The sequence below is a fragment of the Capra hircus genome, unplaced genomic scaffold (genome assembly GCF_001704415.2).
Source record: "Capra hircus breed San Clemente unplaced genomic scaffold, ASM170441v1, whole genome shotgun sequence".
In the NCBI taxonomy this organism is placed as follows: Eukaryota; Metazoa; Chordata; class Mammalia; order Artiodactyla; family Bovidae; genus Capra; species Capra hircus.
This window is the reverse complement of record NW_017189863.1, coordinates 144,505-214,186: the sequence shown is the minus strand read 5'-3', so window position 1 is coordinate 214,186 and position 69,682 is coordinate 144,505. Positions and strand designations below refer to the sequence as shown.

Here is a 69,682-nt window from a genome sequence, read left to right as displayed (position 1 = left end):
GAGAGAGATTGTTGGGTTGTGTCCCCTTGTCATAGTCGTGTGTCTTCAATATGTGAGGTTCTCTCTTTCAGTTGTGTGTGTCTCCTCTTCAGTGTGTGTGTGTCTCTGGTGTCTGTGTGTGTAAGAAGTAGTAGTGTGTGTCTCTCTTAATAGTAATTTGTGTGTGTCTGTCATGTGTCACTTCCTAGTATGTGTGTGTGATGCCTGTGCTTGCCTATGTGTGTGCGGCATCACTCTGTGTGTGTGCTCAGTTGTGGGATTGCTCTTTCAGTGTTTGCAGATCTCTTTCAGGGTTTAAGATTCAATTATGTGATCACACATCTGCTTCTGTAGTACACTGTTGCATGCTGACGCAGGAGGCTGTGTGGCCTCCAGCATAAAAGAAAATTAAATTTCTGTTTTTAAATCGAGAAGATAGAATTGTCATTCCATACATTGTCACCTTTTTGAATGGAAAACTCAGGGGCATTTAGCACATTCAAGGTTGTGTAGGCCTTCAGTTCTGTCCACTACAGATATTTCCTCCCAAGACCTCATGGCCATTTACAGTTTCCCCTACAATTCCTGCCAGGCTGCTAACCACTAATCTTTCAATTTCTGGAGCATTTCAGCAATTAATGGAATCAATACAATATGTTCATTTTCACCGTGGCTGCGCATCTTTTACAATATTTCCAAGGTTAATCCATTATTGTAGCAATAATATTGTACGTTTATTAATTAATTTTTAATATGTATCTATATTCCACATTTTATATTATTATATTTAAAATTTATTTTAATTTAATTGGAGGCCTAATTACTCTAACATATTGTAGTGGTATTTTTTGCCATAACATTGACATGAACTAGGCCATGGGTTGCAGTGTTCACCACCTTGATCCCCCTCCCACCCCCCTCCCATCCCATCCTTCTGGTCACGTCCAGTGTACCAAGACCTGAGCACTTTCCTGTTCTTCATGCATTCAGAACCTGTGACTTGGCGATTCTGATTTCACATAATTGAAAATATATATTTAATGTCTATTCTCCTTCAAAATCATCTCACCCTCGTCTATACTCCACAAAGTCCAAAAGACATGTTCTATAATATCGTTTGCTATTTTCTTACTCTGTCTCACATATATTGTTATCAATTATGTCTTTTAATTCCAATATATGCATTGTATACTGTTGTATTGGTGTTTTTCCTTTCCGGCTATTTCACTCTGTATAAATACCTCCAAGTTCATCCACCTCATTAGAACTGATTCAAAGTATTCTTTTTAATGGCTGAGTAATGATTCCATTGTGTATCATGTTCCACCAAGCTTTCTTATCCATTCTCTCCTGATGGACATTCTAAGTTCTTCATGTCTGGGCTATTATAAACAGTGCTGTGATGAAATGGGGTGACACGGTCTCTTTCAATTCTGGTTTTCTCGGTGTGTATGCCAGGATGGGATTGCTGGGGTCTTAAATGGAAGTTCTTTTCCAAGTTTTAAGGAATCAATCCTACACTGTTACTCCCATAGTGGCTGTACTAGTTTGCACTCCCACAACCATGTAAAGGTCTCCCCTTTTCCTCGCACAACACCCCCTCCAGCATTTATTTTTTGTAGATATTTGGAGAGGCAGCTCATTGCTGAAGGCGTCAATGTGAGTACTAATAGTGGGTTTCTGCATTTTGCAACTTCTCTGAAATACATGTGCATCTATTTCATGGTGTTTGTTAAAGCATCTGTAATGTTTCTTCGGAAGATACATGTCTGTCCTTAGTTTCTCTAGCGCCATTTTTTTGATATGGATCGCTTATTTTTCTAGAATTAGATGCAGGAGTGTGCTTGTGATTTTTCTGAGACTTAATTCTTTGTATCAGTTGCTTCATTTGTTATTATTTTCTCCCATTCTGAACACTGTCTTTCACCTTGCTTATAGTCTGCCCTCGTTTGTAGCAAAATGCTTATTAAATTTAATTAGGTCCATTCGCATTATTTTGCTTTTATTCTCCATACCCCACCTGGAGGTGGGTCCATAGAAGATCCTCGCTGTGATTTATCGTGGCAGAGTATCTTTGCCCAGATTCCCTCTAGAGTTTTATATTTTCTGGTCTTAGTTTAGATCTTTATCCATTTGTTGAGTTTTAGTTATTTTGAGGATGTGAGTGGTTTCAGCAGAAGTTTTCTAGTTTCATTCTTTCGTAACAAGTAGTTTAGTCCGAGTTTTACCAATAACGCCAACTTGCTAAAAGAGATTGTCTTTTTCTCCATTAGAATTCTTATAACCTCCTTCTGTCAAAGATAAGGTGTCCGATAGGTGGCATGGATATATCTCTGGCTTTCTATTTTTTTCCATTGATCTATATTTCTGTCTTTGTGCCAGTACCATCTCCTGTCTTGATGAATTACAGCTTTGTAGTATAGCCTGAAGTCAGGGCAGTTGATTCCTCCAGTTCCATTCTTCTTTCTCAAGATTGCTTTGGCTACTCAACGTTTTTTGTATTTCCATACAATTTGTGAAATATTTGTTCTAGTTCTGTGAAAAATACCGTTGGTAGCTTGATAGAAATTGCATTGAATCTATAGATTGCTTTGGGTAGTATACTCATTTTCACTATATTGATCCTTCCAATCCATGAACATGTTATATTTCTCCATCTGTTTTGTGTCCTCTTTGATTTCTTTCATCAGTGTTTTATAGTTTTCTATATGGGTCTTCTGTTTCTTTAGGTAGATATATTATTAAGTATCTTATTCTTTTCATTGCAATGGTGAATGGAATTGTTTTGTTAATTTTTCTTTCTGTTTTCTCATTGTTAGTGTATAGGAATGCAGGGGATTTCTGTGTGTTAATTTTATATCCTGCAACTTTACTATATTTATTGATTAGCTCTAGTAATTTTCTGGTGGGGTCCTAAGGGTTCTCTATGTAGACCATCATGTCATCTGTAAACAGTGAGAGTTTTGGCTTCTTCTTTTCCAATCTGAATTCCTTTTATTTGTTTTCCTGCTCTGATTACTGTGGCCAAAACTTCCAAAACTCTGTTGAATAGTAGTGGTGAGAGTGGGTACCCGTTGTCTTGTTCCTGACTTTAGGGGAAATGCTTTCAGTTTTTCACAATTGTGGATAATGTTTGCTTTGGGTTTGTCATATATAGGTTTTATTATGTTGAGGTATGTTCCTTATATCCCTGCTTTCTGGAGGGTTTTTATCATGAATGGATGTTGAATTTTGTCAAAGTCTTTCTCTGCATCTATTGAGGTAATCATATGATTTTTTGTCTATCAGTTTGTTAATGTGGTGTATTACCTTGATTGATTTGGCAGGTATTGAAGAATCCTTGCAACCATGGCATAAAGCCCACTTCATCATGATGTATGATTTTTTAATATGTTGTTACAGTCTGTTTTCTAGAGTTTTGTTAAAGGTTTTTGCATCTATGTTCATCAGTGATATCGGCCTGTAGTTTTCTTTTTTGTGGCATCTTTGTCTGATTTTGGTATTAGGGTGATGGTGGCCTCATAGAATGAGTTTTGCAGTTTTCCCTTCCTCTGCAAATTTCTGGAAGGGCTTGAGTAGGATAGGTGTTATCTCTTCTCTAAATTTTTCGTAGAATTTAGTTGTGAAGGCTGTCTGGTCCTGGGCTTTTGTTTGCTGAAATATTTCTGATTACAGTTTCAATTTACATGCCTGTGATGGGTCTGTTAAGATTTTCTATTTCTTCCTGGTTCAGGTTTGGAAAGTTAAACTTTTCTAAAAAATTTGTCCATTTCTTCCAAGTTGTCCATTTTATTGGCATATAGTTGCTGATAGTAGTCTCATATGATCCTTTTATTTCTGTGTTGTCTGTTGTGATCTCTCCATTTTCATTTCTAATTTTGTTGATTTGATTCTTCTCTCCTTTGTTTCTTGATGAGTCTGGCTAATGGTTTGTCCAATTTTATTTATCTTCTCAAAAAACCAACTTTTACCTTTGTTGATTTTTCTATGGTCTCCTCTGTTTCTTTTGCATGTACTTCTGCCCTAATTTTTAAGATTTCTTTCCTTCTATTAACTCTGGAGTTCTTCACTTCTTCCTTTTCTAGTGGCTTTAGCTGTAGAGGTAGGTTATTTATTTGACTTTTTTCTTGTTTCTTGAGGTATGCCTGTATTGCTATGAACCTTCCCCTTAGCACTGCTTTTACAGTGTCCACAGGTTGTGGGTTGTTGTGTTTTTCATTTTCATTCATTTCTATGCATATTTTGATTTCTTTTTTGATTTCTTCTGTGATTTGTTGGTTATTCAGCAGTGTGTTGTTCAGCCTCCATATGTTGGAATTTTTAATAGTGTTTCTTTTGCAATTGACATCTAATCTTATTGCCATCAGGTCAGAAAATATGCTTGGAATGATTATAATTTTTTTTGAATTTACCAAGGCTAGATATGGCTCAGGATGTGATCTATCCTGGAGAAGGTTCCATGTGCACTGGAGAAAAAGAGGAAATTAATTATTTTGGGATTAAATGTCCTATAGATATCTATTAGTTCTAACTGGTCCATTGTGTCATTTAAAGTTTGTGTTTGTTAGTTAGTTTTCAGTTTAGTTGATATATCCATAGGTGTGAGTGGGGGATTAAAGTCTCTCACTATTATTGTGTTATTGTTAATTTACTCTTTCATTCATATTAGCATTTGCCTCACATATTGTGTTGCTACTCTGTTGGGTGGCTTATATATTTATAATTGTTATATTTTCTTCTTGGATTGATCCTTTGATCATTATGTAGTGACCTTCTTTTGTCTCTTTTCACAGCCTTTATTTTAAAGTCTATTTTATCTGACATGAGTATTGCTACTCCTGCTTTCTTTTGGTCTCTATTTGCATGGAATATCTTATTCTAGCCCTTCACTTTCAGTCATTATGTATCCCTTGTTTTGAGATAGGCCTTTTGTAGACAACATATATAGGGGTCTTATTTTTGTATCCATTCAGCCAGTCTTTGTCTTTTAGTTGGGGCATTCAAACCATTAACATTAAAGGTAATTATTGATAAGTATGATCCCATTGCTATTTACTTTGTTGTTTGGCGTTCAAGTTTATACCCCCTTTTTGTGTTTCCTGTCTAGAGAAGATCCTTTAGCATTCGTTGGAGAGCTGGTTTTGTGGTGTTGAATTCTCTCAGCTTTTGGTTGTCTGTAAAGCTTTTGATTTGTCCTTCATATTCAAATGAGATCCTTGATGGGTACAGTAATCTGCATTGTAGGTTTTTCTCTTTTATCACTTTTAGTATGACCCTGCCTTTCCCTTCTGGCCTGAAGTGTTTCTATTGAAAGATAAGCTGTTATCTTTATGGGAATCCCCTTGTGTGTTATTTGTTATTTTTCCCTTGCTGGCTTTTAATATTTGTTCTTTGTGTTTGATCTTTGTTAATTTGATTAATATGTGTCTTGGGGTTTTTCACCTTGGGTTTATCCTGTTTGGGACTCTCTGGGTTTCTTGGACTTGGGTGACTATTTCCTTCCCCATTTTAGGGAAGTTTTCAACTATTATCTCCTGAAGTATTTTCTCATGGTCTTTTTTTTTGTCTTCTTTTTCCGGGGACTCCTATGATTCGAATGTTGGGGGCCTTTAACATGGTCCCAGCAGTCTTGAGTTTGTCCTCATTTCTTTTAATTCTTTTTTTTTCTTTTTTCCTCTCTGTTTCATTTATTTCTACCATTCTATCTTCTACCTCACTTATCCTATCTTCTGCCTCCGTTATTCTACTGTTGGTTCCCTCCAGAGTGTTTTTCATCTCATTAATTGCTTTATTCCATTATATATTGCCCCTTTTTTATTTCTTCTAGGTCCTTGTTCAACATGTCCTGCACCTGCTCAATCCTTGTCTCCAGGTCATGTATCTGTAACTACACTTTGTTTTCAAGATTTTGGATCATTCTTACTATCATTATTCTGAATTCTTTTTCAGGTTGATTTGCTATCTCATCCTATTTTGTTTGGTTTGTTGTGTCTTTATCTTGTTCCTTCACCTACTACCTTTTCATCTTGTTTAGATTGCTGTGTTTGGAGTACACTTTCCATATTCTGGCAGTTTTGTGGTTTCTTTTTATTGTAGAGGTTCTTTGCTGTGGGTGGTGTGAACGGGTGGCTTGTCAAGGTTTTCCTGGTTAGAGAAGCTTGTGTTGGCGTTCTTGTGGGTGGAGTTGGATTTATACTCTCTGGAGTGCAATGAAGTGTTCAGTTATGAGTTTTGAGATGTCTGCGGGTTTGGTGTGACTTTGGGCAGCCTGTATATTGAACCCAGGGCTATGTTCCTTCGTTGCTGGAGAACTTGCATGGTATGTCTTGTTGTGGAACTTGTTGGCTCTTGGGTGGTGCTTGGTTTCAGTGTAGGTATGGAGCTCTTATCAATTAATATTCCCTGGATTCAGGAGTTCTCTGGTGTTCTCAGGTTTTGGACTTAAGCCTCCTGCCTCTGGTCTTTAGTCTTATACTTACAGTAGCCTCAAGACTTCTCCGTCTATACAGCACCAATGATAAAACCTCTAGGTTAATGATGAAAAGTTTCTCCACAGTGAGGGACACCTGGAGAGGTTCACAGAGTTACATGGAGAAGAGAAGAGGGAGGAGGGAGATAGAAGTGACCAGGAGGAGACGAGGGGGAATCAAACAGGGAGAGAGCAAGCTAGCCAGTAATTGATTCCCTATGTGCTCTTCACAGTCTGGATCCCTCAGAGTTGTTCATGGAGTTACACAGAGAAGAGAAGGGGGATGAAGGAGACAGAGGTGACCAGGAAGAGAAAAGTGGGAATCAAAAGCAGAGAGACAGATCCAGCCAGTAATCAGTTCTTTAAATGTTCTCCACAGCCTGGAACACACAAAGAGATTAATAGAGATGGGTAGAGAAGACAAGGGGGAGGGAGGAGTTAGAGGCCACCTGGTGAAGAAACAGCTACTGCTGCTGCTAAGTCGCTTCAGTCATGTCCGACTCTGTGCAACCCCATAGACGGCAACCCACCAGGATCCCCCGTCCCTGGGATTCTCCAAGCAAGAACACTGGAGTGGGTTGCCATTTCCTTCTCCAATGCAGGAAAGTGAAAAGTGAAAGTGAACCCGCTCAGTCGTGTCCGACTCTTAGCGATCCCATGAACTGCAGCGTACCAGGTTCCTCCATCCATGGGATTTTCCAGGCAAGAGTACTGGAGTGGGGTGCCATTGCCTTCTCTATGGTGAAGAAAAAGGAGAGTCAAAAGAGGGAGAGAGCATTCAAGCCAGTAATCACACTCCCGAGTAAAAGTGGGTACTGAAGATTGGGTTCTTAAGGGTACAAAGTTGATAACAAATACCAAAAAGCAAAAATTTTAAATCTAAAGTAGAGGTTACACTCTCAAAATTACAGTATTAAAAAAAAAGTAACAAAAAATTTAAAATATATATATGAAGTTTGTTTTAAAAATAGGGTATTTTTTGTTGCAAGGTAATAGTAGGTTATAAAAATGAAAATTAAAGGCATAATGGAGGATTTAAAATAAAAAATAAATTAAATAAATGATAATAGTAAAAATATATCTAGGAATTTCTCTGGAGCTGTTGTGATCAGTTCAGTTTCAGATAGTTCCTTGATCCGTGTTATACTTTTCAAGATCTAAAGGCCCCTTCCAATGTAGTCAGTGCTAACTACAGGGTTTTAATCTGTTCCACCTGTCACTTCCAAAGCGGTTCTCTCTGTTTATTTTAGCTTCTTCAGTTTGGTGGTCTCTTCAGTGTCTAATTTCTGCCCTGACACAAGGGGGCGAAAGTGCTCACTTATTAGGCTCACTTGTTCATTCGTGCTGTGGAGAGGGAGGAACGTTGCAAATAAATATCACTGGTATGTGTGTGTCTCGGCCTCACTGGGATTGCCCCTGTTCACGGTACGTGGGCTTTTCCAGTCTACACTTCTCAGGTTCTAGGTTGTTCTGCCAGGGAACTGTCTGAGGTGGGCCCTGGGTTGCATGCACTTCCCAGGTGCCACTCAGGTTCAGGTTCTTGGGTACTCCACAAAGGCACAGACTTGGTTGGGCTTGTGTTTTCTGCTCTTCCCAGGTCCAAGCAGCTCAGGCGACTATGTGCTTGGCAAATGCAATCTCCCACAGGTGGGGTGTGTGTCTTATCCCCTCCCCGTCCCAGCTGCTCAGTTTTCTGGGTGTGCAGCAGGCGTGCCTCCTGAGGTGTGCCATGTGTCTCTTCTGGGGAGCTGATCTCTGGCTGCAACACTTCTGGCAGCTGTTAACCACCCAGAATCCCAAGAAGTCTTGGTTAACAATGGAGCCTGCTTGCAGTTTGGTAAAGGATGCCTCTCTGGGGCTGAGATAGCCACTTTCTGGCTCTGGCTGCCCCCTGCCTGCATGTCTCTGGTTTGGGATCTGCTGGTACGCAGCCTGCTATCTCTCCTCTGGCATTCACTCAGTCCTTTGTTCTGGTAGGAGGCCTGGCAGTGCCTTACCTTAGGGCTTTTCATGGGGTAGTTCTCTCTCTCTCTCTTTTTCTCTCTTTCTCTGGCTATCCCACAGTTTGGGTTTCTATCTCACCTTAGTTCCCTCAGACTGCCCTCAGGGTATTAGGGCCCGGTCCTTAGCCTAAGCAATGCTGCCCACGTCTCCCTGTTCGGCCCCTACTTGCTGATGTCAGCTGTGAGCACTGGGAGTTGCCATTAGGCACTTAATCTGTGGGTTTTATTTATTTATTTATTTATTTTTCCTCCCAGTTATGATGCTGTCTGAGAGTCCAAAACTCCCCACAGACATGCCAGTGGGAGTGTTTCCTGGTGTTTGGAAACTTCTCCTCTTTTAAGACTCCCTTCCTGGGACTTATCTCCGGCCCTACATCTTTTGTCTCTCTTTTTATCTTTTATATTTTATCTTACCTCCTTTCAAAGACAATGGGCTGCCTTTCTGGGTGCCTGAGGTCCTCTGCCAGCATTCAGAAGTTGTTTTGTGAAATTTGCTCAGCGTTCAAATATTCTTCCAATGAATTTGTGGGGGAGAAAGTGGTCTCTCTGCCCTATTCCTACACCATTTTAGGACTACCCCACCGTATTGGTACTTTTTAAATTCTTTCTGTTTGAATAAAAATTTATTTTGTGGATAAACTATATTTTATTCATCCCTTCATCAGTTACTGAACATTTGGATTGTTTTCAGGTTTCATCTCTTATGCATAATGTTGCTATGAACGCCTTATTTCAAGTCTTCTGTAGACATATATTTTCATATATATGTCATATATTTATTTATTTCATGTATATGTAGACATATATATTTGTGTCAAAGTATGTTTTCATATGTACCCTTGCATAAGTACCTAGAAGTGGAATTGCTGGGTCCTATTAAACTTTATGTTTACCTTTTTGAAGAACTATCAGAATATTTTTCAAAATGGCTGCACCATTTTATGCTCCCACCATTTTATGTATGAGAGGTCCAACTTCATCGCATCCTCACCAGTACAATTATTGTCCGTCTTTTTGATTCCAGACATCCTGGAAGGTATCTGACTGTGGTTTTAATTTTTATCTCCCTAAAAACAAATGATGTTGAGCATCTTTAATCAATTGAGTTGGACACAACATAGCAACTGAACAGCAACATTTAATGTAATTCCTGATAACACAGGGTTATATCTACCTTTCTTTTCTATATGTCATAGTGAGAGTTGCTCAGTCATGTCTGACTCTTTGTGACTCCATGGACTATACAGTCCATGGAATTCTTTAGGATGGAATACCAGAGTGGCTAGCCTTTCCCTTCTCCAGGGTATCTTCTCAACCCAGGGATCGAACCCAGGGATCGAACCCAGGTCTCCTGCATTGCATGTGGATTTTTAACCAGCTGAGCTACAAGGGGAGCCCTGCTATATGTCTTATGTAATTTTTATTCCATTGTTCCTCCATTATGCCTTTTTTGTGTTAAATAGGTCATTTTTAATGTACTCTGTTAAACTTTCTCATTTCTTTTACTATATTTTTGAGTTATTTTCTTAGTGGTCATGCTGGTGAATAGAATTCAAGTCCTTTGCCTTCCTTCTGGAGCATCTTCCTTCTCTTGCCCCACCCCAGCCCCAGGTCATGAGTCATGGGTGGGAGTCACTGGGTCTGAGGCTACAGCAAAGGCAGAGAGTGTGGGTTAAGGGACAGGACTGGGTCCTGCTTGCAGAGCAAGGATCCTAGAGGAAGGGGTGAGTTCCACAGGGTGGAGAGAAAGAAGCGGAGAAAGAGGAATGTGGTCTATATGGGGAAGGACAGAGGACCCTTCCAAGGAGTGACAGGGGCTGCCTGGAGGATGCCCCTGGGCCTAGCTCTCTTCTCTGTGACCTTAGGAAGAGACCCTGCCCTCCTGCACCCCTGAGCCCTGTGCACAGCTTAGAGCTGCACCCCTTGGAGACCCAGGAGATGGAAGAATAGTCCTGAGCCATCAGAAATACACATGAGAAGTTTGGGTGTGGGGCAGGGAAGTGCCCTGGAGGCTGTGCCCAACAATGCTGAGGGCATCCAGGGACAGGGTATGTGCTTGGCTCTGTGTCAAGTAGGCACAGTTCTAGGAACATCAAGTACAGCTCAGGGGGACGGCAGCAACTTGTTTCAAACCACAAGGTTGCTGCAGCTGAGGGCAGCCACCCATAGCCTGGCAGAAGCACAGGGTCTGGAGAGCACGTGTGGGCAGTGGTTTGTCCCTGTTAGACCCGAGGCCCTGCTGCCAGTCGGAGCCTTCCCTAGGCCTACCCCTGGGACCAGTCCTGAACCAGGAAGGGCCCCACAGGCCCCAGGATGCTGTGGTCAGAGGCATCCCTTCAGTCAAGATCAGCCCAGCATGGGGACCTCCCCCATCAACTGCTACCTTCTTGCAGAGCCTCACCTTACCCCATCCTCACTGGTTCCAGGCCCCTCTGACTACAAGGCTATGACAGGCCCCTTCTTGTCCCCTTCCTTGGCCTCTACTGTGGAGCCTCACTCCCAAGATGGGTGGGGTGCGGGTGGGGTGCAGTTGGGGGCCTGAGTCTTTCCTGCCTGCTGTGCAGGGCACACCTGCACCACCTCACCCTGGGCCCCCACAGAGCCCAGGCACTGGTCACTACATCCTGTGGCCTGAGGGAAGATGCAGCCTGAGATAGCAGGCCAGGGAGGTCGCGGGACACTCAAGGTCAAGATCAGGGTCACAACCCATATCTAGAGGCCCCTAGCTGACATGCACTGTGCTGTCCAGAGCAGGGGCTCAGGTAGGTGAACTGAATGCCTCTCTCGGTTCCAGCTGAGCCCTCTGCTGCTCTCTTCCTTCCCATTTTCCATTTTCTGCAGGACCTGGCCTTCCTTGCTTGCCCTCACACTTGCATGGGGCAGTCTTGTGTGAAACAAGCTCAGCCTGCCTGAGAGCCATCTGGGTCATGTGCACAGAGTACAGAGCACAAGGAGACATGGAAAAGGGTCCTGAGTATGGGAGGGGTGAGAGCCCAGGGGATGCTGGAGAGACACCCCAACACCTGCCGCAGAAGAGGCAGCAGCAGGACTGGCTGGAGGCATTTGGCTGGCCACAACAGGGCCTTGCTTGGGAGCAGGCAGGTGCAGAAGGCCAGGGGCCACAACCCCTTTATCACCACTAACAATGTGCCCCACAGCCCTCAATTGCATTTCTGGATTGTCACTACTAGCCAGGTGCCTCTAACCAGTCCTGTGGCTGTGTTTCCAGGGCCTGAGCCATGCAATGTGTGGGCCTGGCCTGGAATCCTTGTGCCTCTTAGGAGGAGCTGGGGCATTTTGGACAAGTCTCTAAACCCTCCTGTCCCCACTGTCTTCAATAGGAGCAAGGGTCCTAACAGTGCCCACCTCCCCCCAGGGATCCTCTGAGGACTCAAACAGTGACTGCAGGCTGAAGGAGTCAGCCCATGGCCTGTTGCAGTGTCAGTGCTCAGAGATGCAAGCTCTTGGGGGTGGAGCCGATTCTTCTCCAGTGGAGCTGATTCTTCTCCCAGGCTCTAAATCTTTCAGCACCTAAGTAGTGGTGCAGGGCCATTAGTACCAGGTTTCTGCTGTCCCTTATTTGACCAGATGGCATCGTGGGTCTCAGGCTGCCTTGTGGGAGTGCCAAGGATGGCACTGTGATGAGCAGCACACAGAAGCACAGTGTGGTGGGCATACAGAGAGGGGATCACCCTATTACAAGGCCCAGGTAGGCTTGTAGTAGGACACCTGGATCTGGCCTTATGGACAGGGTCAGTGTCCAGTCCTCAGCAACACAATGAGTCCTGGGACAGAGCCCCAGGTCACAGGGTTCTCAGTGGTAATCTGGGCTGGTTGGCAGCTCTGATGAGAGAAATTGGCCCTAGTCATGCATACTCTGGCATAGGGAAACAATCTGCTTAGGAGCTAACCTTCCATTTTTGTGATGGGGACCAGGTGCTAGGGGATAGGGAGATATGGCTTTCTACTGTGAGAACGGGAGCCATTAGTTTGATCCCAGGTGGGTAGCTGGGGAAGAAGCAGGGCACCCAAGGAGCTATCAGGCCAAGTGCTCATGGGAAGGACTCCCAACCAAGCCCAGGGACAGCAGGCTCAGAATCTGGAGTCAGGGCCTGCTCCAGCTCAAGGAGGAGGATGGGATCTGCAGCAGGATGGTGGCCTTGAGAAGGGCTACATCCCCAAATGGGGACAGCAGAGCCAGCTCTTGGCCTGGCCAGGAGAGAATGTCAGGTGCACAACTCTGGGGGCCCCCAGGAACTAGGAGATGTAGGTCCCTCTGCCAGGTCTGAGGAAGTGTCTCCAGATTGTCTGCTTTAAACCTTGCCTATTGGCCCTAGGTGAAGGAAACAGTGGGTATGGGGTGGGGGTGGGCCATTGGGCAAGGAGGGTGTGCTCCCACTGAACAGGCAAAGGAAGAAGAGCCAATGGGGGTAAAGTGCACATTTATCTTTTCAAATTCTCCCCCAACCAGGGAAAGGCTGGGAGGGAGTGGCCCCCACAGAGCTGCCAGGGATCCTAGAGCATGGCATCCTACCTGATGACCCTGCCCTTCCCCCACATCTAACCCACTTATTCCTGGGGGCTCCCTGAGGTTCCTGGGGACCCAATCAGCCACAGTCCCTGCCCACAAGTCCCTGTCGCCCAGCTCCGTCCAGTCCAGGGGGCCACACAGACCATCTCGGACCCTGCTGGGACTGTACCAGAGTGCTGACTCGGGGTACCAGGCCACTGCACTGCACCCCGGCAGCCCCTCCCCTCAAGTGTCCAGAGCAGAGACAAGACTCGCTTAAACTTTCAGGAAATTTTATTGAAGAGCAGAACTGACTGAAACCATTGAAGACAGGGAATGACAACACAGAGAAGAACTTCTAAGGGCCACTGGAGATCATGGTCCCAGCCCCCCTTGTCCCAGGGTCACTAACAAGGTGCCCTCACTACCCCAAAACTTTCCCTTCCTGAGGGCCTCACAGGAGGTGTCTTGCCCAGATGGTAGGAGCTGGCAATGCCTGATCACCCCAGGGCAGCCCCTCCCACTCAGACCCACATGGCCTGTGGTGGGCACAGGACAGTCATACGGCAGGGCATGCTGGACCAAAGCTAGGACGTGGAGTCCTGAGGAAGAAGGGTTGGCCCAGCGGAGCACAGGTCCTGGGGGGCCTCCCAAAGCCCCCCTGAGAAACCCCAATGCAGATCTTCCTTCCTGAGGTCCCAGGGTGGGCGCTGGCCAAGCGCTTGTCTGTGCCCTAATTCCCACCGGTTCCTGGGAGTGGGTTGGGGTGTCTCTGTGCCATGGTGGGGGGAACTGCTCAGAGAAGAACATACGCACATCTCCAGGAGAACAAGCAGAACTGGGCCTGTATCTGCAATGGGGAAGCATATGCTGAGCAGAGGATATGGAACCACAGTGGGCAGGGCCTTGGCTATTGCTGAAGCTCAGGGCACATAGCAGGGCCCAAGGCCTTGGGGTATCTGTGCAGGGCCAACAGCTGGATCAGGAGAGCATTTGAGGTGTCAGTCAGTATTGCCACCAGGGGACCTGCCTAGGAAGGGCTTGAGGTGGTAGGGCTTGGAGCCTCTAAAAGTAACAGGCACACCCATTGACCCTCCAGCAACAAAGTGGCTTCTATCAGCAACTGTCCCAAATGTGAGGGATGGGATGCTGGAAAGAGGAACCTAATAACAGGCCCCACCCTGCACTCATATCCTGCCCTCAAGAAGCCTGGAGTCTTTTTAAACACTTTTTAAACACACGAGTGCTCTGGACACTTGAGGGGAGGGGCTGTTGGGGTGGCAATGCAGTGGCCTGGTACCCTGAGTCAGCACTCTGGTACAGTATCAACAGGGTCCGAGGCGGTCTGTGTGGCCTCCTGGACTGGACAGAGCTGGGCGACAGGGACTTGTGGGCAGGGACTGTGGCTGACTGGGTCCCCAGGAACCTCTGGGAACCCCCAGGAATAAGTAGGTTAGATGTGGGGGGAGGGCAGTTTAAGTTTAATTCTCTTAAACATACAGAACTTGGGTGTTTCCAAGCCAGGAGCCCCACTACACCTCTCTGCATTTGAAAGTCTTACCTCAGTCAACCAGGGAGCTGCTGCATTAGATATGTGTGGGCTTTGGTTTACATGAACATAAAGTCTCCTGAAACCCGGCTGGCCTAAACAAGTCACTGAATATCTGGGCCTCACATGTGTATGACATCATATGCAGTATATATGATATCACATCCACTCTATAACATCACACCACTGTATTTATGACATCACATACACTGTATTCCTGACATCACACCCACTATATGACATCACATCCATTTTATATGACATCACATCCACTATACATGTGAAATCATATCCACTGTATCTATGACATCACACCCACTGTTGTAATGACATCATATCCACTCTATATGACATCACACATACTCTGTTTATGACAACACAACCACTATATCTGACATCACACCCACTATATCTGACATCATTTCCACTGTATTTGTGTTATCAAACCCACTGTATCGATGATATCAGATTCACTGTATGTATGACATTGCAGGCACTGCATGTGTGGGATTATATGCGCTATAGATAACATCACATCCATTTTTTATGACATCACATCCACTGTATTCATGACATCACAGCCAATATATATGACATCATATACACTGCATATGACATCACATCCACTATACACGTGACATCTCATACTCTGTATCTATGACATCATGCCCACAATGTTTATGACATCATATTCCAAATAAATGACATTACAATGTGTTCATGACAACACAAACACTGTATCTGACATCACGTCCACAGTATCTTTGTCATCACAGTCTTGGTATAGCATCACACCTACTATATATATGATGTCATATGAAGTATGTGTGACAACACATCCACTCTTTATGATATACCATGGATTTTATAACATCACATCCACTGTATTTATGACATCACACCCCGTCTATATGACATCAAATCCACTGTATATGACATAACATCCACTACACATGGGACATCACAGTCACTTTATCTGTGTCATCACACCTAATGTATTGATAATGTCACAACCACTCTATGTATGACATTACACTTGCGTATGTATGACATCATATGCACTATACATGACATCACACCCAGTTTTTATGACTTCAAACTACAGTATTTATGACATCATATCCACTGTATTTGTGACATCTCAACCACTATCTATCACATCAAATCTATTGTATATAACATCACATCTGCTATACATGCAACATCACATCCACTGTATTGAAGACATCAAACCGACTGTATGTATGGAGTCAACCTAACATGTGTGTGACATCATATTCACTATACGACATCACACCCACTCTTTATGACATCAGGTAATGTCACACACACTGAGAGACACACACACTGAGAGAGGGAGACAAACACTGACAGAGAGAGACACACACATGCAGAGAGAGAAACACATACACACTGAGAGACATAAACACACAGTGAATGCGATGGACTCACTGAGGGAGTGACACACTCTGAGAGAGAGACCCACACACTAAGAAAGACACAAACACACACACTGAGAGACACACACATACAGAGAGAGACACAACATACACTGAGAGAGACACACACACTGAGATACACAAACACACACTGTGAGAGACACACACACAGACACAGAGAGAGACACACATAGTAATAGACACACACAGAGAGACCAATACCCTGAGAAACAGACACACAGTGCGAGAGATACACACACAGTGAGAGAGATGCACACACACACTGATATAGAGACACACAGTGAGAGAGACACAAACACACTAAGAGACACACATACACACATTGAGAGAGACACACACACATGGAGTGAGACACACACTGAGAGACACATATACACATATACACATATACACACTGAATGAGACACACAATGGAGAGAGAGACACACACACTGAGAGAGACACACATTGAGAGCCACACACATACAGAAAGAGATACACACATTGAGAGACAGAAACACACACACTGAGAGAGATACACACACTGAGACACACACACAAACACTGAGAGAGAGACACAAAAACATCAAGATAGACACAAACACACTGAGAGATACAAAAATACACACTGAGAGAGACTCAGGCACACACATGAAGAGAGACACACACACTGAGAGACACATGCACAGGCTGAGAGAGATGCATACACTGAGAGAGCCTCACACACACTGAGAGAGATACACACAAATGGTGAAAGAGACACAAACACACTGAGGCATAGAGACACACACTGAGATACACACATGTTGAGAGAGAAAATATACACTGAGAGAGAGAAGCACAGACACACTGAGAGAAACACACATACAGAGTCACACACACACTGAGAGATGCACACACACACTGTGAGAGAGACAGACACACTGAGGAACACAAACACTGAGAGAGAGACACAGACACATACACTGAAAGAGATACACACACACTGAGATAGAAACATAAGCACACTGAGAGAGAGAGACACAAACACACTGAGAGACACACACTCACACACTGAGAGGGATGCACACACTTAGAGAGAGACACACTGAGAGAGACAGATACACAGAGACACACACACCCTAAGAGAAACACACACAGACACTAAGAGAGATACATAGACTTTCAGGGAGAGACACGCATACTGAGAGAGACACACACATTGAAAGAGACACATGCACACTGAGAGAAACACACACACACTGAGAGACATACACATACAGAGAGACACACACATTGTGAGAGAGACACACACTCACATGCTGAGAGACACACAAACACTGAGAGACACACACATACAGAGACACACAAACACACACAATGAGAGATAGACAAACACACATACACTGTGAATGAGTTACAAACTGAGACAGAGACACACACACAGAGACACACACAGTGGGAGAGACACAAAAACACTGAGAGAGAAGCATAGAATGAGAGTCAAACACATCCACTGAGAGAGACATGCACATACACATTGAGAGAGACACAGACATACTCAGAGACACACACACTGAGAGACACATACACATATAGAGACACACACAGACATACACAGTGAGACAGAGACACACACACTAAGAGACACACACTGAGGTAGAGACACACACACACTAAGAGAGACACACACTGAGACAGACACACACACACAGACACACATGCTGAGAGAGTGACACACACAAAAACACTGAGAGACATACACACTGAGAGACACACTCAAAGACACTGAGAGAGAAATACACACATTGAAAAACACACACACACACTGAGAGACACACACAGAGATACAGAGAGAGATACAAATGTAGAGAGAGACACACACACTGCGAGAGAAACATACACAATGAGAGAAAAACACACACACTGAGAGACACACACAGCCACTGAATTGGATGGAAACACTGGGAGAGAGATAAAAACACTGAGACACACACACATACAGACCTACCCATGCACATACACTCAGAGACACACAAACTGAGAGAGACACACACACTGAGAGACACACACATACTGTGAGAGATACACACAATGAAAGGCAAAAAGACAGTGATAGAGATATACACACACACTCTCAGTTTGTGTATGTGTCTCTCTCTCTCAGTGTGTGTCTCTTTGAATGTGTGTGTCTCTGTGTTTTTCCCTCTCAGTGTGTGTCTCTCAGTGTGTGCGTATATTTGTCAAGTGTGTGTGTCTCTCTCACACTGTGTGTTTGTCTGTCTATCTGTATGTGTGTCAGTGTGTGTGTGTCTCTCTCAGTGTGTGTTTGTCTCTGTGCATGTGTTTCTCCCTCTGTGTGTGTGTGTCTCTCTCTCATTGTGTGTTTGCTTCTCAGCGTTTTTTGTCTATCTCTCAGGGTGTGTGTGCCTCCCTCAGTGAGTGTGTGTCTCTCTCAGTGCTTTTGTGTCTCTCTCTCAGTATGTGTGTGTGTCTCAGTGTGTTTGTCTCTCTCATTGTGTGTGTCTCTCAGAGTGTGTGTCTCTCTCACTCTGTGTGTGTTTATCTCACTCACTATGTGTGTATCTCTAAGAGTGTGTGTCTCTCTCTTTCAGTGTATATATGTGTGTCTCTGTTTCAGTGTGTTTTTCTGTCTCTCAGTGTGTATGTTTCTCTATCGGTGTGTGTGTCTCTCTCAGTGTGTGTCTCTCTATCTCTCTCAGTTGTGTGTGTGTCTCTCACTAAGTTTGTGTGCCTATCTCTAAATGTGTGTGTCTCTGTGTGTCTATATGTGTGTGTGTTTCTCTCATTATGTGTGTGTTTCTCTATCATTGTGTGTGTCTCTGTCTCTCAGTGTGTGTGTGTGTCTCTCAGTGTGTGTGTGTCAATTTAAGTGTATGTCTCTCTCACTATGTTTGTATCTCTCTCAGTGTGTGTGTCTTTGTGTGTCTCTCTATGTGTCTGTGTGTCTCTCAGTTCATGTGTCTCTCTCTCAGAGTGTGTGTGTGTCTCTCTAAGTTTCTATATGTGTGTTTCAGTGTGTTTGTGTGTCTATCTCAGTGTTTCCATCCCATTCAGTGTGTGTGTGTCTCTAAGTGTGTCTGTGTCTCTCTCAGTGTGTGTGCATCTCTATCACTGTGTGTGCGTGTCTAAGTGTGTGTGTCTCTATCAGTATATTTGTTTCTCTCTCAATGTGTGTTTCAGTATTTTAGTGTGTGTCTCTCTCAGTTTGTGTGGGTTTCTCTCTCAGTGTGTGTGTGTATGCAACTCTCAGTGTGTGTGTGCATCTCTCAGTGTGTGTGTCTCTCTCTCAGTGTGTGCATTCGTGTCACTCTGTGTGTGTGTGCCTCTCAATGTGTGTTTCTCTTACTCAGTGTGTATGTTTCTCTCTCTCTCAATGTGTGTCTATCAGTGTGTGTTTGTCTCAAAATGTGTCTCTCTCCATGTGTGTGTGTCTCTCTCATTGTGTGTGTCTCTATATGTTTCTCTCTCAGTGTCTCTGGGTTTGTGTCTCTCAATGTGTGTGTATCTCTCTCAGTGGGTTTTGTGTCTCTCTCTTAGTGTGTGTGTGTCCCTATCTCAGTGTGCGTGTCTCTGTCTCTCATTGTATGTGTGTCACTCTCACTCAGTGTGTATGTCTCAATCTATGAGTGTGTGTGTGTATCTCTCAATGGTTTTTTTATCTCTCAGTGTGTGTGTCTTTTTGTATCTCTGTGTTTGTGTTGCTCTCTCAGTTTGTGTCTCTCTCACTCTATGTGTGTGTTGATCTCTCTCAGTGTGTGTGTGTCTCTCTCTTTCAGTGTATATATTTGTGTCTCTGTCTCAGTGAATTTTTCTGTCTGTCAGTTTGTATGTTTCTCTCTCTATCAGTGCGTGTGTCTCTGTCTCAGTATGTGTTTCTGTCTCTGACTTTGTGTGTGTGTGTCTCTCACTCTGTGTGTGTGTCTCTATCTCAATGTGTGTGTGGGCATCTCTCATTGCGGGTGTCTCACTCTCAGTGTGTGTGTCTCTCTCAAAGTGTGTGTGTGTGTGTCATTATATTTGTTCACTCTCCAACAGTGTGTATGTCTCTCTCAGTGTGTGATGCCAGGAGCCAGCACAGGAGATCCCACCCATGACAAGGTCATACAGAGAGACCAGACGGGAAAGGCGAGTCAGGTCTCAAGGGGTCCTCTGCCTGAGCATCTACCCCAAAACCAAAATCTGTCTGTTTACTGTCTGCTATACTATACTCTTCTGACATAACAGGGGGCTATCCCCGAAAGAGTTAATTCAGAGCTCCAGTTAACAGTCTCCTGCATATAAAAAGAATGTCTCCGTTTAAAGCCCTCTGATAGCTTTCTAACTTACCTGACTGGTCTGTCCAAACTTTTCCAACTTGTGAATTGTTTACAGCCCACCAACCATGAGAGGCACAAAGCTTAAAGCATCTTAAAGATACAGAGCCTTTCCTAAAGAGCTAAAAATTATATTGGTGATGGGTTTCACTGTTGAGTCAATGACTGCTGCCAGGCTTCCATATTCTTTATCTTTTAGGCTCCTGAAGGATATTAATCAATGTAATTGGGATATAGAAAAAGGAATATAGTACTTTTGATGTTAGCAACACTAGACTTTTGAGGTAATTACGTTTATCTTTGTTATAAATCACTGTACTCCTTTTCCTTGTTATAAATTGTTGTGTCCTTGCTATGTAAGAATGTAAGTTTATTTAGTGCTTTCTGAGAGTGGCACCAGACTTTGGGAAGAACAACACAAATAAGTTCTCTGGTTGACAGACCCTTATCAGAAAAGGGCCATAAAATGTTAATTGGCCTTCTGGCCAGAAGATGATGTAAATCACCTAAGACTTGTGTATACAACTTGGTATACAGAGAAAAAGCCTAGTCTCGATAAAAGTCAGGGCTGCTGATGCTGCATGATTTTGTATTATCCATTGATCTCTATGTACAATCAAAAGTATAAAAGGCCTTTCCGGACAACAGAGGATGGGCCAGTCACTGGAAAGACTGGTTCCCACGTGTCTTTTCTTACTCTATTTTCTGGCTGAATTCCCGTCTGAGGCGTGGAGCCTCACCATGTCTACTTACTTGCCCTGGCTTCATCTTAGAAGCCATGAGAGAGGGAGCCCAAGGTGGGGCACCCTCCACTATTCAAACGGGCGCTGGTGGCCTAATGTAGATGGTGAAAACCTCTTGTCTTGAGGTTTTATTATTTCTCCATGTAAACCAAGTTATTCAGCCTCTTTTATCTACTAAATTTTCCTACTACACTATTTCTTCCTAATCTCTCTTTATATTTCTAAATAAATAAGTTTTTCCTTGCCATGCTGTCCCTGCTTTGAATTACCCTGGACCACCGGGGCTGGACCCCGGCAATGTATGTTGCTCAGTGTGTGTTTCTTTCTCTCAGTGTGGATGTCTCTGTGTGTGTCTCTTTTATGTGTATGTCTCTCAGTGTGAGTGTATGTCTCTGTATGTGTGACTTTATGTGTCACTGGGTGTGTTTCTCAGTGTTTGTGTCTCTCAGTGTGTGTGTCTCAGTGTGTGTGTGTGTCTGTCTCATTGTGTCTGTCTCACTTGTGTGTCTCTATGTGTCTCTTGTGTGTCTCTCGGTGTTTAAATCTCTCTCCGTGTGTGTGTGTCTCTCTTGATGTCTATTTCTCTCAGTGTGGATGTCTCTCTCTCAGTGTGTGTGTGTCTCTCTCAGTGTGAGTGTCTCTGCATGTTGTGAGTTCACTCTTTCAAAGTGTGCGTGTCTCTCTCATGTATATTTCACTCTCAGTTTGTGTGTGTGTCTCTCAGTGTGTGATTCTGTCTCTCAGTGTTGATGTCTCTCTCTCTGAGTGAGTGTGTGTGTGTGTGTGTGTGTGCCTTTCTCAGTGTGTGTGTTTCTGTGTGTCTCTGTGTGTGTCTCTCTCAGTGTGAGTGTGTCTGGTTCTCAGTGTGTGTTTATGTCACTGTGTGTATGTCTCTCTCTCTGTATGTGTATATCTCTCAGTGTGTGTGTCACTCAGTATGTGTGCCTCTATGTGTCTCTGTGTATGTCTCTCAGTGTTTGTGACTTTCTCTCAGTGTTTAACTCTCTCTCCGTGTGTGTGTCTCAGTGTGCGTTTCTCTCGCGCAGTATGGATGTCTCTCTCTTTCTCTCAGTATGTGTGTGTGTGTCTCTCTCTCTCTGTATGTGTATGTCTCTAAGTGTGATGTGTGTGTGTCTCTCAGTGTGTGTATCTCTATGTGTCATTGTGTGTGTCTCTCTGTGTTTGTGTCTCTCTCTCAGTGTGTATGTCTCTCTAAATGAGGGTGTGTCTCTCAGTGTGTTTCTCTCTCTCAATGTGCATCTCTTTCTCTCTCAGTGTGTGTGCGTGTTTGTCTCTCAGTGTGTGTATGTCTCTTTATGTTGTGAGGAATCCCTCAGAAGAAATGGAGTACCCATCATGGTCAACAAAAGAGTCCAAAATGCAGTACTTGGATGCAATCTAAAAAACCAAAGAATGATCTCTGTTCATCTCCAAGGCAAACCATTCAATATCATGGTAATCCAAGTCTATGCCCCAAGCAGTAATGCTGAAGAAGCTGCAGTTGACCAGTTCTATGAAGACCTATAAGACCTTTTAGAACTAACACCCAAAAAAGATGTCCTTTTCAATATAGGGGACTGGACTGCAAAAGCAGAAAGTCAAGAAACACCTGGAGTAACAGGCAAATTTGGCCTTGGAATGCGGAATGAAGCAGGGCAAAGACTAATAGAGTTTTGCCAAGAAAATGCACTGGTCATAGCAAACACCCTTTTCCAACAACACAAGAGAAGACTCTATACATGGACATCACCAGATGGTCAACACTGAAATCAGATTGATTATATTATTTGCAGCCAAAGATGGAGAAGCTCTATACAGTCAACAAAAACAAGACCAGGAGCTGACTGCGGCTCAGATCATGAACTCCTTATTACCAAATTCAGACTCAAATTGAAGAAAGTAGGGAAAACTGCTAGACCATTCAGGTATGACCTAAATCAAATCCCTTATGATTATACAGTGGAAGTGAGAAATAGATTTAAGGGCCTAGATCTGATAGATAGAGTGCCTGATGAACTATGGAATGAGGTTTGTGACATTGTACAGGAGACAGGGATCAAGATCATCCCCGTGGAAATGAAATGCAAAAAAGCACAATGGCTGTCGGGGGAGGCCATACAAATAGGTGTGAAAAGAAGAGAAGTGAAAAGCAATGGAAAAAAAGGAAAGTTATAAGCATCTGAATACAGAGTTCCAAAGAATAGCAAGAAGAGATGAGAAAGCCTTCTTCAGCGACCAATGCAAAGAAATAGAGGAAAAGAACAGAATGGAAAAGACTAGAGATCTCTTCAAGAAAATTAGAGATACCAAGGGAACATTTCATGCAAAGATGGGCTCGATAAAGGACAGAAATGGTATGGACCTAACAGAAGCAGAAGATATTAAGAAGAGGTGGCAAGAATACACAGAAGAACTGTACAAAAAAGATTTTCACAACCAAAATAATCACAATGGTGTGATCACTCATCTAGAGCCAGACATCCTGGAATGTGAAGTCAAGTGGGCCTTAGAAAGCATCACTACGAACAAAGCTAGTGGAGGTGATGGAATTCCAGTGGAGCTATTTCAAATCCTGAAAGATGATGCTGTGAAAGTGCTGCACGCAATATTCCAGCAAATTTGGAAATCTCAGCAGTGGCCCCAGGACTGGAAAAGGTCAGTTTTCATTCCAAATCCAAAGAAAGGCAATGCCAAAGAATGCTCAAACTACCACACAGTTGCACTCATCTCACATACTAGTAAAGTAATGCTCAAAATTCCCCAAGCCAGGCTACAGCAACATGTGAACTGTGAACTTCCTGATGTTCAAGCTGGTTTGAGAAAAGGCAGAGGAACCAGAGATCAAATTGCCAACATCCGCTGGATCATGGAGAAGGCAAGAGAGTTCCAGAAAAACGTCTGTTTCTGCTTTCTTGACTATGCCAAAGACTTTGACTGTGTGGATCACAACAAAATGTGGAAAATTCTGAAAGAGATGGGAATACCAGACCACCTGACCTGCCTCTTGAGAAATGTGTATGCAGGTCAGGAAGCAACAGTTAGAACTGGACATGGAACAAAAGACTGGTTCCAAATAGGAAAAGGAGTACGTCAAGGCTGTATATTGTCACCCTGCTTATTTAACTTATATGCAGAGTACATCATGAGAAATGCTGGACTGGAAGAAACACAAGCTGGAATCGATATTGCCGGGAGAAATATCAATCACCTCAGATATGCAGATGACACCACCCTTATGGAAGAAAGTGAAGAGGAACTAAAAAGCCTCTTGATGAAAGTGAAAGAGGAGAGTGAAAAATTTGGCTTAAAGCTCAACATTCAGAAAATGAAGGTCATGGCATCCGGTCCCATCACTTCATGGGAAATAGATGGGGAAACACTGGAAACAGTGTCAGACTTTATTTTGGGGGGCTCCAAAATCACTGCAGATGGTGATTGCAGCCATGAAATTAAAAGACGCTTACTCCTTGGAAGAAAAGTTATGACCAACCTAGATAGCATATTCAAAAGCAGAGACATTACTTTGCTGACTAAGGTCCATCTAGTCAAGGCTATGATTTTTCCAGTAGTCATATATGAATGTGAGAGTTGGACTGTGAAGAAGGCTGAGCACCGAAGAATTGATGAGTTTGAACTGTGGTGTTGGAGAAGACTCTTGAGAGTCCCTTGGACTGCAAGGAGATCCAACCAGTCCATTCTGAAGGAGATCTACCCTGGGATTTCTTTGGAAGGAATGATGCTAAAGCTGAAACTCCAGTATTTTGGCCACCTCATGCAAACAGTTGACTCATTGGAAAAGACTCTGATGCTGGGAGGGATTGGGGGCAGGAGGAGAAGGGGACGACAGAGGATGAGATGGCTGGATGGCATCACTGACTCGATCGACTTGAATCTGAGTGAACTGCTGGATTTGGTGATGGACAGGGAGGCCTGCCATGCTGCAATTCATGGGGTTGCAAAGAGTCAGACACGACTGAGCGACTGAACTGAGCTGAACTGATTACCTTATGTGAGACTATTGTAATGAACAGGGGTCTATTACTGCTGACAGGGACTATTACAATAGGAAAGGACTACTGAAATTGAGGAAGACTATTACTATAGAGTGAGGACTACTATGATAGAGAAGGGACTATTAATATAGAGTAGGGACAGCAGAAGGGGACTATTAGTGTACAGGGGAAACTATGACAATAGAGGCAAGGCTGTTATAGTAGAAGGGGGACTTTGACTGTGGAAGGGGAATAGACAATAGACGGAGATTATTAGATGAGAGACTATTACCACAGAGACAGACTTATTACAATAGTGAGTGGACTATGGTAGTAGAAGGGGACATTTACTGTAGACAGAGATTATAGCAACGGAGAAGGTTTACTCAAGAAGGGGTAATTAGAGGCAGACTATTATAATTTAAGGGGACTACTACAATCAAGGAGGACTATTATAGCGCAGAGGGGACTATGACAGTACTACTGCAGAAGGGAAACTTTGACAATAGAGGGGGGACTATCACTATATCGTAGGACTATGGCATTAGAGAAGGGGTTATTTCAGTAGAGGAGAGACTTTTACTACAGAGGGGGGATTATACAATAGAAAGTGAACTATGACAATAGAGAAAGGAATATTAGTGTATGGGGTGGAGGACTATGACAATAAAGGAGAACTATCACTCTATTAGTTCTCTAATAGAGAACTGTTACCCTATAGGGGAAACTGTTACTATGACTATTGAGGGGAACTAATGCTGTGGAAGAGGAACTATTACTGTATTGGAGGCTATGACAATAGAAGGGGAGTAATAGAATTAAGGAGGACTATAATTACTGAGGGGGGACTATGGCAGTAGATGATCACAGTTACTGTAGAAGTGTTGGTCATTCAGTCGTGTCCAACTCTTTGTGATTCCATGGACTGACCAGATGGAGCCCGCCAAGCTCCTCTCTCCATGGGATTCTCCAGGCAAGAATACTGGAGTGGGTTGCCATGCCTTTCTCCAACTGTTATATTAGAGGGGGCTATTACTATAGAAGGGGAACTATTACTGTAGAGGGGAGAGTACAACAATAGAAGGGGAGTATTACTGTAGAAGGGGAACCATTACAACAGAAGGGATCTATTACTATAGAGAGGGGACCTTAAGAATAGAGACAACCCCAGTCCATGGAGAGCAGTAAACAAACAAAAAAAGGCCCAAGCATGTGTTTGCCATGAAAGGAGTCCTGATGGCATGTGGATCACAGGCCCTGGCTCAGGAGGAGCTCTGAGGGGAGGCTTCTGCCCATGCAGGGACAGTGGCTGTAGTTGGGCCTGGGCAGGTGGAACCAGTGGGTCACAGGCCCATGTTCTAACTGGTCCTGGGAATGACTGGGTCAGCCCCGACTGATGATCCTGGTGAGGAACTGGTCTGTGTGGCTGGGTCAGGGAAGTGAGGATCTGGATCTGAGTCTCTGTAGGGATGGGTCTTTGCAGAAACTGTTTCCAAGACATGTGGGTGAGGGAGGGTGTTCCTGGACCCTCAGATCACCTCCAATACCTTTGAACAGGGCTCTGTCCCCTCTCCCACATGGAAAGACAAGGCACAGAAGCTTGGGAGTGAGATCGGGGTCTGGGTGGGTGGACGAAAGTCTGCAGCCACCACTCAGAAGTCATGGTTCATGTCTCCAGGTGATTGTGTTTTAAATCATCTCCTTGCATGATGGGATGGCCACGCTTGGCCACACGTCAGTAAAGACTCTATAGTGATTTTACTCCTCTGTCCCTGCTCCACCAGGACACCCACCCATAACAGGAGAGAAGGGACACTCAAACTCTGACCGGAGGCATTCCCAGCTTCTTAGCTGCTCAGGTGGGCGCTTCATCCTTCGAGGCTATCCAGTCACTTTTACTGCAGCAAAACCCACCAGATGGAGAGAGCGCCTCTGGGGAATGAAGGGGATGTGACCTTGGGCCTGGGCTTCATCTGCCCCTAGGATGGAGCCTGGAGACCCCACAGCCTCAACTGGGCCCCTTTCAGCCCCAAGAGGAAGGGGCTGGTGCACAGCACGAGGAAGGGGGACCCTCTGGAGGGGGACGCCAGCTCTAGCCTCAGGGAGAACAGACTTGAGCTGCTGAGGTCTGTCTGTTGGTCCCTGTCTCCCCCTTCCCTTGCTCCCCCTCAAACCTTCACTTCACTTCCTGTGTCTCTCTCTCCCCTCACTCTGTTTCTTTTCATGTCTCTGTCCATTTCCCTTTTTGTCTCAGTCTCTCTGTCTCTAGAGCTCTTCTCCCCTCTCCACCACCCCATCCTCATTTCTCTTGGACAGAAGTCCGCAGTTTCCCGTTTCTCAGAGCCACGCCTCCACACCACCAGCACCGAGTCTTCTGTATGTCCTGTTTTAATTATGCAATGCCTATTTCCTCCCCCAGATCTCCCAGGCTCAGCCTCCGATGGGCTGGCAGGTGAGCTTGCCTGGCTCCTTCCTGTGCCACCAAGGCGAATGCAGACTGGATATCAGTGCTGAGTTCTCGGCTCTGGGACATGCCCCTGCACCACCTCTACATCCCAGGTGAGGCCCTGCAGGCTTGGCTTGGTGGGGATGTGGCTGTGAGACAGGCCCAAGTGTGGGAATCCTCAATGCCAAACATGCACACATGCAGGCACACACAGGGGCACTGAATACACACACACACACACATGCATTCACACTGAACACACACGCACACATACACCAAACACACATGCACACATACTGCACACACATACATACACACACCAGTACCTTCCCTTGTCTGTCTACTTTATCCCATTCAACCTGGAAGGTACACGAACCCCTGAGAGCCTGCCTTCAGGACACATGCCAGCTACCCTAGGGGGAGGGGTTGTGTTTTCTCAGCCACTCTGTCCTACTCCTGGGGACCCCTCATCTTTCCACCCAGGTTTTCCATCACAGCTTGTGCAGCACCTTCTGCACTTGAGCCTGGAGTGCCCAAAGTATAAGGGGGCCACCTGCCCCCAAACAACTCAGTAAGTCATACCAGAACTATCTAATTAAAATGAGGAACCTCTGACTCCAGCCAGTTTGGTTGCAAAAAGTGCTGCAAAGCTCAGCCATGGGCAGGCATCTCGACTTGGGGATGCCCGGTGGTGACCAGGAAGGCAGGCACTTCCAAGGTGACACTGCTGTGCTCAGGCCATCAGAACGGTGGCCACCAGATGCCGTGGCCTGGGAGGGAAGTGTCCCTGCCAGACAGCACTCTGCTCACCTCATCAAGGTGCAAACGTGCCCCATTCTCCACCAGCATTCCTCTGGCCCTGCAGACACTGGGCCCTGCCCTGGCTCTGTGACCCTGGGCACTGCCTGCTGGGAGTGTACATGGACAGTTGGACAAACAGGAAGTGCTGTTTTCTATGGAAGGCAGCTTTAGACTCTTTCTCACCCTCTCAACAGCTGTGGGGTTCTATGACGGCCACCCCCCACCCTGGGAGGAGGGGCCCCTACATGGCCCTTCCCTTGAGGGTGTGGAACAGACAGGGAACCATGGACCCAGTCTCGCAGCCCTTCCTGGTGCTTCCCCATGGGGAAGGCTCTGGGGGCCCAACAAGGAGGAGGCTTCCAAGTCTTCAGGCCTCCTCCATCCACAGAGGGGCCCTTGATCTCTCTCCTTCCTGTACCCCTTACATAATAACTCATGATACCACTCCCCCAAGCCTGGGCACCACTCATCTGTTTCTGTCTTTGTAAATTTTCCTGTTCTGGACATTTCTTTTAAATAAACACATAAAATGTATTTTTCTGTGTCTGCTTCTCTCACTGACCATCGTGTTCAAGGTCTATCCATGATGTAGGCTGTGTCAGAACTTCACTCCTTTTCATGATGAGTCATACACCACTGTGTGGATGGACCACACGCTGCTGACCCACCCATCCATCCATCCACCCACACACCCACCCATCCACTCACCCATCCATCTAACCACCCACTCATCCACCCACCCATCCATCCATAAATCCACCCACCCATCATCCACCCATCCATCCACTATTCCGTAAAATCATCAAATCAAATTATATTATGAACTTGTAAATCCTCCTTCCCATCCCTTGACCCTGAGAATAAATAAGAAAAAGAGAAAGAGAGAGAGAGAGAGAGAGAGAGAGAGAGAGAGAGAGAGAGAGAGAGAGAGAAACAAAGCTAGTCCAAACCTATGTTCAGAGATGGAAGGGTAAGATTTCTCGATTGTCCCCAGGTGACTGTTAAAGTGTGAACCTCTCCACACTGTCTCTAAAACAGGTGACACAGATTTAAAAGGAAAAAGAATAAGTGAAACCACATATAAATGACCATAAATAAATGACCACAAAACTGGCATCATAAAGCACCTGAAAATACTATGAGTAACTTCAAAGTACTTGTAACTAGAGAGGGTCTGTCTGTGCTCAGTCATGTCTGACTCTTTGCAACTCCATGGACTGTACCTGCCAGGCTCCTCTGTCCATGGGACCCTCCAGGCAAGAATAATGAAGTCGGTTGTCATTCTCTTCCCAGGGGATCTTCCCAACCCAGGGATCACCCCTGCATCTTTTGTGCCTCCTGCTTTGGCAAGCAGCCACGAGCACCACCTGGGAAACAACAAACCATAAAATCAAAAGTGTTTCCTGTCCAAAAACGAGATTCCTTAAATAAATTGATTTTCACTTTCTCACATCTGCAGAGACCCCATTTTGAGACAAGATTCAGTTCCCAGGACTCAGTGGATATGACTTTTAGGACTCCCCCATGCCCCGAGGCGCTATAGCTGTGCATCCTTAGGGCAGCTTGTGGGCACAGAGGACAGGCTCAGGGGGTGATGTGTCCCCCGCCTGGTTTGCCTGCAGGGAGCCACGGCACGATGACATACTGCCTGAACAAGAAGTCACAAGAAGTCTCTCACAAGGAGTCGAGGCTGCTGCAGCTTCTGGGCAAAGTACTGCCATGTGTCACACTGCCCATGGTGCTCAAGTGGTCCACCACCCAGGGAGGGTCTGTAGGCACGCCCAGGCCCTGGACCCAGTTCCAGCCGCTAGTGTCACCCACATGGGGCGGTGGCCTTATCCCTGTTGGGGAAATGGGATTGAGAACAAACCTGCTGTAAACCAGAATTGTTGTTCAGTCACTCAATCATGTCTGACTCATTGCAACCCCATGGACTGAAGTCCACCAGGCTTCTCTGTCCATGGGATTCTGCAGGCAAGAATACTGGAGTGGGTTGAAATGCCCTCCTCCAGGAGATCTTTCCCACCCAGAGAGCCTCCCAGAAAGGTAGGAAAGGACACAGCTTTACTGTGGAACCAGCCTGAAGCCAAATCAGGGACCCATGGACCAACAGCATCATCGTCTAAAGTCACAGAGGCTAGGGGAGCTGGGAGGGGAAGGGGGAAGCTAGGTTCTGCCCTTTGTGCAGCTGAGCTGATACCAGAGCTCCTTCCTGGTCCCAGATAAGCAATAGCTGTGTTGAGGTGTCCTCTGAGGTGGGTTTGCGTTTGCACCCAGGCACCCCCTATAGGGAGACTTTCTTGGTGGTTCAGACGGTAAAGAATCAGCCTGCAATGCAGGGGCCCTGGGTTTGATCCCTGGGCTGGGAAGATCCCATGGAGGAAAAAATGGTACCCCACTGTAGTATTCTCACCTGGGAAATCCCATGGACATAGGAGCCTGGAAGGCTAAGTCCATGGGGTCACAGAGAGTGGAGATGACTGAAGAGACTGAAAACACAGGCATGCATTCACATCCCTCCCCTGTAGAGCTTCTCCAGGGTGGATAGGGGTTTTATGGGGTGGAGAGAAGCCAGGGTGGGAGGCAGTCATTGTGGAGGATGGAGAGGAGTCAATGGTGGGGTCCCTGTCTGTGGGGAGGGGGCACCCAATTGACAGCAGTCCTGTCACTGGCACACACATTAGCTAGGGGATGGATGCCAGATGGGGCAGAAAACTCTCCTGGGCCTAGGTGTCCACAGGAGCAGGGGCCCACCTAGAGGGGACAGATGGCCCCTGCCTTCCTGTACCCACACTTGAAGGGCACTCATATTCCTGGTTTTTCTGCTCCCAGGTTGGTCCTCCCAAGAGGATAAGAGGCTGTCAAGCACAGCTCTTGCCTTGTGTAATTGCTTCCTCCTGGGAGGTTCCAGGTTGCTGGAATCCTCCTCAGGGGATCTGACTGGCAGAGAGCCAGGGCTGGAATGTGGACAAACTGCATTCCTGCTTGCATCATGTGCCTGCAGCCTGGCCTTATGAGCTCACACCCAGAGGAGGGAGCAAGCAGGAGGGGGTCCACCAAAGCCCTGGATTCCTGCAGGACTGGGGTCCCTCTGCCCTGAAGGTCCCCTGGTGCTTGGTCCCTCTGTTCTTCATCCCTGCAGGGCAAGGTCCCTCCATCCTGGGGGGCCTTGGTGCCTTGGTCTCAAGTGTATGGCTGCCAAAGAGATCGGGGAGTGTGTAGGGTGGGGGGGTTGGGTGGTGGTCTTTCAGGGGGTGTTGAAGATCAATGGCTGCAGCAGAACTTCATTTAAGCCTTGTAGAGGTCGATGGCAAGTACCTGTGTGTATCTGAGAATATTCATATGAATTTTTGCCTTTTCTTTTAATTTGGATGGGGGTGTGTGTGACTTTCTTTTCCACTTTTTATCCCTATATGTATATTTTTCTTTTTCCATTATGACTCTGTGTAGAGAACACAGTACCATTTTCTGCTACTGGTTTATGTTAATATTAGTTTTTGCTTTCTCTTTTATTTTGGATAGAATCTATTATTTTCTTTCCCATTTTTTTAATCCTTATGTTCTTTTTTCTTTTTCCATTATGACTCCTTGTAGAGGACACAATACATTTTCTGCTATGAGTTTATATTAGGACTTCACTGGTGGCTCAGTTGATAAAGAATCTGCTTGCAATGAGGGTGATGTGGGTTCCATTCTTGGGTTGGGAAGATCTGGAGAAGGGAATGGCAACCGACTCCAGTAATCTTGCCTGGATAATTCCATGGACAGAGGGGTCTGGTGGGCTATAGTCCATCGGATCGAAAAATAGTTGGAAACAGCTGAGCAACTTTCACTTTTCAATTTATGTTAAAGTTATTTTTGTTTTTTCCTATCTTGTTTGTGTGTTGGACAGATGTTTCTTCCCTTCATTCTCTCCCCTTGATTCCTTCTTGCCTTTACTAGTGCTGTTTGTGGGAGTGGGCACAGACCTCTGTGGGTCTTGTGTGTCATGTCCGAGGGTCCAGTTTGGGTGTCATGGAGCCTGGGCTGTTGAACCCACAGGGAGCTTCCACCCAGAGACTGCCTGAGAGGAGGGTGAGGCTGGACTCTGCAGGAACACCACCCCCCCAAGACCACAATCTGGACCTGGGCTCTGTGCTCCATGTGACCAGTGACCCTGGAGACCCTGTTCCCAGAAGCAGGGCCTCAACCCCGGCAGCACCAACACTGTTGATTTCACATTGGACAATGTGGCCCTCAATTGGGTGTCCTCAGTGCATGCCCAGCCCCTGGAGGGGGGGGCGCCCTCTGTGCCCAGTACAGGTGACCAACCTCTGTGTGCAGGTGCTGAGCATCATGAAGCAGCTGGATGTTGGTGGGAGGACCTATGGATGGCACACATGGAGGAGGGCACTGAGAGGAACCTGCACTCTGGTCATATGGTGTACATGATGGCCCTCATGGAGGTGGGGGTGGGGGCAGGGGGTATGGATGGGGGGGTCTGCCAGCTAGGGACACCCACGTCTGGTCCAGGAAGGAGGGGGAGGGCCTCTGAGGGTATGGGCACACATCACTCAGATGGACATATGACCACTCCAGGCAGGAGAGGCTGACATCTAAGGGGAGAACACAGGTCCACTTCCATTAGAAGATGCTGACCTCTAAGGGGATGGACACACATCCACTCAGACAGACACACGTCCACTCAGATGGACACACGGTCACTCCAGGCAGAAGAGGCTGACCTTTAAGGGGACAACACAGGTCCACTTCCATCAGAAGACACTGATCTCTAAGGAGACAGACACACATCCACTCCAGGTAGGAGAGGGCTGACCTATGGCATCAGTCACTCAGAATTCCCTACCAACGTGCATTTCTGAACTCACACCTATACCCCTGGCCTCTGGCGTGTCTCCCAGAATTTGGCTATATCAGGTCCCTGACACGTCTTTTCCTGTGCCCAGTTTTGGGGTGTCCAGTCCATTCTCTCAGCCAATGGCCAAGTCACTTAATGTTCCACTCTGACCTCAGCCCCCTGTGCCCCCACCAAAGAACCTAATGACCCTTGGGGTCTGGAGGTTCCGTCCTGGGCCTCAGTGTGCATGTACCCTGCTGGCCTCACATGCTCCCTGGAGTACAGACTTCACACAATATTAAAAGTACTGCTCTCTGCTGCTGTGCACACACACACACACACATGCATATCCATGCACACACAGACCCTGAACATATGCACACCTGTGTGTGCACCTTTACCTACAGGAGCGTGTACATACACACACAAATGCAAACACACACACACACAAAAGAGCAATGCCACGGCTCCCCACTGCCACTCAGAAGAGGCTGGGTCCCTTGGGAGCAGGCGCCATGCTTTATGTCTTTGTGTGTCAGGACCCCCCAACCCGTCTGTAGAGTGGCTGTGCTGGGGGAAGTCCCCACGCATGAACCTCTGTCTCTCACTACAAGGCCCTTCTCCTCCACCCCCACCCAGAAAGCCCTTACAGAGATCTTGGAGTGGCTGAAGAACCATCCCCAGGAGGTGGTTATCCTGGTGTGCAGGAACTTCAAGGGCATGATGGAGGACCTGCACGAGTACCTGATGGGCTGTATCGAGAATATTTTGGGGGACATGCTGTGTCCCCGTGGGGTGAGCAGGGGCCACAGGCTCCCCATGCTCTTGGTAGCAGGGGCAGTGGGAGCACTAGGCTTCACTGTAATCAGACTATCCACTCGCTGTGTGAGGGTGATTCAGGCACCAGGTGATGCTGCTCACAGAACCCCAGTAATCCACCCACCACTGTCTCCACTCAAATACCCCAATAAACAGCCCATCACTGGTCACAGGCACCCCCAATAATCCATCCTGCCAAGTCTCTATTCAGATACCCCCCAAATCCATCAATCACACCTCAAGATGCCCCAGTACTCCTCCTGACATTTCTTATCAGAAACCCCAATAATCCACTCACCTCTGTTTCCACTCAGGCACCCCAGTAATTGACCCATAACTGCTCAAGACACCCAAGTAATCTACCCACTAGTGCCTCTACTCAGACATGCCTATAACCCACCCTTGACTGTGTCTTCTCACAGAGAACCCAAGAACCAGCCCATCACTGCTTCAGTTCAGTTCAGTCGCTCAGTCATGTCCGATTCTGCGACCCCATAAATCGCAGCACACCAGGCCTCTCTGTCCATCACCAAATCCAGGAGTTAACTCAGATTCACGTCCATTGAGTCAGTGATGCCACCCAGCCATCTCATCCTCTGCCGTCCCCTTCTCCTGCCCCCAATCTCTCCCAGCATCAAAGTCTTTTCCAATGAGTCAACTCTTCATATGAGTTGGCCAAAGTACAGGAGTTTCAGCTTTAGCATCATTCCTTCCAAAGAAATCCCAGGGCTGATCTCCTTCAGGATGGACTGGTTGGATCTCCTTGCAGTCCAAGGGACTCTCAAGAGTCTTCTCCAACACCACAGTTCAAAAGCATCAATTGTTCAGTGCTCAGCCTTCTTCACAGTCCAACTCTCACATCCATACATCACTGCTTATAGACACCCTAATAATCCATACATCACTGTAGCTCCTCGTACACCCCCAATAACTGACACATTGTGTCACAAGGCACCCCAATAACCCCTGTGCACACATCTCATGGGGACCTGGGTGATTCTCACCCAGAAGGTGCCAACTCTGCACCAGCTGTGGTCCCAGGGCCAGCAGGTCATCCTGTCATACAAGGACAAGACATCCATGAGTCAGCATGCAGAACTGTGGCCCAGTATCCCCTACTGGTGGGGGAACCAGGTGGAGCCCCAAGACTTCGTCCACTGCCTGGAGTGCATGAAGAGCTGCAGCCACCCAGGTGAGTGCTGCCTTCACACCAGGACACCTGGTCACATGCATGTGCTAACACATGGGGCTGGCTTTGGGTTCAAGTGGAGAAATGGAACAGGATGTATTAGGGGACGTTATTCTGTTCACCACATGGGAAACAGGGCGTGGACATCCTTGGGGATGTTACTGTGCCTACCACAGGGGGTCAGGATGTAGACAGGATGTGAACATCTGTGCGGACATTATTGTATCCACCACACGGGGCCAGGACGTGGACATCTTCGGGGTCACTGTCTAGCCCACCTGCCCTCTGTAACAGGAGAAATTCATGAGTCAATACCCCTGTGAGCCCCTGTTGTTTGAACTTTGGTCTCTGTTGGACATCTGAATCTCTGATTGCTGCAGAGGCCAGAAACATCTGAATCTCTGATTGCTGCAGAGGCCAGAGTCTGGGTGGGTGTTGGCACAGCTTGGTGACTGCGTGGTCAGGTGACCCCATGGGTTAGGGGTCACGGGGTGGATGACTGAGTGGGTGGGTGACCCCATGGGTTACTGGTCACAAGGGTGGGAGACCATGTGGGTGGGTGACCAGTTTGAGTTGTTGACTGCAGGGTGGGTTACCATGTGAGTTGCTGACCAGTTAAGTGGGTGACCACGTGGGTAGGTGATGGTGTGAGTGGGTAATCATGTGGACAGGTGACCATATGACCTCGCAGGTTAGTGACCCCATAAGTGGGTGACCACGTGGGTTGGTGGCCACGTGGAGGGATCACCGCATGGGGCAGTGACTCTGTGGGTGGGTGACCATGTGAGTCGGTGACCACATGGTTTGGTTGGCCACATGACTCTGTGAGTTAGTGACTGCACATGTGGGTGGCTGACCCCACAGCCGGCACCATGAACAGCAGCCCCTCTCTTGTCCCAGGTAGGCTGTTCATGGCTGGCATCAACCTCACAGAGAACCTGGAGTTTGTTTGCATCCACCTGGTCAGTGGAGAAGCTGGCCCAGTGGGGGCTCCCCTATCTATGTGCATGGGTGGGGGGCCAGCACCCAGGTTCAGCTGCTGGCTGTACCAACACCATTGCAGGCCACTTCATCTGGGCCAATGGGTTTGTTGGCGACCATCATCAAGTTGAACTGGAAGCTGCTTCAGGCTGACAGACGGTGTGTGTGTGTGGAGCTGGGCATCAAGGAGGCTGCGTCTCAGTCACGTGCTGTGACGTTACCCACCTGAACCAGAAGTCATTTAGGGGCTGATAGACAGAGAACTGAGGAGCTTGGCATTGTGAAGGCTGCTCCTCATTTGCGTCCTGTGACATCACTGGGCTGAACCAGAAGCTGCTTTGGGGCTGAGGGACGGTGCAAGGGTGGAGCTGGGTATCGCAGAGACTGTGTCTCAGTCATGTCCTCTGATGTCACTGGCCTGAACCAGAAGCTGCCTTGGGGCCGCCAGAAGGCATGATGAGGAGCTGGGCATTGTGAAGGCTATTCTCAGCCCTGTCCTACAGGGCTGGTCATCCGTCCGCCCATCCACTGAATGTGGGTGACTGCAGAGGTGGGGCCAAGTGGCAGGGTCCATGGTCTCCTCGGTCCTCCGTGTGTCTCTCGGCGAATGCAGGGTGTGAGGTAATGATTAAAGGTGAGTGCATGATTTGTACAATCACATCCTCAGGGAAACACACGTGGTTCTCGGGTTTGTGGCTTCTCATTGGAGAGGCTGGGGTGCCCCCTCCCCCGGGCGCTGAGAGTAGCAGACTGTGACCCCTAGCTAGGGAGAGGAGAAGGCACTATGACAGTGTCCATAGGAGGGGAATGAGAGCATAGTCATCCCACTGAGAAATCCCTTTTATTAGATAAGTTGCTTCCCTGGTGGCTCACTTAAGAAGGCCTTCTTATCTCTCCTTGCTCTTCTTTGGAACTCTGCATTCAGGTGGCTATATCTTTCTGTGTCTCCTTTGCCTTTCTCTTCTCTTCTCATCTATTTGTAAGGCCTCCTCAGACAACCACTTTGCCTTTTTACATTTCTTTTTATTGTGGATGGTTTTGATCACACCTCCTGTACAATATTAGGAACCTCCATCCATAGGTCTTCTGGTATTCTGTGTGCCAGATTTAACCCTTGCATCTATTTGTCACTTCCAATGTGTAATCACAGGAGATTTGAATAAAGCAAAGAAACAGGGGAAAACAATAGAATGGGAAAGACTTAGAGATCTCTTCAAGAAAATGAGACATGCCAAGGGAACATTTCATGCAAAGACAGGCACAATAAAGGACAGAAACGTTATGGGCCTAACTATAGCAGACGAGATTAAGAAGAGGTAGCAAGAATACACAGCAGAACTGTGTAAAAAAGTCTTAATTACCTGGATAACCACGATGGTGTAATCACTCACCTAGAGCCAGCCATCCTTGAGTGCAGAGTCAAGTGGGCCTTAGGAAGCAGCAGTACAAACAAAGCTAACGGACGTGATTAAATTCCACCTGAGCTCTTTCAAATCCTAAAAGATGAAATTGTTAAAGTGCTGCACTCAATACGCCGGCCAGTTTGGAAAACTTGGCAGTGGCCGCAGGACTGGAAAAGGTCAGTTTTCATTTCAATCCCAAAGAAGGACAATGCCAAAAAATGTTCAAACTACCTCACAACTGCACTCATTTCACACGCTAGCAGGGTAATGCTCAAAATCCTTTAAGCTAGGCTTCAACAGTATGTGACCCGAGACCTTTACAGTCCACACATTCAAACGGTTGATTCTAAATGCACAGTGATGCCACAAAGATGGTCAAGACAAAGACACATGATGTGATTTTATCTATGTCTAAATCAGTGAAACAAAATATTCACTGCAAGGTACAAATTTTTTTAGCATGAGAAATCTTATATTTGAATATGAAATATCCTGCTGAAATTAAAAAATTTGTTTTAAAGTGAAATTAATTCTTGTCAATTATTTTGAAACTATGGAAAAAAGAAAATAAAAGTACGTTCATTGGGGCTGCTTCTGTTCAGTTCAGTCGCTTAGTCATGTCCAACTCTTTTCATTGGGGGCTGCTTAAACTTTCACAGATTTTTTTTCTTTAAAATTCCCTTACAGTTTTACAGTCTTAATTAGATAAAAAATGATCTGTAGATTTTATACTATATTTGCTTTCTGGGCATTTTAATTTCCTTTAATTTATGAATGTAACTAAAATGTTTTTCTATTGAGTGAGTATTAAAAATTACTACTCTCTCTTGTGTGGAACACACTGTTTACACTACTGTTAGGAGACATTTTATTGACTAAAACCTTTTATAATTCAGCTCTACAATCTAGGTTTTTTTGTTTGTTTGTTTTGCTTTTTTTCACTGAGAATTTTCTCATCTATTTTTAGTATCTTCAGAGTTTCTGTTAGGAATATGTGTCTGCTGTTTTTTATTTGCACAGTCGTGTCCAACTCTTTGCCATCTCATGGACTGTAAGCCCACCAGTCTCTTCTGTTCTCGGGGATTCTCCAGGCAAGAATACTGGAGTGGGTTTCCATGCTCTCCTTCAGGGGATTTTCCTGACCCAGATATGGAATTCACATCTGCTACAGCTCCTGCATTGCAGGAAGATTCTTTACCACTAAGTGAAAATAGATCTTGTATACATGAAACTCACTTTAATTATGAAGATTCACAATTGGTGAAAAACAAAGATAGAGAAGCCCAAACAAGCATTTATCTTTTGCCAATTAATAATAAGAAAAAAAAACCCTTCATTTCAATTTGTCTTCATTTATTTTTTCAATTAACTTTTCATTGAAGGATAATTGCTTTCCATAATTTTGTTGTTTTCTGTCAAACTTGTCTTTCTTTTTTTTTTTAGTTTTTTAATTTTTTTAATTTTAAAATCTTTAATTCTTACATGCGTTCCCAAACATGAACCCCCCTCCCACCTCCCTCTCCATAACATCTCTCTGGGTCATCCCCATGCACCAGCCCCAAGCATGCTGTATCCTGCGTCAGACATAGACTGGCGATTCAATTCTTACATGATAGTCTACATGTTAGAATGCCATTCTCCCAAATCATCCCACCCTCTCCCTCTCCCTCTGAGTCCAAAAGTCCGTTATACACATCTGTGTCTTTCTTAACTCATAGTTTCTCTTCAATATCATCTTATTCTGTGTAAATAACTTCTTTTAACATTTCTTACAGACAAGGTATCTGCTGAGAATGAATTCCCCGAATTTTTGTTCATATGAGAATCTCTCCATCTCCTTTGTTTTTGAAGGATAATATTTTTGGAAGTAGAAGTTAATTTCAGTAGGTTTTTTTTTAACATTTTATTTATTGACAAATTGTACCTGTAGCTTTGTAGAATGAGTTTGGAAATGTTCCTTCCTCTGCAGTTTTTTTAAAGAGTTTTAGAAGGATAAGTGCTGGAGTCCAGCTCCAGCAGCCAGGGAATCAGCCTGAAGAGATGAGTGGTATCGGCGGAGAATGATGCAGCCTCTGACTCAAGGTGTGGGACTGCATGTTTATTTCAAGCATCAGGTTCTTCTTTTATACTTTGACAAAAGCATTAGGTCAGAGGTTTGACATTTACAGTTCCCCCTCACCCAGATATATTGTCTCATTTTTGCCCTTCAAACAGAGTTCCTGCTTCACTGATTCTCTCAGAATCATGTTTACTTGTGATTACATTGTAACTCATGCTTATGTCTAGGCTGCATACCACATTCCTCAGTTTACTTCTTATCTTTCTAAATCCTACTTGCCCCTAGTATCCTAAGCTCACTATCTCCTAAAAAGGTTTCGAGCTATTAATATCTCTAAAATTCCTAATCCCTACAAGCTATAATAAAATATGCTAACACTACAACATTCCTTAAACTTTTAGCTTCTAACTATTCTTAATAATTTATAAACCCTAAACTCAGTAAAATTCCTTTGCCATAAACATTTCCTTTACAAACAAGTCTCAGATAACAATCCTTCCCATGGCCTCAAGCTGCAGGCTACATGCTCATCCTGGGACGTTCTTTGTAAAGATCCTTGAACAACTGTCATTGGTTACTTTATAGATTATTTTCTGGGCACAACTGCAGAAGGCTTTGTGATTTCTCATGCTTCTCTCAAGAACAATAAGCATCTTAACATTCTTTTCAGCCAACTCAACTGACCTGACTCTTTCATCCTGAGACCATGCCTGCAGGACGAGGAGAGGGGGTTGGGGCCGTGCCTCCATTTTGTCAGCAATGCCTAACGTGGCTCCTAATATCTCCCCCTTTCTTATTTTTTAGAGCATAAGTATGAAACTCAGTAGATAAAGCAGAAACACTTCTGTTGAGTATTCTGAAAAGGCACGGGGCTATTACACAAATCAGAACCAACAGGCATAAGCACATAGCCACATTAATCTTTATTGTAAAAAAGGATCCATGGGAAAGATACCACTCCAGATTTTTAAAATGGGAATTAGAAAGCTATTGAGAGGAATAGTCAGACCCCCATCTACTTCATACTCTGAATATCCTGATGTAACTTAGAAATATCAATACTAAAATCTGAATTATTCCAGATGCCTAAAATATGATTCCTAATGTGTTCCCAAGAATGTATGGAATCATTCACTTGTAGAGGGGTAACACACATCCATTTAATTTCAGCATGGCACTTTAAAGACAACTTAATTTTTAAATTTGTAATTTCTTGTCCTATAAGCAGGACTGCTTCTTCTAAAGCATTGACTTTATTTTCCATTTTCCTATCTATAACTTCCTGTGTAGTAAGAGCTACAGAGACATTTTTGGACAGCTGATCGACCAACGAGGCAATATGCACTTCTTTTGACAGGGCAACAGCAGAAACTGTAACTGAAACAATTATGGCAATCAAGGCAGTTATTCCCTCAATTAGAGCTGCAATGAATCTCTTAGGTTGAGAAATTAAGCCATTAAATTCCTACAAAACTTTCAATGCATAATCATCAAACCATTGTCCCTCTAATTTTACAAGGAACCATCAAATATGGTGGTTGCTTTACAATCATCACAGTCTTATAATTACTATAATCATTCCCATCAACACAATTTGATATAAAACAATTCACACATTCAACATTATAAACAGTTTCTCCTTCAAAAACTCCCAAATCACTCTGATTTTTGGCCAACAAAAAGGCATGCCGGTACAATATATTTTTGTTCATTTAAAGGTCTATGTTAAGTCACATGTGCCATAGCAGCCAATACTCTCTATAATTCAGGCTGCATGGGACCTGTTCCATTGAAACTCACTAAAGGAGGAACCCATCCATTAACATGCCACCTAGTAACTGCTAAAGGATAAGGGATAAATAAATCATTCCATATGGATCTATAAGACGGTTCAAAAGTCAAGCTCAATCATTGATCTGAAAGATAGGGGCACCCTCATTCGATCAGAGAATGTCTGGTGGCAACAATGGGAATAGATAACTTCAGGGCATACATGCATTCTTTCCAACGAGGAAAGCCAGAAATTTTACTTATGCTTTCCCAGGCCTGTAGCTTTTGTTCATCAGAATCTGGAGGGGGTAGTGCACAGCTCGGAAAGTCCTTTAAATGAGGGGCTGCCTGTTTTATGACATCATATTGTTTTTCTTTCCCCCCCACCCCGGCATCAGCAGCTGTAAGGACCAAAAGTCTCTCTTGCCATTGCTTCTTGGAGAATCAGTAAGCATGCCTTTCAAGGAAGTGCTAACGCATCCATTCAAAACCAGAGCTGATCCTTTTAAGGAGGAAGGTATGGCAAAGCAAATAGGTGGATAAACAGACAAGCCTGAAAAATTGAAGGGAGCAGTGACCACTCTTTAGGATAGATGGAAGCCCCGCCCAAAAGATGAGTATCATTAACAAAAACACGAATGGGCTCATTCATCCAATCAACAAGCTGAAAAGAAGGTGGATTAGGCAAATAGGCCCAATGAACTTTTTCTGTGCTGGAGGGCCTCCGCTGACAAGCCAACACAGCATGCATAGCCACAAACATTGCCATAGGAGTGGCCTCATGTTTTCCCCTTTCTTTTAATTCTTCAGCCTGCTGAGCGAGATGTTTCAGCTGGCCCCAAGTTGGCACTGTGCTGGAGGTAGTTGCATGAGTATGATGATGGTGACAAGATGGAGCAGAATGCGGTCAGACTCGATCAGCATGTCTCTCCTGAATTGCCATGTGCCTGAAGTGATGTACTAGCGGTGAAGCCTCAGGTGAAGGGTCACTTGCCCTTCGACTTCTCCTTGGCTCCCTCAGGTCTGGACTCGATGAGCTTCTGATCGCCCCATCTTCCCTCAGTCTCAGATTCTAGGACTCCAGGCATCTCAGTGACCTTGGGTGTCTTCATGATCTTGGAGATCTCATGGGACTGGACATGTAGAATCAGTCTGTCAGGAATCCAAACAGAAGAAGTGGAATCCTGTGGAAACACACAAGCATACCCTCTCCTGCAGGTTAACAGCACATCTAGCCCTTTCCACTCTCTGGTAAGGAGGTCCTTCCACTTGATCAGGGGCCGAGTCATAGCCCCTTCAGGAATCCAGTGTCTCATCATTGCAGTCTTCCCCTGTGTGTCCACGTTTAAATGATTAATTATAAACAAAGCATGGTGTAGAACATTATGTGGAGAGGAATACTTAAATTTTCCCTGCCTTAATTTAGCTCTCTGATTTTTTAAAGTCTGGTGTGCCCTTTCCACTATGGCTTGGCCTTGGAGATTATAAGGTATTCCTGTTGAATGCACTATAGAAAATTGTTGACAAAATCTCTTAAAAGCAGCAGAAGTATAGCTGGGGCATTATCTGTTTTTATCTGTTCTGGGAGTCCTATTTGGGAAAAGCACTGAAACAAGTGTTGAATTACATCTTTTGTTATTTCACCTGATCTAGCAGAGGCTGTAATAACATGAGCAAAGGTATGCATGGTAACATGCACAAAGGACAGTTTTCCAAAGGCCAGGGTAAAAGTTGCATCCATTTGCCAGAGAGCATTAGGCCTAAGGTTTCAGGGATTTACTCCTAATGGTGGAGATGGATTAGATGTTGGGCAATTTGGACATAACTTAACTATTTGTCTAACTGCCTCCCTAGGGATATGAAATTTATACCTTAAACTAGCAGTATTTTGATGGTGAATTTTGTGAGAATTTTTGGCCTTGTCAATCTTTTCATGTAAGTTTAAAGCAATTACTTTAGTTAATGCATCTGCCAAAGCATTTCTTTCATGTAAAGGGCCGGGCAAGCCGGAATGGGCTCTAATATGTCCCACAAAATATATCTTATCTCTATGCTTAATCTCCTTCTGTAAATCAAATAACAAGGAGAAGATGGTAGTCTTATTTTCTGGAATATTAGCAGTCTCAGTATGGTGGCTCAGAGGTTAAAGCGTCTGCCTGCAATCCGGGAGACATGGGTTCAATTCCTGGGTTGGGAAGATCCCCTGGAGAAGGAAATGGCAACCCACTCCAGTATTCTTGCCTGGAGAACCCCATGGATGGAGGAGCCTGGTGGGCTACAGTCCACGGGGTCGCAAAGAGTCAGACACGACTGAGCGACTTCACTTTCACTTTCTTTCAATATGAGGAAACAACCCTACAATGTATCAGGAGTCAGTCAAAAGATTGAAGTTATGGTCTCTCAAATGTTGAAAAGCCCAAATAACTGCTCTTAACTCAGCTCTATGGGCAGATGTCTCTTCAGTTACCTGAACATGGGATTTCCCATTAATAATTGTGACTGCTTTACCATTAGAAGAACCAGCGGTGAAAACTAAAATTGCCCCTTCCAAAGGTTGAATAGAAAATGTCCTCGGAAAAATCACAGGATGTGTTTTCAAAAAATGCAAAAGGGGGCTTGAGGGCAAATGAAACAAATTTGACCCCTGAAACCTATCAGGGCAACTTACCAATCATCACTATTTTGAAAAAGAAATTGCAGTTGATCATTATTAAATGGAATCACTATATTTGCTACTTCCTTTCCAAAAAGTTCCACACTTCTTTTCCTACCTTTTATAATTAATTGTGCCACCAAGCTGGGATAAGGCAAAACTATTTTTCTTGGGGTCACTGGTAGATGGAGCCATTCCAATGAGCCTTCTTGCCACAAGCATCCTGTAGGTGTATGTTCTGTGGGGAGAATAATTAAATCCCACTATCTGGTAATATTACTCTTAATTAACTGATCATTAAAAGCCTCATCCACTTTGACAAGAGCCGACTCTGCCTCACTAGTCAATTCTCTCTTAGAACTGGGATTAGGATCGCCCCTTAAGCAGTCAAACAAAGGCTTTAAATCTGCATTAGTCAGTCTTAAATGTAGGCGTTTCCAATTAATATCCCCTAATAATTTCTGGAAATCATTTAAAGTTAGTAAATGATCTCTCCACAGCAGCAAAGGGGCATGACTCACAGTATGGGTATTTAACACCCTCCCTAAATAAGAAAAAGGAGGATTTACTTGCATCTTATCTGGAGCTATCTTCAAACCCCAGTTTTCCAAGGCTTCAATCAATTCAGATAAGATTTGTTGCAACAAGGCTCTATCCTTATGGGCAGCCAAAATATCATCCATATAATGTATCAAATATAGATCTTTATACTTTAACATTTTGTACAGCTTGAGCCACAAATTTCTGACACAAGGTGGGGGTATTTTTCATTCTCTGAGGCAAAACCTTCCATTCCAACCTTCTAAAGGGCTGTTTAGAATTAGCTGAAGGGAGACTGAAAGCAAAGCTTTTACAATCCTGAACAGCCAGGGGGATGGTAAAGAAACAATCTTGTAGATCTATAACTGTCACATTATATTGAAAGGGCACAGCTACTGGGGAAGGGAGACCTGGCTGAAGGGCCCCCATTTCTTCCATAGTTGTGTTTATAGCTCTCAAATCTTGTAACAATCTCCATTTTCCTGATTTTTTCTTAATGACAAAAATAGGAGTATTCCAGGGGCTATTAGAAGGCTCTATATAGCTGGTTGCCAGTTGTTCCATAACTAAATCCTCAGCTGCCTGCACCTTTTCAGCTGTTAAGGGCCATTGCTCCACCCATACCGGATCATCAGTTTTCCAGGTAATAGGGTCAGCAGCAAGAGCAACAGCCTCTAGGATAAATTTGACTATCCTAAACCGTCTCTATTCTTGTTAGGAACTGTTTCTAATGGAGAAACAATTCCCTGATAATCTTTACCAAGCCTCTTGTCAGTATTGCATCTCATTTGCAGCATTTGGTTAGTAACCTTTCCATCTGGGCTATTTGAAAGCATTTCTATCTGAGATAATATATCTCTCCCCCATAAAGAAAAAGGTAGTGTAGGAATCACATATGGACAAAAGGTGTCCTGTGCCCCCTTCTCATCTGACCCTGTCAAAATTTGTGAGCTCTTAGCAACCGAGGGCACTGACCCTATTCCTACCAAGCCGGCATTGGTCAAACATGTTGGCCAGGACGAGGGCCAATCTTTTCCAGCAATGCAAGAGACATCTGCTCCAGTATCCAACAGCCCTGACATTCTACTTCCTTGAATTAAAGGATCTTTCAAAGGCCTTGAAGCTGTAATTTCCTGCACCCAAAAGGCTAGATCATTAGATCCAAATCCTCTGAGGCCCCTAGCTTGAGAAGTCAAGGTTTTTCTTGTCTGATAATAAGGTAAAACCAAAAGCTGTGCTATTCTTTGACCTTTATTAATTTCAACAGCTTTGGCAGGTGGCAAGATCAAAACTTTAATTTCCCCAACATAATCAGGATCTACTGCACCAGGCACCACCGAAATTTCCTGAAGAGAGAGCGAGCTACGCCCCAGCACAAGTCCTACAATGCCCTCAGGTAGGGGACCAGCCACTCCTGTTGGAATCAGAGTAACCAGTATATCTGGGGTCAATATTGTTGTGGTGGTGGAACTGAAGTCCAGTCCTGCACTACCTGGGGTTGCTCTGCGGAGTTCTGAGATGGAACAAAGGGGGAAAAGTGATTCAACACGACTGCTCCTATTATTGTCTGGGGCTGGGGCTGCCCCTGCTGCCTGTTTCCCTGAAACTGGGAAAAATTACTTCCTTGTGCTTGGGGGGTGAGCATAGTCCCATCCTTATGGAATTTAGATCTACAGTCTTTTTGCCCAATGATACCCCTTCTGGCATCGGGGGCAAAGTGTCTTTGAAGGGTTGGTTTTAGTTTGTATTGGCATGGCTTGTTGTCCCTGCTTGGCAGGACATTGCTGGCAAAAATGCCCCATTTGACCACAAGAGAAACACTTTTTATTTGTAGAATCGTTTCCATTAGGATTAATCTTCTTTCTCATTCCCTGAATAACTTGGGCAGCAGGTTCTCCCCTCAAGGCTGTGGCTAAGGCACCCCCCTGCATAAAGGAAGTTCCTACTTCCTGGCAGGTCTGTATGTAAGTCTAAAGACTTCCTTTACTTCTAACAGGTCTAAGCAATGCCTGACAGGTAGAACTGGCATTCTCATAAGCCAGTTGTTTTAAGAACTATCTCTGGTGGCTCAGTACTCTTAATAGTTCTTTCTACAGCAGTTTTCAGTCTTGCCACAAAGTCTTCATATCTCTCACCAGGTCCCTGTTTGATATTACTCAAAGTGGATAATTTTCCATCTGAAGGGGGCAAAGATTTCCATGCCAAGATACCTATGGCCATAATCTGATTAAGTGCTTCAGACAACCTTGCTTGGGCTATGTTAGATTCATATTCTCCTTCTCCTTTTAATGCCACAGATCCCACTGTCCTGAGCTGTGTATCATTAGAGGTTTTGTTTTCCACTGACTGTAGTCTAGCCAACTTATCATACTCTGTCAACCACAGGAGGAACTCTCCTCCAGGAAAGCAAGCCTTTGCAACCATTCTCCAATCATATGGTGTCATCCATCTTCCAGTCAAGGCATCTAGCAGGGTGAGTGCATAGGGGGAGGTAGACCCATAATCATGACAAGCTTGTTTAAACTCTTTCAGTAGCTTATATGGGACAGGTTCCCATTTTCCCTCTTCCTCGTCTCCCTTTTCTGTTTTGGTAAAAACTACTGGAAAGGCCATAGAGAATTCCAAGTCCCCCTGTTGTTCTGCTTCTCTTCTAGCCTGGGTGAGGCCCCCCCAAGGGGGTTTTCTCCAGGGAGCACGCTCTGTATATTGTGCATGTGTCTGTTTCAAAAGCTCCTATGTTTTAGAAAACTCTTCATCTTCCTCAGCCTCAGACAATGCTCTTGGGAGGCTTTGGGGGCAAAGTGGGGAACTCTCGGGCCCTGGGAGGCACAGAGGTGGCGGCAATCACCTTAAATCAGAAAATTATGGATAAATTTTTAAAGGTTTGCATAGAGGAAGAGGGGTCTCATTAGGGTGCTAGACCGCAGCATCCTGCAAGTCTTCCCCCTCCTCAGGAGGTAGAGCACAGTCTCCCTCCTTTTCTTCGTCAATGGCAGAAAACATGATCTACGCAGAAGGCAGAGACCCACCATCCACCACTCTAGCCTCTCCCATAGGCTATCTAACAGCCTCATGCCAAAGGTCCAGGATGTCCCTAATATTCCACAGTGCAAAAGCATCCACAGGAACCTTTTCTGGCCCATGCAAAGTATAAAACAAATGTAACTGATCTCCAACCTTAGTCCAGTTTTCTAGATTTATGGTGCCCTCCTCAGAAAACCATGGGCATTGCTCTTGGACAAAAATTGGATATTTAGACAGTCTTCCATTGCTTACCTTAATGCCTCTATGGGCTAACATGTGAAGTAATATTTCAAGAAACATTTGTCTATTCTTGGATGCAGAAAGACCCATTTTCCTAGAGAATATTCTTATTCCTTCTGGACCCTCCTCACCTTGCCTAAACTTCAGAGGGGTGCCAGCCACCCACAGGTACAATGCTAACCACTCCGCATTGCAGTCACAAAGTTACTTACCCTTCAGATGTCCCTGTTCAGGCGCCACTTGCCGGAGTCCAGCTCCAGCAGTCAGGGAATCAGCCTGAAGAGATGAGCGGTGTTGGCGGAGAATGATGCAGCCTGTGACTCAAGGTGTGGGACTTCATGTTTATTTCAAGCACCAGGTCTTCTTTTATACTTTGACAAAAACATTAGGTCAGAGGTTTGACATTTTCAGTTCTCCCTCACCCAGATGTATGGTCTCATTGTTGCCCTTCAGAGTTCCTGCTTCAGTGATTCTCTCAGAATTATGTTTACTTGTGATTACATTGTAACTCATGCTTATGTCTGGGCTGCATACCACATTCCTCAGTTTACTTCTTATCTTTCTAAATCCTACTTGCCCCTAGTATCCTAAGCTCACTATCTCCTAAAAAAGGCTTCACGCTATTAATATCTCTAAAATTCTTAATCCCTACAAGCTATAGTAAAATATGCTAACACTACAACATTCCTTAAACTTTTAGCTTCTAACTATTCTTAATTATTTCTAAACCCTAAACTCAGAAAACTTCCTTTGCCATAAACATTTCCTTCACAAACAGGTCTCAGATAACAATCCTTCCCATGGCCTCAAGCTGCAGCCTATGTGCTCATCCTGGAACGTTCTTTGTAAAGATCCTTGAACAAATGTCAATGGTTACTTTATAGATTATTTTCTGGGCACAACTGCAGAAGGCTTTGTGCTTTCTCATGTTTCTCTCAAGAACAATAAGCACCTTAATATCCTTTCCAGCCAACTCAAGCAAAGAAAGGAAAAAACAAGTCAGAATCACAAGACCTAACTCCTTCATCCTGGGACTGTGCCTGAGGGACAAGGAGAGGGGGTTTAGGCCGTGCCTCCATTTTGTCAGCAATGCCTAACATGGCTCCTGACAGATAGGCATCTTGTTGATTTGATTCTTCTCTCTATTTTTCTTGATGAGTCTGGATAAAGGTTTGTCAATTTTGTTTATCTTCTCAAATAACCAGCTTTTACTTTATTATTTTTTGCTATTGTTTCTTTAAATTATTTTTCATTTATTTCTGTTCAGATCTTTATGATTCCTTTCCATGTACTAATTTTGGCTATTTTCCTGTTGTTCTTCTTTATCAGTTTTTTTAGGAGTCAATTGAGGTTGTCTATTCAATGCTTTCCTTGTTTCTTGAGTTAGGATTGTATTGTTACAAACTTCCGTCTTAGAACTGCTTTTCCTGCTTCCCATAGGTTTTGAGTTGTCGTGTTTCCATTGTCATTTTTTTTCTAGAAAATTTTCGATGTCCATTTTGATTCCTTCAATAACCTGTTGTTTATTTAGAAACGTGTTGTTTAATCTCCATGTGTTTCTGTTTCTTACAGTTTTTTTTTCTTCTAATTGATATCTAGTCTCATAGTGTTGTGGTCAGAGAAGATGCTTGATACAATTTCAATTTTGTTAATTTTACTGAGGTTAGATTTGGGACCCAAGATGTGGTCTATCTTGGAGAATGTTCCATGTGCACTTGAGAAGGTGTATTCTTCTTCATTTGGATGGCATGTCCTGAAGATATCAATGAGATTCATCTCATCTCACATGTCATTTAAGACAGGTGTTTTTGTATTAATTTTATGTTTTGATGATCTGTCCATTGGTATGAGTGGGGTGTTAAAGTCGACTATGATTGTTTTACTGTCAGTTTCTCTTTTAATGTCTGTTAGTGTTTGTCTTATGTATTGAGGTGCTCCTATGTTGGGGGCATAGATGTTTACAATTTGGGGGGGCATAGATATTTACAATGTTTACAATTGCTATGTCTTCATCTTGTATTGATCTATTCATCACTATCTAGTGTTCTTCCTTATCTATTGTAATCTTCTTTAGTTTAAAGTCTGATATGAGGTTTGCTATTCCATCTTTCTTTTGATTCCCATTTGCATGGCATATATTTTTTCATCCTGTCACTTTCAGTCTACATGTGTCTTTAGGTCTGAAGTGGATTTCTTCTAGACAGCATGTACATGGGTCTTTTTCTTTTAAATTAATATATTTATTTTAATTGGATGCTATTTACTTTGCAGTATTGTGGTGGTTTTGCCATATATTGAGTTGAATTAGTCATGGGTGTACATGTCTTTCCCATCCTGAAACCCCTATCACTTTTCTCCCCATTCCATCCTTCAGGGTTTTCCCAGTGCACCAGCTTTGAGTGCCCTATGACATGTATCAAACTTGGATGGGTGATCTATTTCACACATTGTAATATACATGTTTCAATGCTAGTCTCTCAAATCATCTCACCCTGGCCTTCTCCCACAGAGTGCAAAAGTCTCTTCTTTATATCTGTGTCTCTTTTGGCACCTCGCATATGTGGCCATCATTAACATCTTTCTAATTTCCATATATATGTGTTAATATACTCTATTGGTGTTTTTCCTTCTGACATACTTCACTCTGTATATAGGCTCCAGTTTCATCCACCTCATTAGAAGTGTTTCAAATATGTTCTTTTTAGTAGCTGAGTCATATGTACCATGGTTTTCTTTTCTGTTTTATGCTGAAGGACATCTAGGTTGCTTCCATATCCTATCTATTGTAAGCAGTGCTGCAATGAGCGTTGGGGTACACATGTATTTTTCAGTTCTGGTTTCCTTAGTATGCCCAGCAGTGGGAATTTTGGGTTGTATGGCAATTCTATTTTCAGTTTTTTTAAGGAATCCCCACACTGTTCACCATAGTGGCTGTTCTAGTTTACATTCCCACCAACAGTGTAAGAAGGTTCCCTTACTCTGCAGCCTCTCCAGCATTTATTGTTTGTAGCCATTCTGACAAGTGGGAGATGATCCCTCATTGTGGTTATGACTTGCATTCCTCTGATAATGAGTGATGTTGAGCATCTTTTCATGTGTTTGTTAGCCATTTGTATGTCTTCTTTGGAGAAAAGTCTCTGCAGTTCTTTGTCCCATGTTTTTGATTGGGTCATTTATTATTCTGGTGTGGAGCTGCTCGTATATTTTTGAGATTAATTATTTGTCAGTTGCTTCATTTGCTATTATTTTTTCCCATTCTGAAGGCTGTCTTTTCACCTTGCTCATAGTTTCCTTCATTTTGCAAAAGCTTTTAAGTTTAATTAGGCCCAGTTTGTTTTCACTTGTATTTCCATGACTCTGGGAGGTGTGTCAAAGAGGATCCTACTGTGATTTATTTAAGGGAGTGTTTTGAATATGGTCTCCTCTAGGAATTTTATAGTTTGTAGTCCTGCATTTGGGAGAAGGCAATGGCACGCCACTCCAGTACTCTTGCCTGGAAAATCCCATGGACGGAGGAGCCTGGTGGGGTCGCAAAGAGTCGGACACGACTGAGCGACATCACTTTCACTTTTCACTTTCATGCGTTGGAGAAGGAAATGGCAACCCACTCCAATGTTCTTGCCTGGAGAATCCCAGGGACAGGGGAGCCTGGTGGGCTGCTGTCCATGGGGTGGCACAGAGTCGGACACGACTAAAGCGAGTTAGCAGCAGCAGCAGCAGTCCTGCATTTGAATCTTTAATCCATTTTGAGTTTATTTTTGTGTATGGTGTTAGAAACTGTTCTAGTTTCCTTCTTTTACATTTGGTAGACCAGTTTTCCCAGCACCACTTGTTAAAGAGATTGTCTTTTCTCCAGTGTGTATTTTTATTTGCATCCTTTGTCAAAGGTATGGTGTCCATAGGTGTGTGGATTTATCTGGGGGCTTTCTATTTTGTTCCATCAATCTATATTTCTGTCTTTGTGCCAGTGTCATACTGTCTTGAGGACTGTAGCTTTGTAGAATAGTCTGAAGTCAGGCAGATTGATTCCTCCTCTTCCACTCTTCTTTCTCAAGATTGCTTTGGCTATTCGAGGTTTTCTGTATTTCAATACACATTGTGAAAGTATTTGTTCTCATTCTGTGAAAAATACCATTGATAGCTTGACAGGAATTGCATTGAATCTATAGATTGCTTAGGGTAGTATACTCATTTTCACTATATTGATTCTTCAGATCCATGAACATGGGATATTTCTCAATCTATTTGTTTCATCTTTGAATTCTTTCATCACTGTTTTTACGTTTTCTATATAAAGGCTTTTGTTTTTTTCGGTAGTTTTATTCCAAAGTATTTCATTCTTTTCATTACAATGCTGAAAGGGATTATTTCTTAATTTCACTTTCTGTTTTCTCATTGTTAGTGTATAGAAATGCAAGGTATTTCTGCGTATAAATTTTACGTCCTGCAATTTTTCTGCATTCATTGATTAGCTCTAGTAATTTTCTGGTGGTTTCTTTAGGGCTTTCTGTGTTGAGGATCCTGCCATCTGCAAACAGTGAGAGTTTTCCTTCTTCTTTTCCAGTTTGGATTCCCTTTAATTTTTTTCTTCTCTGATTGCTATGGATAAAGCTTCCAAAACTATGTTGAATAGTAGTGGTGAGAGTGGGCATTCTTATCTTCTTCCTGACTTTAGGGGAAATACTTTAAATTTTTCACCTTTGAGGATAAAGTTTGCTATGGTTTTATCATGTATGACTTTTATTATGTTGAGTTGTGTTCCTTCTATATCTGCTTTCTGGAGTGTGTTTATCATAAATACACGTTGAATTTTGTCAAAGGCTTTCTCTGCATCTATGCTACTGCTGCTAAGTCGCTTCAGTCATGTCCAACTCTGTGCGACTGCATAGACAGCAGCCCACCAGGCTCCCCCATCCCTGGGATTCTCTAGGCAAGAATACTGGAGTGGGTTGCCATTTCCTTCTCCAATGCATGAAAGTGAAAAGTCAAAGTGAAGTCACTCAGTTGTGTCTGACTCTTAGCGACCCCATGGACTGCAGCCTACCAGGCTCCTCCATCCATGGGATTTTCCAGGCAAGAGTACTGGAGCGGGGTGCCATTAAATGGTTTTTATCATTCAGTTTGTTAATGCAATGTATCACATTGATTGATTTGCAAATATTTAAGAATCCTTGCCTCCCTGGGATAAACCCACTTGGTCATGATGTCTGACCTTTTGAATATGTTGTTGGATTCTGTTTGCTAGAATTTGTTGAAGAGTTTTCATCTATGTTCATCAGGGTTATTGGCCTGTAGTTTTCTTTTTTTGTGTGGTACCTTTGTCTGGTTTGGGGATTAGGGTGATGGGGGCCTCATAAAATGAGTTTGGGAGTTTACCTTGTGCAATTTTTTGGAAGAGTTTGAGTAGGATAGGTGTTAGCTCTTTAGTTGTTTGGTAGAATTCACCTGTGAAGTCAACTGGTCCTGGGCTTTTGTTTGTTCGAAGATTTTTTTATTACAGTTTCAATTTCTGTGCTTTTGATGGGTCTGGTAAGATTTTCTATTTATTCCTGGTTCAGTTTTGGAAGGTTATACTTTTCTAAGAATTCGTCCATTTCTTCCAAGTTGTCCATTTTATTTTCATATAGCTGCTGATAGTAGTCTCTTGTGATCCTATGTATTTCTGTGTTGTCTGTTGTTATTTCTGTATTTCCATTTCTAATTTTGTTGATATGATTCTTCTCCCTTTTTTTCCCTGATGTGTCTGGTTAATGGTTTGTCTATTTTATTCATCTTCTCAAAGAACCAGCTTTTAGTTTTGTTGATTTTTTTCTATAGCCTGGTTTGTTTATTTTCCACTTCTTTAAGCCCTAATTTTTATGATTTATTTCCTTCTACTAACCCTGGGGTTGATAACTTCTTCTTTTTTTAGGTGCTTTAGGTGTAAATTTAGGTGTTTTTTTGATGTTTCTCTTGTTTCTTGAGGTAAGCTCTTATTGCTATCAACCTTCCCCTTAGCACTGCTTTACTGAATGACATAGGATTTGGGTTTTCATGTTTTAATTTTCATTTGTTTCTATGCATATTTTAATTTCTTTTTTATTTCTTTTGTAATTTGTTGGTTATTCAGAAGCACGTTGTTTAGCCTCCATATGTTTTCATTTTTAATCTTTTTTTTTTCTGAAGTCGACATCTAATCTTAACTGATTGTGATGAGAAAAGTTGGCTGAAATGATTTTGATTATTTTAAATTTACCAAGGATAGATTCAAGGCCCAGGTGCTCTATCCTGGAGAATGTTCCACATGCACTTGAGAAAAAGTTGAATTTCATTGTTTTGGGGTGAAATGTCCTGTATATATCAATTAGGTCTAACTGGTCCATTGCATAATTTAAACTTTGTGTTTCCTTGCTAATTTTCTGTTTGATCGATCTATCCATACGTGTGAATGGCATATTAAAGTCTTCTACTCTTATTGTGTTACTGTTAATTCCCCTTTTCCTATTTGTTAGCATTTGCCTTACGCATTGAGCTTCTCCTATGTTGGGTACATAGATATTTATAGTTGTTATATCTTCTTCTTGGTTTGATCCTTCTATCATTATGTAGTGTCCTTCTTTGTCTCTTGTCACAGCCTTTCTTTCAAAGTCTATTTTATCTGATATGAGTATTGATACTCCTGATTTCTTTAGGTCTCCATCTGCATGATATACCTTTTTCCAAAACTGTATGTTCACTCTGTATGTTTCCCTTGGTATGAGGTGGGTCTTTTGTAGACAGCATGTGTAGGGGTCTGCTTTTGTAACGATTTTACAATAATTCTTTTGTCATGTATATAACCATTTGTCCATGTCTCTGTCCAATCATGAATCAACCTCTTTCCTTGGTGCATTTTCTGGTAAATTTCAGACATCAGTATGTCTTTCCATAAGTATTTCAGTAAGCCTGCCATTAAGTAGTGAGCTGTGCTTGTTTACAGCAATTTTCTTTGGATATAAACTTTACATACACTGAAATATACAAATCTTCTTTTTCCCAGTCATGTTACATTTTAATTGAAGTATAGTTGATTTACAATGTTGTGTTCAATTCAGTTCAGTCGCTCAGTCATGACTGACTCTTTGCGACCCCCTGAACTACAGCATGCCAGGACAACCTGTCCATCACTAACTGCCTGAGTTTACCCAAACTCAAATCCATTGAGTTGGTTATGGCATCTAACCATCTCATCCTCTGTCATCCCCTTCTCCTCCTGCTCTCAAACTTTCCCAGCGTGAGTGTCTTTACAAAAGAGTCAGCTCTTCGCATCAGGTGGCCAAAGTGTTGGATTTTCAGCTTCAGCGTCAGTCCTTCCAATGAACACCCAGGACTAATCTCCCTTAGGATGGACTGGTTGGATCTCCTTGCAGTCCAAGGGACTCTCAAGAATATTCTCCAACACCACAGTTCAAAAACATTTATTCTTCAGTGCTCAGCTTTCTTTATACTCCAAATTTCACATCCATACATAACTACTGGAAAAACCATAGCCTTGACTAGATGGACCTTTGTTGACAAAGTGCTGTCTCTGCTTTTTAATATGTTGTCTATGTTGGTCATAACCTTTTTTCCAAGGAGCAAGAGTCTTTTAATTTCATGGCTGCAGTCTCCACCTGCAGCCCCCCAAAATAAAGTCAGCCACTGTTTCTCCATCTATTTGCCATGAAGTGATGGGACTGGATACCATGATCTTAGTTTTTGGAATGTTGAGTTTTAAGCCAACTTTTCACTCTCCTCTTTCACTTTCATCAAGAGGCTATTTAGCTCTTCTTCACTTTCTGCCATAAGGGTGATGTTATCTGCATAACTGAGGTTATTGATATTTCTCCCAGCAGTCTTGATTCCAGATTGTGCTCATTCCAGCCCATCGTTTCTCATTACGTACTCTGCATATAAGTTAAGTAAGCAGGGTGACAATATACAGCCTTGATGTACTCCTTTCCCTCTTTGGAACCAGTCTGTTGTTCCATGTCCAGTTCTAACTGTTGCTTTTTGAACCTGCATACAAGATTCTCAAGAGGCAGGTCAGGTGGTCTGGTATTCCCATCTCTTTCAGAATTTTCCACAGTTTATTGTGACACATAGTTACAGGATTTGGCATAGTCAATAAAGCAGAAATAGATGTTTTTCTGGAACTCTCTTGCTTTTTCCATGATCCAGCAGGTGTTGGCAATTTGATCTCTGGATCCTCTGCCTTTTCTAAAATGAGTTTGAATATCTGGAAGTTCACAGTTCACATATTGCTGAAGCCTGACTTGAAGAATTACTTTGCTAGAGTGTGAGATGAGTGCAACTGTGCGGTAGTTTGAGCATTCTTTGGCATTTCCTTTCTTTGGGATTGGAATGAATACTGACCTTTTCCAGTCCTCTGGCCACTGCTGAGTTTTTTTAAATTTGTTGAAATATTGAGTGCAGTACTTTCACAGCATTACCTTTTAGGATTTGTAATAGCTCAACTGGAATTACATCACCTTCACTAGCTTTGTTCGTAGAGATGCTTCCTAAGGCCCACTTGATTTCAGATTCCAGGATGTCTGGCTCTAGGTGCGTGATCACAACATCATGATTATCTGGGTTGTGAAGATCTTTTTTGTGCAGTTCTTCTGTGTATTCTTGCCATCTCTTCTTAATATATTCTGATTCTTTAAGGTCCATTCCATTTCTGTCCTTTATTGAGCCCATCATTGCATGAAATATTCCTTTTGTATCTCTAATTTTTTTGAAGAGCTCTCTAGTTTTTCCCATTCTATTGTTTTCCTCGATTTCTTTACATTGATTGCTGAGGAAGGCTTTCTTATCTCTCCTTGCTATTCTTTGGAACTCTGCATTCAAATGGGTATATCTTTCCTTTTCTCCTTTACTTTTAGTTTATTTTCCTTTCACAGATATTTGTAAGGTCTCCCCCAGACAGCCATTTTGCTGTTTTTGCAATTCTTTTTCTTGCAGATGGTCTTGCTCCCTGTCTCCTGGACAATGTCACAAACCTCCATCCATCATTTATCAAGCACTCTATCAGATCTAGTCCCTTAAATCTATTTTTCATTTCCACTTTATAAACATAAGGGATTTGATTTAGGTCATACCTGAATGGTCTGGTGGTTTTCCCTGCTTTCTTCAATTTCAGTCTGAATTTGGCAATAAGGAGTTCATGATCTGAGTCACAGTCAGCTCCCAGTCTTGTTTTTGCTGACTGTATAGAGTTTCTCCATCTTTGGCTGCAAAGAATATAATCAGTCTGATTTTGGTGTTGACCGTCTGGTGATGTCCATGTGTAGAGTCTACTCTTGTATTGTTGGAAGAGGGTGTTTGCATGACGAGTGTGTTCTCTTGGCAAAAGTCTATTAGCCATTTCCCTGCTTCATTCTGTACTCCAAGGCCAAATTTGTCTGTTACTCCAGGTGTTTCTTGACTTCCTACTGTTTCATTCCAGTCCTCTATCATGAAAAGGACATCTATTTGGGGTGTTAGTTCTAAACGGTCTTGTAGTACCATTCAACTTCAGCCTCTTCAGTGTTACTGGTCGGGGCATAGACTTGGATTACCGTGATATTGAATGGTTTGCCTTGAAAACGAACAGAGATCATCCTGTCATTTTTGAGATTGCATCCAAGTACTGCATTTCAAACTCTTTAGTTGACTATGATGGCTACTCCATTTTTCCTAAGGGATTCTTGCCCACATTAGTAGATAAAATGGTCATCTGAGTTAAATTCACCCATTCCAGTCTATCTTTGTTCACTGATACCTGGAATGTTGACGTTCACTCTTGCCATCTCGTGTTTGACCACTTCCAATTTGCCTTGATTCATGGACCTAACATTCCAGGTTCCTAAGCAGTATTTCTCTTTACAGCATCGAACCTTGCTTCTATCTGCAGTCACCTCCACACCTGTGTATTGTTTTTACTTTGGCTCCATCCCTTCATTCTTTCTGGAGTTATTTCTCTACTGATCCCCAGTAGTATATTTTGCACCCACCAACCTGGGGAGTTCATCTTTCAGTGTCCTATATTTTTGCCTTTTAATACTGTTCATTGGAAATAGATGGGGAAACAGTGGAAACAGTTTCAGACTTTATTTTGGGGGGCTCCAAAATCACTGCAGATGATGTTTGCAGCCATGAAATTAAAAGATGCTTACTCCTTGGAAGAAAAGTTATGACCAACCTAGATAGCATATTAAACAGCAGTTGTTGTTACTTTGCCAACAAACGTCCATCTAGTCAAGGCTATGGTTTTTCCAGTGGTCATGTATGGATGTGAGAGTTGGACTGTGAAGAAAGCTGAGCGCTGAAGAATTGATGCTTTTGAGCTGTGGTCTTGGAGACGATTCTTGAAAGTCCCTTGGACTGCAAGAAGATTCAACCAGTCCACTCTAAAGGAGATCAGTCCTGGGTGTTCTTTGGAAGGACTGATGCTGAGGCTGACTCTCCAATACTTTGGCCACCTCATGCAAAGAGTTGACTCATTGGAAAAGACTCTGATGCTGGGAGGGATTGGTGGCAGGAGGAGAAGGGGACGACAGAGGATGAGATGGCTGGATGGCATCACCGACTCGGTGCACATGAGTTTGGGTGAACTCCGGGAGTTGGTGATGGACAGGGAGGCCTGGCGTGCGGTGATTCATGGGGTCACAAAGAGTTGGACACGACTAAGTGAATGAATTGACTGACTGACTGACTGTTTATGGGGTTCTCAATGCAAGAATACTGAAGTGATTTGCCATTTCCTTTCTACTTTATAGCGAAGTGATTCAATTATATATATATATATATGTGTGTGTGTGTATTTACATTGTGTGTGTGTGTGTATATATATATATATATATGCATTCTTTTATTTTATCTTTACTTTTGTTTTCTTTTGGCTACACTTTTAACCATTTGGGATTAGTTCCCTCACCAGGGATTGAACATGCATGCCCTGCAGTGGAATGTGGAGTCATAACTACTGAACTGCCAGGGATGTCCCATATATATTCTTTTCCATCATGATTTATCATAGGATACTGAATATAGTTCTCTGTCCTCTACAGTAGGAACTTGTCAATCCATTCCATATACTCTAATTTATATCTCTTAACCCTAATCTCCTACTCCATTGCTCCCCCAATTCTCTCAGCCTTGGAAACCACAAGTCTGTTCTCTATGTCCATGAGTGTGTTTCTGTTTCATACATGTGTTCATTTATCTTAGATTTCACATTTAAGTGATATTACTTGTTGTTTGTCTTTCTCTGTGTGCCTCACTTCACTTAGTATGGTCAGCTCTTGGTACACGCATGTTGACTCAAATGGCCTTATTGTTGTAGCTGTAAAGATTCTTTTATCCTTTTAACCATACATAGAGGTATTCATCTGTGGTTATTTACCCGGATATATTATGAAAACTTGTGTAATACACCACTCTTGTAATAGCATGTCCATTTTGAAGCTGTATTAGTATTTTATATGTTTATGTATGTCAGTCAGTTCAGTTCAGTCGGTCAGTCGTGTCTGACTCTTTGCAACCCTATGGACTGTAGGACACCAGGCCTCCCTATCCATCACCAACTCCTGGAGCCTGTTCAAACTCATGTCCATCGAGTGGGTGATGCCATCCAAACATCTCATCCTCTATCGTCCCCCTCACCTCCTGCTTTTAATCTTTCCCAGCATTAGGGGCTTTTCAAATGAGTCAGTTCTTCCCATCCATTGGCCAAATTATTGGAGTTTCAGCTTCAGCATCAATCCTTCCAATGAGTATTCAGGACTGATTTCCTTTAGGATTGACTTGTTTGATTTCCTTACAGTCCAAGGGACTCTCCCCAGTATATGTGGGTATGAATAAACATTTATTGTGTTTATGCTGGTCTCTCGTGGAGAAAGAGAAGATTGCTTATGAATGTAATTTATAAAACCCAGATGTGTTCTCTCAAATGTATATGTCATTTCAGTTTAGTCGCTCACTGTGCCTGACTCTTTGCAACCCCACGGACGGCAGCACACCAGGCTTCCCTATCCATCACCTCTCTTGGAGCTTACTGAAACTCATGTCCGTTAAGTCAGTAATGATATCCAACCATCTCATTCTCTGTCATCCACTTCACCTTCTGCCTTCAATCTTTCCCAACATCAGGGACTTTTCCAGTGAGTCAGCTCTTCACATCAGGTGGCCAAAGTATATGGGTATGAATAAATATTTACTGTACCTTTTCTGCCCTGTCGTGGAGAAATAGAAGAATTCTTATGAATGTAATGTATAAAATCCAGATGTATTCTTTCATAAGTACATGTGGGTATGAATAAATATATACTGTGCTTTTTTTCTGCCCTCTTGTGGATAAATAGAAGAGTGCTTATGAATGCAATTTATAAAAACCAGATGTTTTCTTTACATGTTGAAAATGATACTGTACAACTTTTTGTACAACTTTTTAAAAATTAATACATGCTCATAACAGAAAATGTGAAGTTGCTAGAAAAATACAAAGACAGGAAAAAAATCACCCATGATTTCATATACCATTGGCTCAGAATTCTGAGTTCCTGGGAAAAGGAGATAAAAAGATGAGGGTGCACTAGTTCTTTCAGTATAAAATCATCTTTTCTGCTATTTGAATGCTAACCTAGAACTTGGTTCTGATACATGATTCTTGCTTTGTTTCCTTATCTTTAAGCTTCTATTTTTACAAATGCCTAGTAATTTGACCCCCTGTTTAGAGACACTTTGCTTCAAGATTTTTTTTTTCATTGTTGCTGTGATTAAAAAGTGTTGCAAGTAGTAGCTATGGAAAATAGTGCTGCGATGAACATTGGGGTGCATGTACTTTTTGGAAATAAGGTTTTCTCCAGGAATATGCACAAGAGAGGGATTGCTAGGTCATATGGCAACTTTGTTTTACTTTTAAAGGAGCTGCCATACTGTTCACCATATTGGCTGTACAAATTTCCATGCCCACTGGCAGTGCAAGAGGTTTCCCTTTTCTCCACACTCTCCCCATAAATTATTGTTTGCAGAATTTGTGATGATAGCTGTTCAGACTGGTGTGAAGTAAGACCTCATAGTAGTTTTGATTTGCATTTCTCTAATAATTAGTGATGTTGAGCCTCTTTTCATGTGTTTTATGTTCATCTGTAGTCTTCTTTGGAGAAATGTCTATTTAGATCTGCCTGTTCTTTGATTTAGTTTTTTTTTTTTTTTTATACTTGGGTACATGAGCTGTTTGTATGTTTTGGAGAATATTGCCTTGATAACTAATGGGAACTACCTGTGTAGCACAGGTAACTGTCCTCAATGCTCTGTGGTGACCTAAATGCAAAGGAAATTCAAAATATAGGGTATATATACACACACAAACACACAGCTGACTTAGTTTGTTGTACAGCAGAAAGTAACACAACAGTGTAAAGCAACTACATGTGTACATACTGTAGGCTCCATTTATAGGAAGTTCTAGATGAAGCAAAAGAATCTGTACTAATGGAACTGATAAAAGGGGTTGCATGGGGGAAGTGCAGTGTGGGCAAGTGTACCAAAGAGGTTTCTTAGGTCACTGAGAAAAAATTGCACTGAGCATCATATATATAATCTTGGTGAAATTGCATAAATATTTTTGCAATGTAAATTCCAAACAAGGTCTTGCTAAGTGGCTCCATGTATTTATAAATTTACTAGATACTGTCAAATTATCCTCAGAAAGTTGCATCACACTATGCTTTCACAACACTGCATAAGCACTCATTTTCCAATCCCTCATCCTCAATTTAGAGGAAACATTTGGTATCTTTCAACTTTCTCATTGAACTTTGGCAAATTGCATGGTGAGAAATCATATTCCATTATTGTTTTGGCTTACTTTTTTTTTTTAATTGCCAATTAGTTTCAACATTTCCTCCTGTTTTTTGGTAATTTTTCTCTTTTTTTCTTTTCAGTAATTTGTATTTGTTTTTACTCTATGGTAACTTTATGGTTGTCTTCTATTGGATTTTTCACCTTCTTTTCTTATTTTGACTTTTAAACTCTGCATAAATTAGGTAAATGAGCCCTCTGTCAGCTATCCTCCAAATATTTCTCAATTCTTTTTTTTTTTTTTTTAATAATTCCTTGTTTATTTACAGGATGCAGTGTAAATTTTCCCTTTTTAGCTTCTGGACAAAGATCACTCAAATTAAGAAATTTAAATAACTGAGAAAACTCCAGGAAGCTAGAGGATGTACATTAAAAGAATTATGGGGTGCCGGACAACTCCCTCTGAGTTCACCTGTGTGCCTTTCCACATGTACTTTTCAATAAACTATTTACTTTACACTGAAATATATATATATATATATATATATATATATATATATATATAAAGGGAGAGAGAGAGAGAGAGAGAGAGAGAGAGAGAGAGAGAGAGAGAGAGAGAGAGAGAGAAAAGTAAGTGAAGGCGGGTAGTGCCATGATGGGCCAAGATGAAGCCAGGACGGGTGAGTCTGCACCTGGAACTCTTGTGAAGCCAAGAGGGACACGTCTCTCAAGCTGTGATTGGAGGACTCAGGGAGCCCCAGCACGTGCTCAAAGCCAAGGTCACGAGGAGGGAAGCACAAGCAGGGTGATGATGCTGCCCAGTAAGCCTGTCTCCCTTGGGCCAGAGGGAAGGTGATGCTACTTTTATTATGGAAAATGTAGTCTGTGGATATTGGGGAAAGAACTTGGTCAGTGCATGGAGTGTGAAAAAGTAAGCCAAAATCATGATTACTTTCACCACAGTGCATATTCTAACCCATTTCCTCCCCATCATGTTTCAGCGCATATTTTTAAAGTTGGAATTATATTTCATGTGCATTTTGGTTTTCATTGTTCTTTTCTCTGTACTTTCCTGAATATTTTATTATAAAAATTTCCAAACATTCCACAAAGTTGAAAATTTTTCTAGCTAATACACAAAGACTTCCCACCCCAATTCTACTGTAACCATTTTATGGTACTTCATTTGTCATGTGATTATCCATTTGTCCATCTCTCTAGCCATCCATGAATCCCTCTTATTCCCTGGTGCATTTTGTGATAAATTGCAGACGTCAGTATGCATCTCCATAAGTATTTTAGCAAGCCTGCCATTCAGTAGTGAGCTATGTTTGTTTACAGTAGTTTTCTTTGAAATAAAAACTTTATGTACAATGAAATACACCCATCTTTTTTTCCCCAGTTTTGTTATTTTTTATTTGAAGTATAGTTGATTTACAATGTTGTGTTAATTATTGCTTTACAACAAAGTTGATTCACTTATAAACATATATGTGTTATATACATTGTGTGTATATATACATATATATACATATTAATTTATGTATTTTTATGGCTACAATGTGCAGCAATAGGAATAAATGCAGAAAAAATATAGGTTTAAAAAATTTTTAAAGTATGAAAAATTACAACAAAAAAATGAAGAAGACAGTTAAAAGGAAAAAGAAAAAGAAAACTCCACAGAAAGGCAAAAGATCAACATAGAGGCAGAGGTTTATAACAACAATAAAAATTGTGACTGAATATCCAAATATACATATATACCCATAAGGAACATCAAAATAGTAAAACAAAAATAGGGTACACTAAATTGACCCAACAAACAAAGGAATCTAAAATTATATCTATAAGAACAAAATTAACTAAAACACAAACTGGAAAACAAAACTAGAGCAAGGTTAGAGTTGGAGAATAAAGCAATTAAAGCTAACATATTTTGAGAGGAAAGGAAAGAAAGAAAGAATAGATATGCACAGTTAAACAGAGAGAGATAAAGATGATTTATATACGTTAATAATTAACTGCAAGGGGAAAAGAACAGTGGGAAAAGCAAACAAAGGAATAAATGTAGAATAATAAAAATAGGTTTAAAAAATGAAAAATGAAAATTAGAGAAAGATAAAAGAAAAATAAAAGGAAAACTCCACAGAACTCCAAAAGCCCAATGTAGAAGCAGAGTTTTATGAAAGCAATAAAAAATTTGAGGAGGAAAAGGGCTCAAAAGCTTCAATAGATTTCATACTGCCAATAAAATCTACAACTACAACAGAGAGGGGAGGGAAATCCAAAAGAATCTACAGAGCAAGTCAAAACAGAAGAATAATATTTATTTGTCTTGAGTCACTGCTGTCAGAGTCCAAATCATAGCTGGAAGTCACAGTCCACCTCGCCTTCCTAGGATACCCTCCAATATTGTGCTGATCTCTGGACCTGCTGTGACTGCAGCTCAGGTACTAATCTGGTCCTACTCCTATGTGTTCTTTCCACAGCTATCAGAACTAGCACATTTTCTTTTGTGGGAGCTCTCAATGACATTTTACATATTCTATAGACACAGAGTCTGCCTAGTTGATCATGTGGATTTAATCTGAAGCTTGTACAGCTGGTAAAAAGGTTTTTGGGTCTTCTTCCTTAGCCACATTGCCCCTGGGTTTCAATTGTGGTTTTATTTCCATCTCTGCATGTAGTTTGTCCACTGGGGTTTGCTCCTGTGGCTGCCCTGGAGGACTTGGGTTTGCCCCTGTGAGGTCCAGGTGTGGAGGTGGGGCAGCTGCTTGGGACACAGGGGTTCTGGCAACACCAGGTACTCAATGGGGTTGGCGACTACAGCAGCAGGAAATATAGTGCTCTAGAAGGGCACACAGTATTGGCCAGTACACTTCATTATTCTTGCCTGGAAAATCCCCTACTGACAGAGAATCCTGGCAGGCCACAGTCTACGGGGCCAGACGTGCTGCAATTCATGGGGTCGCAAAGAGTTGGACACGATTGAGTGACTGGACTGAACTGATCGTGATGGCTCCACCTCCTACACGTGACTCAGTAATATCACCTTGCTTCCATGGCTGCCTGGCTTACCTCCGCAGGCATTTCCCACACATCCCCTCAATCCATCTCTCCATAGTCAACAGCAGCCCTCACACTGGGATTGCTCCACAATCACCACCTCCAGCTCCCAGCTGCTGTGCCTTCTAGGGGACCTGCATCCCTGTCTGGGGTTTGTATGGCTGCAGCAAGGCCAATGAAAATAATGTCTTATTTTCATTCCATTTAGGCTACCACAGATCAGCTCTTTCACTCTCGGCCTTAAATGTTTCTCCTCTGATCCAGACAATTGCCCCAATGTGGCGATTGGACACCTACTTCAATTCTCCCACCCACGGAGGGCAGGTCCAGTCCTACTAACACTCCTGTTTTTCCCCTTGTTCCTTCATCCTACTGAATTTTGTGGTTCTATATATTCTTTTCTGCTAGTCAGGTACTCCTGTCAGTTCTCAGCTGGTGTTCTGCAAGCACTTCTGTGTCTGAAGATGTATTCCTGACATGTCCCTGGATAGAGGTATTCCACGTCTAACTACTCCTCCACTATCTTGTTCATCTCAACTTTTTGACTTTAGAAATGACTGCTATGGGCATTAATGTGCATGTCTTTGGGCAAACTTTTTTTTTTCATGCTTATTGGTATAAACCTAGAAATGGGATAGCTGGGTCATATGGTAACACAAAGTTTATCTTTTTAAGAAACATCCAAACTCTTTTCTATCGTGGCTGTATCATCTTGTATTTCCATAGCAGAGAATGAAATTTCAAATATTTTCACCTCCTCATCACACTTGTTCTTGTCTGTTCTCTCATTAGAGCCATCTTTTTGTTGTACCCTGTGTGCTTACCTGCCATCTGTGTATCTTTTTTAGTGAATTTCATGTTCAAATTTTTTGTCCATTTTTTTTGCATTGGTGCCTTTATTATATTTTGCCTGATTCTTAAGTTTTTCATACTTCAATGTTAGTTATTATTTTTTATTTTAATTTTCCATTGTATGTCCTACTGAAAGATTGTTGAATTACAACGCTGGGATTCTTGGCCCCTGGAGGAGAAGAATTCAATCCGGGGCCAAAGATGAGGCTTGATCGCTCAGAGCTTTTGTGTAATAAAGTTTTATTAAAGTATAAAGGAGATAGAGAAAGCTTCTGACATAGGCATCAGAAGGGGCAGAAAGAGTACCCCCCTGCTAGTCTTTAGCTGGATGTTATATAGTTATCAGCAGTCTGTTAATGAAAGAAAGGAATGTCTCAAAACTTAGAATGGCACCAGGCCCCTCACCCATAAGATGTATTTTGGGATAATCTTGGCTCCAAATGGTTTATCTTGGGCCATGAAAGGATTAACTTGAATCTTGAAGAAGGGCAGAGCACCATACAAATAGTGTTATTTACATAGATTAGAGGAACAATATCGGAGTATAACATACTGGTTTATGAGCCAGTATGAGCCCAAAGGCGGAACCAGTCTGAGCCCAAAAGGCGGAACCAACTTGAAGACAGTTTGGGGTAAATACATAGTACATCAGCATAGCTTAAGACAAACATTTCCATAAGAAAAAGGCATTGGTTAACTTCAGGTGAAACCAGGTGTCATGGCAACACAGAATTTTAAGAGAAACCTCCTTTTAAATTTGTATAGAGGAGAAAATATCGCTACTTTGTTTCCTCCTGCCGCTTAAGAGAGATACACATGTCTGACACTTGCAGGCTATTTCCTCCATTTGGAGACCCCTGGCCTTCCTGCATGTTACCCTCTCACTACTATATAGAAAATCAATTGATTACATTTCATATATCATCTGTATATCTTGCAACATTGCTTAAGTTACTTCTTAGCTTTAGTTACTCTGTGGTTGCTCTAGATTTCATTGGATATTCTACATAGATGTCACCAACAAATAAGAACAGTTTAATTCTTCTACTCCAAACTGGATAACTTCTCAATCATTTCTCAATTCATGACTTCATGGACAGAAATTCAGTATAATGGGAGTGGACAACTTTTTGTTGATTCTGATCTTAGAAGTAAAGCACTCAGTGTTTTACCATAAAGTGTGATGTTAGTTATACAGTTTATTACCTTCATCAGGTGTAACAAGTTTTCTATTTCTAGTTTACTAAGAGTTTTATACAAAACGTGTTCATGTGTGCAGCTCTTTGTGTACTCATGGACTGTAAGCACAACAGGCTCCTCTGGCCTTGGGGATTTTCCAGGAAAGAATACTGGAGTGGTTTGCCATGCCCTTATCCAGGGGATCTTCCCAAACCAGGGATGGAACCCAAGTGTCCCACATAACAAGCAGATTCTTCACCAGCTGAGCCATAAGGGGAGCTAAGCAGAGCAAGGGCAAGTGCAGTCTCACAGCTTGAAGACAGGGGTTTCAGACTGGAAACTAGAAAACTGAGAAGAGCTACATGAACACTGAGAAAAGGTGGTGGGATGGGAAAGTTTCCTGGTAGGTGGCCCACAATTAAATGGTCTTCAAGGTGCTTTCAGACCACCTTGTAGGAAGAAAGTGGAATGATTCTCATTTCCACAGACACTTCAATACAGCCTAATTATCATGAAGTGATTTTAGACAAGATATTAAAAACTAGTTAATGGTGAAAGGTGAGAGAGAACAGAATGAAATGCTGAAATGCGAGGCAAGGTTTGGAGGAGACACACTATCCCTGCAATGTGACCCATCAGAGTTGATTTAGAGAGATGAGGACAGCAGGAGAGTTTGAAGGGCTCTTAAGGGCATTAAAAATGCCTCCTTTCTCCCACAAAATTATTGGAGTGGCTCTACCCTCCCATAGAGGTGTCAGGATGGGGCTTTGTGATATCAAGGCTCACCCAGGGCCACTATTGGCAGAGGAAGTGACTTGCTGACCTCATAAAGCATAACGGTGTGGCCCCCTGGGGATGAGTATATATAAGGGTACTCAGGGGCTCTGGAGCAGACCACTGGAAGTCTTCAAAATGACTAAGGTGACTGGGAAGACACAAAGCTCTAGAGCTGTTTTGGAACAGCCTACTCCAGATACCCAGGAGGAAAAGAAGACCTCCTACCAATTGAGGTCCAAAACAAGTCAAGGTGAGCTGAACCTACTCATGGTCCTCTTGCCCATTGATACTACCTCCTAAGACCCCCTGCTCTGTCCTTGCCTGGCACAAAGCCCTTTCTCTGCCCACAGCCCTTCTCCATAAGCCATCATTCCCATCCATCTTCACCCTCTTCCCCAGACCAATGCCCTTCTGTGCTCCCTCTCTTGTTTTCCCCATATGGCCAGGGTAACCGTGAGGGTGAATAAGCACATTTAAGGAAATTTGACCAAGGAAGCTTCTCATAAAAGTCCCACCTAAAGAAACTGAAGAAATTCTGAGGCTCAAATCTCTGTAGCGAGTGTTCTAATGTGAATGAAGAGCTCAATCACCTTCACTGCCCTCTGAGGTCTCAGTCCCTGCTCCCGACTCTCCAGCACCTCCAGCATCTCCAGCCTCTGCTCTCTGACCCACTCAAGGCACTCTCAGGTATCCTACAGACTCTGTCCTATGGGAAAGTGACCACAGGTCGTCTGCGGCTGAAGGAGGCCAGACAGCAGGAGGAAACACCACACCGCCAACCCCTGCCCTCTCAAAGCACAAGCCCAGCTCTCTGAAGTCTCCCAGACCCCCAGAGCTGGCTGCCTCAGTTGCCCCACCTGTCAGACCAGGGGATAGGGTACCTGCCCCATTTTCTCAGGGCTTATGGGAGCCTAGCGTGCGTCAGCTGAGACTGGGAGAGCTTGGGTGTGTGAGACACAGAGTGGACTAGCCCTGCCCTCACCCGTGGCATCCTGCCAGCACGCCCCACCCCTGGCCCTCACCAGTAGTTGCAGCTGTCGAGTCTAGCCAGCTGAGCACCCGGATGGTGCTGCTCCCCGTTCAGCAGGTCCAGACAGCTGCAGTGACCCGGCTGCATGCAGACGCAGCAGTCGGCACTCAGCACCTGGCCTGGGGGGCAGTAACAGCTGGGCTGGCAGCACCAAACGCAGTGCTGGGGGACAAGAAAGGGAGGGCCTGGGTCAGTGGAAAGCAGGGTCCAAGGGGACTGCTGTGGGACAAAGGTGGTCGCCTGGGAGCCACGATGAAGTGAAGAAGGAGGCTGCAGGGGGCAGAGGGGTGGAGAGTGCGATGCTCCAGTTCATAGCTGTCTTTTCTAAGCACAGTTTATTCCGAGTTTTCACTGGAGTTTCTCCTCCAGGGGAGTGGGGAAGAGACAGCCTGCGAGAAGCTTCCCTGTATGGCATATCCGCCAGAGGATGGGCCCCATGGAGAGTTGAGTGAGGACCAAGGTAGATCTCCTAGGATGAAGGGGGCTGGGGACCACAAAGCGGGTGGGAGTGCTGGGCGTTTGGGAAGGTGCCAGAGCTCAATGTGAGAGGCCCGGACCGGGCACCGTGTCCTGTTCCTCCCGCCTCCGTGTGGAGCCTCCCGCCCTCGGACAGGTCCGAGCAGGGCTTCTCAAAGCGCCATCCCTTCGCCCTAGCTGTTTGCTCCAGTATCTTTTCACTCAGGGCCGCTTCCTCAGCACTGTGCAGGCGCCACTGGACCGTGCACCCCTGCAAGCTGCCGGCCTGCGTCCCCTCTCCATGGTCCTGGACTGGCCGCGAGCCCCCGACACATACATGCGCACTCGTGCGTGCACAGGGTCAAGGTCAGCACACCAACGCATTCCACGTGGGGGGTTTCGGATGATCCACCAAGAGGACAGCCATTTTCCTGTGTGTTCCTGTTGTTTCTATCATAAAACTTGTCAACCGAGAAACGGATATGTGGTAAGGACGACAAGGGCTGCTGGATGAGGCTCACTCCCGCTGCTCTGGAGAAGCAGGAGCCAGGCCAGTTGGGCGCTGACCCCTATCCTTCCTTCCAACCGTAGACAGCCCCAGGTCACAGGGGCCACACCCTGCCATCCAGCAACGTCACCGTCAGGAGCCCAGACTCACCATGAGGTCATCGCAGGAGCGAGGGCAGGGAGGACCACAGGCGCTGTACTTGGCCCCTTCGATGGGGGTGCAGTTGATCACTGCACGGGGGAGGGCCCCGGGTGGGTAGCAGGTATG

The 69,682-nt window shown here is 43.6% G+C and overlaps 1 pseudogene; it reads left to right on the top strand.

Annotated features, from left to right (window-relative positions):
• The first annotated feature begins 27,440 nt into the window (after positions 1-27,440).
• On the top strand, positions 27,441-36,421 carry LOC102170955 (annotated as a pseudogene).
• The last annotated feature ends 33,261 nt before the right edge of the window (positions 36,422-69,682 follow it).